This window comes from Lampris incognitus, chromosome 3 (assembly GCF_029633865.1).
Source record: "Lampris incognitus isolate fLamInc1 chromosome 3, fLamInc1.hap2, whole genome shotgun sequence".
Classification (NCBI taxonomy): Eukaryota; Metazoa; Chordata; class Actinopteri; order Lampriformes; family Lampridae; genus Lampris; species Lampris incognitus.
The window spans coordinates 89,349,550-89,421,638 of record NC_079213.1 but is presented as its reverse complement, the minus strand read 5'-3'; the positions used below and the strand labels follow the sequence as shown (position 1 = coordinate 89,421,638).

General features: G+C 47.7%; 1 protein-coding gene and 1 pseudogene across 1 annotated transcript; one reads left to right on the top strand and one right to left on the bottom strand.

Annotated features, from left to right (window-relative positions):
- The first annotated feature begins 21,349 nt into the window (after positions 1–21,349).
- nppc (natriuretic peptide C) lies at positions 21,350–24,969 on the top strand. Its single transcript, XM_056277922.1, has 3 exons — positions 21,350–21,510; positions 22,816–23,093; positions 24,835–24,969. The coding sequence occupies exons 1-2, from the start codon at positions 21,418–21,420 to the stop codon at positions 23,086–23,088; spliced, it is 366 nt and encodes a 121-aa protein (XP_056133897.1). The 5' UTR covers positions 21,350–21,417; the 3' UTR covers positions 23,089–23,093; positions 24,835–24,969.
- Positions 24,970–70,587: 45,618 nt separating this feature from the next.
- LOC130109881 (uncharacterized protein K02A2.6-like) overlaps positions 70,588–72,089 on the bottom strand; it is a 2,080-nt pseudogene continuing 578 nt past the window's right edge.

Sequence of the window (72,089 nt, the reverse complement as noted above, 5' to 3'; positions counted from 1 at the left end):
TTTAGTTAGACCAACTTATCTGGCGTATGTCGGCAGAGTAGAGCACAGTGACATACAAGACATCTTTCCACAGCATTATCAACAATACTGACAAATTGCTTTCTCCTTAACTCTCTGCAGGCCTCAGCTTTGCACAGTCTGATTACCAGCTGTATTCCTCTAGTGTTTTAGTTCCTTAGAAATTCAGAGACTTTCAATTTGTCAAGGCTTTATTCCACCAGGGATATTTGACTGAGCACGTTTGTCCTTTTTCAGCAGCGTCATACTTCTTTATCATATAGTTACACATATTAACACCTGGGGGGAGGGGGGGGGCTTCCTAACACAATCGCTATCTTTTACGTGCCTCTGAGCAAATCGTAGGTTGAGTGCCTTGCTTAAATGGCACTTCATCGCAGATGCTAATAGATGCTTTAGCACGACTGGATACTAGTTGTGTTCTAGGAAAATTAACTGTTAAGTATCCACATCACACTTACTTAAAAAGTCTTTCAGGACATGTATCCGCCCAACTAATAGCCTGTCCTGTCAATGCGAGGGAGATGCTGAGCCCCTACCTGCTCACTCTTAATAAATGGCTTCAAATAAGAATGTCCGCTAGTAAATGCCTAAAGAGTGAGTGTTGTATATTCAGAGTTCATCAACCCCTTCGCTTTTCTTCTATGTAATATTTAAACGCCATGTCTCTTGTTTTGCACATGGAGTTAAAAAAATGAGTACCTCATGTGGTGCATCTGCAGCTTGGATTTGAAGCTCCAAAAAACATTGTGTTACATCATTCCCAACGCATAGTTTCAGCTCAAACATTACAGCGGGCCTTCTATATGTATGTCAGCCCACTGAGTTGAACATGTTTTTTGGGGGGTTTTTTTAAACCCAGGTCCAGCCACTATATTACACATCTCCATCTCTTTGTTGCTCTTTTTAGCAGTTAAAGATTGTGACACTATAAAATGGTATGCAATAGAGTACCATAACAACGGGTCTCTATCTGTTAAGCATTGATAAACTGAATTTTATGCACTTAATTGTGGTTACCCGCTATACATTTTAAAGTGGTTACTTCTAACTCAAATGTTTGCTGATATTGGGGCATCCAGGTGGTGTGGCAGTGTATTCCGTTGCCTACCAACATGGGGATCACCGGTTTGAATCCCCATGTTATCTCCGGCTTGGTTTGGTGTCCCTATAGACACAATTGGCCGTGTCTGTGGGTGGGAAGCCGGATATGGGTATGTGTCCTGGTCGCTGCACTAGCGCCTCCTCTGGTCAGTTGGGGTGCTCATTCGGGGGGAAGGGGGAACTGGAGGGACTAGCATGATCCTCCCACATGCTACAGCCCCCTGGCGAAACTCCTCACTGTCAGGCGAAAAGAAACAGCTGGTGACTCCACATGTATCAAAGGAGACATGTGGTAGTCTGCAGCTCTCCCCAGATCGACAGAGGGGGTGGAGCAGTGACTGGGGATGACTCGGAAAAGTGAAGTAATTGGCCAAGTACAATTGGGGTGAAAATGGAGGGGGAATCTCCCCCCACCAAAAAAAAGTTTGCAGATATCAGGTATATACTGTGTTTCAGCATAACAATGATCAACAGAGACCCTGAGGAAATTCCAGTGAGTTTAAGTGTGTGTACGGTGGAGAGAACCAACGTATTACTAAATATGGGACATCTAATTTACAGAGACGCACACTATTTGGGACCTTGATCTAAGATTACATGTCGGCAATGAACTATCCCCGTTCCATGTGGTTGTCTCACAGCTTGTACCAACCCAAACCCCAAGACATTTGATTTTCCGCATGGTTCGACAAACACAAGTGACACACCGTTTCTGGGCTTAGAACTTTGGCCACCAAGTATTTATGGCAATGCTGCGCATGCTGGCGTGCATGCTCTTAAACGTGCTTTAATATACTGTTGGTTTTTATGATGCTTTTGTAGCAGTAATGTTTACACTGGTGAGGACAATTATGATCATAGTGATGATTTCAAAACATCAGATTATGAATGTTAATTATGACAACTGCTACCATTATTAACTTAATTCCCTGAGGAGTGCCCTGATGGCACATTAATATCACTGACAGTAATTGGAAATGTTAACAATCTGTGTGTTCAGTTAGTTATTTTGAATTTACCAAAAACAGACTTGCACCACGAAAATGGCCAGACAACATCTCTTGTGGCACAGAAAACAAAATTAATATCCGAGCAAGAATAGCTTTTGTCTTAACGTGTCCCTCATGTGTTCTCTCTCCATGTGTTGTGAGCAGTTAGCCTACGGTTCAGAACTGGTTTTTCCGACTGAGGCGATGTGTCATGAGAGCATAAATGACACATGGCAAACAGCATCTGTGGTGTAATTGTGGCAAGAGCATTAAATACATGAACAGTGGGCTAAATAGCAGACAGTGTCAAACTCCTCGTGCAGTGCAAAAATGTCTTAGGGAAAAGAATGACTTAAGAGAATAACTTGTTCACCTTTTCAATTCTTTGCGACAAGCCAGCCATTTGGTCTTTATTTTAAATTGCATTGCCATTTTTGTTTGATGGTAAATATCACATGGCATTAAATTTCACAGGCAAATGTCAATTGTTTGCAGATGACAAAACCGTTTCCATCATTTTTGCCATGTCAACATCTGCCCAAATATCATGAGGATTTTTTTGGGGGTTATGGAATAACAATAAACCAAAAGCGCAAAAAGCATGTTTTGGAATAGGCAATAAAAACTTGTTCATATGAACATGTTCCACTTCTGGCTTCTCCATTCCTTTTTTTTTTTTCTTGGGCTTTTATGCATGATCATCTCCAAACATTAATTCAGACGGATTCAACATCCAAGCTAAAGATAAACTCACTCACCGGTCAAACTGTCACACCTGCATGTTGAAATCTGTGACAGACTGTATGGAGTATGTGATATACTGTTTATCAACAGGTCGATGTTTAATATATGATCACAGTGATCACAATGTTCCTATTTCCAGCCAAACACACAAAATATCGTGCAAATGTAGCAGATAATTACTATATGCATGCAAATTGTGCCACACTAGTGTATCACAACTTCCTAAATCATCCTGCCACTGACCACAAGACGAGCCGAAACATGTTCATGCAAACAGCAACAGGAAATCAAAACAAGAAAGACCCGACATCTCACACATATTGCAAAACTGTGCCTGGCTTGTGTGTGCGTGCGTGTGTGCGTGTGTGTGTCTTAAAGTTAGAGCGAGAGAAAGGCAAAGCAAATGGGAATTAGAGTGACTGAGTTACAAGGCATGTCTTAATGTTTGCCTACCTGTGACCATGTACGTGTGTGTGTTTGTGTGTTTGTGTGCATGCGTGCATGCACGTGCACATATGCGCTCATACACAAAAGTGTATGAATACATGCATGTTGACCAGGGCACATTCAATTGACCTGAGTATCAATCCGTGTACCCCTGCCTGTTGGACACGAGCCTTTTGCTGACACACGCGAAAGCTGTTCAGAGCAGCGCTTGTGCAAAAGGCATTAAAAGCCCAGCGTAATAAAACCGTTATTTATAGGACCATAACAGCCTTGTAGTTTGTCTTGCACAAACCCCAGAGGAGGAACCAAGACACTCAATCCTCCATAGACAGTTAAAGCAAAGGCCACTGCAAGCCCATTGCCTTTCCCCTGGCTGCCTATGCATAGCTTCCTGATGCAAACCAGTGAAGTTGCTTCATTTTTCTGTCAGCCACATGAAAGCTGAGAAATGTATTAAAATTAAGCGAATAACAATTTGTGGTAAAGACAGAGCGAAAGAGGGAAAAAAAACGAAGACAGAAAACAGAACAAACTAGGTGCTCTCAGTAACCCTTGTGATGTCATTGGGAAAAATGCGTAACATCATTAAAATACACAAAAAGACAAACTTGTGACACCATGCTTGCGGTATGGAGAAAAAAATGCGTCCCTCACTTGTTAGGATGCAAAAATAAAGGCATAAGTGAGAGGGAAGAAAACCTTGACACGAACATGAGGTGAGGTGAGTTCAAAACCTCACTGCTTTAGACTATTGGAGTTTGTGCACATGAGGTTGACTGATGTGAAACATGATAAAGTGATTCTTTCATGAAAACCAGTATCCTCCACCAATTCTCACAACAGCAGTCCGAGAGTGTTAGTGGGATTTTCCAGTCACAGTTGCTAAAAAAGACGTAAACTCTCCATTAGTTCATAGGAAGGACTTGATGAGGCCTCCGTCCATCCAAAGCGTGGGAAACAAAAGCATCCCTCCTGTGGCTAGCTAGCACTGTGGCGCCCCGCTCCCACGAAAGCCTGCAAAAGACCATAGAGTTTGTAGTTGTTGGATGATGTCTTAAGACAGGACAAACCCAGGTCTGAAAGCTGATCTGGAAACTTGTGCATGACTATATCAGGATTTTGTACTTGCCTACACGCCCAACTTTTTACTGCTTACCACACACGTCAATATGGAAATCAGTTTAGCTGCCAACTAAATTAAATGTACAAAGATATGACTTGGGGATGTTGCAGAAGAGAATGGAGAGTATGCAGGCTTTAATTCAAATCAATCATTACATCAGGTAATTTCAACAATTGATTTATCCTTCTCTGGTTACAATTCTGCTAATCTGTGAAATCCCTTGTTATTGGTTTCAATGACAACTTACATACTTTTTGTCCTCCATGGCACATAGCTGAAAACCAGTGACAAAAATACAGTATCTTCAAAAACTTTTCAGCATACAAGCTGTTCTACATTATTCAAGACATTATCTCACATGTAGGTCCTGTGCCCTGCAAAACAAAGAATGTCTTTGGCAAGACGCTGCATGCCAGCTATAGCACTGGGTGCACAGGCAGGTTACCAGATCACAGAGAATGTTGTGTGAATAAAATGCCACAGGTTCAATCGCTGCAACAAATAGTGTGTCCATCAAGAGTCGTGTGACCTATTAAATTGTGCTTGAGCAAGGTAATGAAACCCCTATGAGTTTATTATCAACAACTGGGGAAAAGAGTCTTAAAATGTATGTGCAACAAATGAATAAGTCACTTATGGTTGGCCCATCGTGGTGTAGCACAAGGACACTGGGACGTATGACTCACTCCAGAAAATGTTAGGTTGCTAGAGTATGGGGAAACATTTGTCTATTAACAATTTTATATGTTTATATTTCAGAAAGCAAACTGCTATCTGGATGGGTGTCTATTAAGTCTATTAAGAGAGTGATTGAATGATAAAATAAAAGTCATCGCTAAAGTGTTGCCAGGTACAACATATCTCACCCCTTGACCATCTCAACTTTGACCACTACTGATCTTTTTTTCTTTCTTTTTAAGATTATCTTTCTGGCATTCCACTTTATTTGACAGTGACAGAAAAGGTAGGAGATGTGCAGCAAAGGGCCTGCCCAGGCTGGATTAGAACCCAAGCCGCTACAGTAAGGTCTCAATCTGGATATGCGGTACACACTCTACCAGTTGAGCCCCCGGGGTGCCCCACTACCCATCTTTAAAACAATTTACTTCCCACTGTACCAATGGAAACGTATACATCTTTGAAACAGAAAGTCAAACATTTTTGTTCCAGTTTGAAGTAAATATAACCATTTTTCAAAAAGGTATGGCTTAAAAACGATTTTGACTTTTTTGTGATCTTGACTGTGACCTTGACCTAAAATACTTCAAACTTTAATCAGGTCATCCAGGGGCCATTGCCCCTATGTTGCACAGTTTGGAGATGGTGGCACTGATGAAAAGACAGGAGGTGGAGGTGGAGGTGGAAAAGTTGAAGATACTAAGATATTCATTGGGAGTCATGAAGAAGGACAGGATTTGGAAAGCGTATATTGGAGGGACAGCTCAGGTTGGATGGTTTGGACACAAAGCAAGAGAGGCAAGATTCGAGATGGTTTGGGCATGTGTGGAGGAGAGATGCTGTGTATATTGGGAGAAGGATGCTAAAGATAAAGCTGCCAGGGAAGAAGAATAGAGGAAGACCAGAGGAGTTTTAGGGGGGGGGTTCCCCCTTTTTCTCTTCAATTGTATCTGGCAAATGACCCCACTCTTCCGAGCCATCCCAGTCGCTGCGCCACCCCCTCTGCCAATCTGGGGAGGGCTGCAGACTACCACATGCTTCCTCCAATCCATGTGGAAAAGAAGCCAGCCGCTTCTTTTCACCTGACAGTGTGGAGGTTCACCAGGAGGACGTAATGCATGGGTGGATCATGCTACTCCCTCCAGTTCCCCCTCCCCCCGAACAGAAACCCCGATCGACCAGAGGAGGCACTAGTGCAGCGACCAGGACACACCCACGTCCAGCTTCTCACCCGCAGACACAGCCAATTGTGTCTGTAGGGAAGCCCAATCAAGCCAACACGGGGATTCGAACCACCAATCCCCGTGTTGGTAGGCAACAGAATAGACCACTACGCCACCCGGATGCAACGAGCAGAGCCCTAGAAAGAGATAGTTGTGTCAATAAGGGGTCAGAACGGGAGAGGGTCACGTGGTTCATGTAGCCGCCGAATAGTTCCAAACGAAGCTTGGCAGGTCATTTATATGAATTGCTTAGCCGCGATTTCTGGTAACTACTAACCAATATTTTCAGATTTTTACATTTACATATAGATACACTACCGTTCAAAAGTTTGGGATCACATTGAAATGTCCATATTTTTGAAGGAAAAGCACTGTACTTTTCAATGAAGATAACTTTAAACTAGTCTTAACTTTAAAGAAATACACTCTATACATTGCTAATGTGGTAAATGACTATTCTAGCTGCAAATGTCTGGTTTTTGGTGCAATATCTACATAGGTGTATAGAGGCCCATTTCAAGCAACTATCACTCCAGTGTTCTAATGGTACAATGTGTTTGCTCATTGGCTCAGAAGGCTAATTGATGATTAGAAAACCCTTGTGCAATCATGTTCACACATCTGAAAACAGTTTAGCTCGTTACAGAAGCTACAAAACTGACCTTCCTTTGAGCAAATTGAGTTTCTGGAGCATCACATTTGTGGGGTCAATTAAACGCTCAAAATGGCCAGAAAAAGAGAACTTTCATCTGAAACTCGACAGTCTATTCTTGTTCTTAGAAATGAAGGCTATTCCATGCGAGAAATTGCTAAGAAATTGAAGATTTCCTACACCGGTGTGTACTACTCCCTTCAGAGGACAGCACAAACAGGCTCTAACCAGAGTAGAAAAAGAAGTGGGAGGCCGCGTTGCACAACTGAGCAAGAAGATAAGTACATTAGAGTCTCTAGTTTGAGAAACAGACGCCTCACAGGTCCCCAACTGGCATCTTCATTAAATAGTACCCGCAAAACACCAGTGTCAACATCTACAGTGAAGAGGCGGCTGCGGGATTCTGGGCTTCAGGGCAGAGTGGCAAAGAAAAAGCCATATCTGAGACTGACCAATAAAAGAAAAAGATTAAGATGGGCAAAAGAACACAGACATTGGACAGAGGAAGACTGGAAAAAAGTGTTGTGGACGGATGAATCCAAGTTTGAGGTGTTTGGATCACAAAGAAGAACGTTTGTGAGACGCAGAACAAATGAAAAGATGTTGGAAGAATGCCTGACGCCATCTGTTAAGCATGGTGGAGGTAATGTGATGGTCTGGGGTTGCTTTGGTGCTGGTAAGGTGGGAGATTTGTACAGGGTAAAAGGGATTCTGAATAAGGAAGGCTATCACTCCATTTTGCAACGCCATGCCATACCCAGTGGACAGCGCTTGATTAGAGCCAATTTCATCCTACAACAGGACAATGACCCTAAACACACCTCCAAATTGTGCAAGAACTATTTAGAGCAGAAGCAGGCAGCTGGTATTCTATCGGTAATGGAGTGGCCAGCGCAGTCACCAGATCTGAACCCCATTGAGCTGTTGTGGGAGCAGCTTGACCGTATGGTACGCAAGAAGTGCCTATCCAACCAATCCAACTTGTGGGAGCTGCTTCTGGAAGCGTGGGGTGCAATTTCTCCAGATTACCTCAACAAATTAACAGCTAGAATGCCAAAGGTCTGCAATGCTGTAATTGCTGCAAATGGAGGATTCTTTGACGAAAGCAAAGTTTGATGTAAAAAAAATCTTATTTCAAATACAAATCATTATTTCTAACCTTGTCAATGTCTTGACTCTATTTTCTATTCATTTCACAACATATGGTGGTGAATAAGTGTGACTTTTCATGGAAAACACAAAATTGTTTGGGTGATCCCAAACTTTTGAACGGTAGTGTATATTCCAACGTGACACATTCTATGCGCACTGTTTGGAACTATCCGGGGCTCTCATGATCCGCCATTGATGTTAAATAATTGGCCCATTGACGTCTACGGAGTTGACGTAACTCTCTCTTTCTAGGGCTCGGCAAAGAGGAGGTTTATGGATGTGGTGAGGGAGGACATGCAGGTGGCTGGCGTGACAGAGGAAAATGCAGAAGGACAGGAAGAGATGGAAACGGATGATCCGCTGTGGCGACCCCTAACGGGAGCAGCCGAAAATATTAGTAGTAGTAGTAGATCCAGGGGCCATTGCTCATCTGTCCTGAAACATTGTTGCAGCTGTTTTTCAGTAAAACTGTTGACAGACAAACAGACAGACAGATAAAAAAAATGGCACCAAGAACAACAGCCTTCTGGACGAGGTACTGAAGCACTGACACCTTAGTTTAGTTTAACTTAGTTTAGTTAGTTTAGTTTAGCTTAGCTTAGTTTGGTGCACATTAAAAAAATCAAATTTAGAATTTAGATGCATCTCAATTTTTTTTTAGTTAACCCAGGAAACTGCAATTAGACCTGAGCGCACATGTCACATACATACTTATCTTGTTATTCTATGAATCACAGGCTTTAGAATAACATGAAAAGTCAAAGTCCTCACTAAAAGGAAAAGGCACACCTTCAACCTCCTGTGCATAAGATGCACATGAGGTTGAGACATTGTAGCATTTGTCAAATGACAGATATTAAAATGCTCCATTCACCAAGCCTCTACTCAGCCTCACTCATTCAGCAGTCACACTAACACACAAATAACTCAACATGAAAAAATAGATAAATGACTGTTAGCGCAGGTTATGACATTCCACCACAAGTGTATGTCATTTGTTGTGAGGTCCGCTTCCCCCACAACTTCACAGCCTCTGATCGTCTACAACATTGCTAACATGGCCGACTGAATTGAAAGTTAAGACAAACCGCACATTTCAAACCATCGTGGTCATTTCTCCTCAATCGGCTCCGAAAGTAAAACAAGCAAAAGGGCTACAGATGACGACAGTAAATGTCCCTGTGCCAGCTGTTTGACCAGAATGGGAATAACTTCAACATTACCTATTGGCATTCATTGAAATTCAGATTGGTTTGGACAATCAGAAAGACTCTGCCTTTCCTAAATAATGAGCTGCCTTTGAGCAAGGCACTCGGTCCTTAAATTCCTCCAAATGCTTGTATGGGCAAGAGTTGAGGAGGAATTTGTGTAAAAAAACAAGAGCACGCGTGGTTCAGTTAGCATGCCATGAACAAACAAGGCCCTCGATAAATTACGTTCAAGACCAATACATCCTCAGATTTATAAGCGATCTTTTAAAATTTAAACTATAGTCCCAGTACTTCCTACAATATATGAAACAACTGGGGTCATGTGGCATTGCACAATATTTTACTTAGATGGGATTCATCTTGACTGAGATGGGATTTAACATGGTGTGCATCTTGTATGTTGTTTCACTATGTTCAGATAGAGTTCACTTTTACAGTATTGCTACCTAGCCCGGCCAAAAAAGCCTCAGGTCATCTGCTGATGACAGCTAAGATTACAAGTTATGTTGTTGCACATTACACACATTATAAGCAATGACCGAAAACTGAACATAACATAAAACATGTTTGATGTTATGTTAAGCACAAAGAAATACACACTATTGACCCTTACCCTAGTCAGGGCTCATATCTCCATCTCCACCTTCATGGCATTTCCATAATTTGTCACTGCCCTTTTCTTAACCCTTTCTTGACTTTGTTTGTCTCTGTGTATTTGTCTTTAATCTGATACTTTTTTTTCGTTTCAAAGTAGTTTGCAAAAAAATTATTATTATTAATATATTATCAATATATCATTATTAACCATTATATTATTATCAATTACTATTAATAATAATGTCATACATGAAAAACATACTTTGTGAAGATATGTCTTTCATGGCAGACTTGTGGCCATTTATTTTGTAGCTATCTGCCTACGTATGTTGTGAATGACCAGGGGCCATGTCTGAATTCGTTGGTGTTCACCTTTCATCAAAGAGTGTACGGTGTGAGTAAATTTTTGTCCAAAGGACAAGCTTTTGTTTTGGCCCTGCCGGATGTAATACGTGACAGCTTTTTGCATTATGGGGAGCAATATGGGAGAACTTTCTTTTTTATAGAGCTCGCTCTCTCTCTCTCTCTCTCTCTCTCTCTCTCTCTCTCTCTCTCTCTCTCTCTCTCTCTCTCTCTCTCTCTCTCTCTCTCTCTCTCTCTCTCTCTCTCTCTCTCTCTGTGGCATGGAGAGAACTAAACAAAGCTGTTTCCTCATGAAGTTGCCCTTTCACACGTGTAGCACACAACAGGAGATTGCCCATGTCAGATGTGTTTTCACCTACTGGAAATACCCCGTTTGGTTTAGGCAAGTGGTGGTGCCCAGGTTTTTTTTTATTGTCCACAGTGTCTCCCCACCTGCCACCCAATGACTGCTGGGATAGGCTACAGCATCCCCGCGACCCTGAGAGCAGGATAAACAGTTCAGATAATGGATGGATTTTTCCCCCTTTCGGTCAGAGCAGTTTCCTGTTTGTTGGCATGAGCTATTGACAATGGCATATTTTTTGTGATGCCTGCGAGATTTACCATGGATAAATGTCAACGACATGCACAGAATTGTCGACAAACTTTCACCTGCACCTACCAGCAAACGGGTGAAAAGTTTCAAGTTGTACATATCAAGTTACGTCCACAATTCTGCCCGTCCGTCCGCTTATCCTCATTATTTTGGACATAACTTGATATGTACAACTTGAAACTGTTCACCCATTTGCTGGTGGTAAACATTCACTTGTCTGTAAACAATATGAAAAATATACAACAATATACCCAGAATAAGAATAGAAAGTTTTAAAATGAAAACACAAAATAGTGCAACTCGTTTAACAAAAACAGTATAGAATGGAACAGCCCATCAAAAGGGTGGCAAACATTGTCTATCTGTGAACAGTCTATAAGAAAAACGTAATAACTGGAAGTAAGAAGTCTTTCAGGGGTCAGTGAATGTAGGGCCCTGCCTCTGGTCATGGTGGTAGATGGGTCTTGACTCCCGGAGGTGTGTGCTGAGTGAGGGTATGGAGGCTGAGTGGCAGGCATCCACTGGACCATTCGTCAGAGTAGAGAAGTCATGTCCTTAAGAAAGGCCATCTCCTGCACCTTCTTCACCCACTCCTCATACTCCCACTGCTTCAAGGTCAGCACTATGTTCCCTCAGCCCTATATTCCCTAAGCCCTGTGGGTAAGCTATCAAATAGGTCAGCTAGCTATCAGTTAAAGTAAGCGTTGGGTTAGGTAGAAGTTAAGTCAGGGTAAGGTAGTTTAGGATAAGTTTAGGTAAGTTCAATGATATAGGGTTGAGGGAACAGACATGCTCCCACTGCTCAAACAACTGAAGCTATTCTTGCTCACTGAAGTCCTTGTCCATCTCACTGCACAGGTCCCTCATCTCTGGAGATAGCCTTTCCGAGTGTGTCTGGTTCCTCCTCCTCTTCTTCTTTGGTAGTGAACAACAAAATAACTCTAACATTAGCGACAAGAACGACATTATCTTAACAGTAGTTATACAGCTTTTTAAAAGTAAAAAAAAACAATTATAAAGTTTTTACCACTTCTGGTGTGGGAAGATGGCTGCGCGAATTCGTGGTTGCAGCGGCCTCACCCAGTGTCGGAAGATGGTGGCACGAATTCACATTTGCTGCAGCCTCACCCAGTAGTGTCTCTGTCCACATCTGCGTCTAAATTTTGTTTTTCGTTTGTTGGCTGGGAGAGCTGGTGCTGGATTGCTGGGAGAGCAGGGCAGGCTAAGCTGACTGCTAGCCCATGCAGACCGGCAGTTCCGATAACACCGAGGGCGGTCTGGCGGCGGCCTCACCTGGTGTTGACTCTGGTGTTTTTGATGTTGTCGTGAGGAGTGCGGGGAGATGTGTCGAGGATGTCTGGCTGGGAAAGCTGGCGCTGGATCGGCTGGGAGAGCTTGGTCTGTTTTGTCTGGTGGGCACGGGGACCACGGCCCCTGCCTGGAGCTGCACCCGAGGAGGAAACGCCGAGGGTGGTCTGACAGGATGCGGAAGTCGAGCGGGCTAAGCTAACTGCTAACCCATATAGACCGGAGGTTCCGAAAGTCACCCTGGCTGGCGTTCGTTCCCTTGGACAGTGATTTATATATATATGCGCAGTAACGTGCAGTGAGGTCCACGGCGGGAGGGTGGGAGGGAGTCAAAATACATCCACTCACAAAACGCGAGGCAGGTTAGCGATGTGCCTCATCGTTGATACTGACACTGTAAGGATAGACTACGCACGCACAAAACTCCGAAACCGTTTGCTTTCATTCCACACGCCAGAGAGGCGCAAGCGGACTCTGCCTCAGCAGCCTGCATTCACGAACGCTAGCTTTGGGAGCACGCCATCCTGAATAGGGCATGCCTTTTATTGATAGTTTTACATGATTTTTTTAACAACAATCTTAACAAATTAAAGTTAACAATAAATAAATATTGCAACGTGTGTGGTGTATTGGATCGAGCACTCGGTGCTCGATTGTGTTGGACTGTCACCACTACTGAGTTCTGTAATACACTGGTCGAGCGTAGTGGTGTGTGATGTCTCCGTCAGTAAAGATCAGACTTGTGCCGCATCCTCGTCTCCGTGTACTTATATATATTAGTGATTAAGTTAGTAACCCACGAATAGTAACACTACAATAGTGTGCATAAGAGAAGTCACAACATGGTGTCAGAAGACGGAGTTACGGTATAATTCGAGGGCGGTACTTCAACGAGTTCGCTGGTAGCTGAGGCAGCTAGCTAACACGTGCTAGCCTGCGCACAAATATGGAACAGTTCAAGCCGCCACCACCGCTGATACTTACCGGGAATGTCGCAGAAAACTGGAGAAGATGGGAACAGCGTTTCCAGCTGTGCATGACCGCTTCAGGTGTGTTGGATAAGGAAGAGACGGTTAAAATAGCCATTCTGCTTCACACCATCGGCGAGGAGGCGCTGGAAGTGTATAACACACTCACCGTCATCCCAGAAGGAGACGACGAATCGATGGAGGACGTTCTGAAAGCCTTCAAGGACTACTGCAGCCCTCGGAAGAACGTCGTGTTCGAACGCCATCAATTCTGGTCGCACACGATGTCAGCAGGAATATCGGTGGACAGATTCATCACAGAGCTGCGCCAGAAGAGCAAAGACTGTGAGTTTGGCAGACATGAAGATGACATGATAAGGGACAAATTAGTGTTAAGCATAAATGATGCCCGTTTGAAAGAAAGACTGTTACGTGATAATGAGCTTACTTTGCGCAGGGCCGTAGAGATATGTAGATCAGCCGAGCTCGCTAAGTCACAAATACAAGCGATGCAGACGTCACATGTTGTCCAAGACGCCTCAGTGGATGCATTGAAGAAAGCAACAGGGCAAACACGCACGGGCAGCTGGAACAAGAACAAAACGAGTAGCAAGAGGCATGTAGCAACAACTCTCTGCCACAAGTGTGGAAATAAACATGAGCCCCGTCAATGCCCAGCTTATGGTGCAGTGTGCCACAAATGTGGTAAGAACAATCATTTTTCCAAGGTGTGTAAATCAAGCACTGAAAAAAGCGGCAATTACAAGACAAAGACAGTGCATAATCTAGAAAGTGAAATTGATTCCTTATATATGTAGCCGGGTGGTAAATCTGTTAAATATGTTAAATGATTTTCCACTTAAATTTAGTATAGTTTAACTGTTAATATATGTAATTGTTACACTGTCAAGCCATGTAAAATGTCATTTGATGTATTTAAATTGTGAAGCAGATTGTGAGTGTATTTTTATAGTTTTGGTTGTCATTGCATGTTTTGACCAGTAAGTGGCAGTGGCGGACTTTTATTGTAACTCCGTGCAAGTTATCCAAGTGCATCTTGGGTATTCTTTCTTTTTTTCTTGTGTGGAGCGCCTGAAGATTGCGTTGTGACGGTGCTCTGACTCCGTAGTAAGTAAGGGTAAATATCTTGTGAAATATACCTGTAACATTATTCCAAACAATATTGTATGTCGGTAATTTGACAAGATGGTTTGATTTAGACGCTACTGGAGTTGATGTTCGGTGATTTTGGGCGCGAGCCGTCGACCGCTGTTCGCCATTGCAGGCATGACAAGGTAATGTTGGCGTGAATACAGCCACACCATGCCATTGTATTTGGGATGTAAAGGTTTTATATGCATTTTAATTCTGTTTAAAGGTAACTGACAGAGTGAGAAGTTGCGCGATCTTCAGGAAGTTCCACATGTCTTTGTTAAACCCTGTTTAACGTACATAGTCCACTGCCGTATTTTGCACCGTATTTTGTATTTATTATTTCCCTTTTTAAAATCTTTTCTGTTAAACTTTCCACATCTGTGAACATTTATGAGCTGTTTGCTCGAAAGACACAGGAATGTATGCACTCAGTAGAACGATCTGCATTCGAAGGTTCAAACAATAAAATTAAAGCTACAAGAACCCCGGAAGTAATTGTGTCCTGTGTGGTATCTTAATTCCACGGGCTACATATATAGGCATGATTGGAAAATACAAAAACAAAGCAGTCCACCAAGCTAAAGGCACTGTATGGCGTGAAACAGCCACGGTCAGAGGCGTAGCAATTAACTTAAAGTTGGACACAGGCGCCGATGCAAATGTGCTTCCTATGCGCGTATTCCGGCAGCTACCAGGTCCCGTTCAGTTACGGCCCACAAAGACTGTGCTGATTGCTTTTGGTGGTGCACGACTACCCTCAGATGGTGTTGCATCTCTAGATTGCCTTACATCTAAGCATACGGCTATATTGGACTTCCATGTGTCTAGCCGAGCTGACAAGCCAATCCTGGGTGGAGATGCGTGTGAAGAGCTGCAGCTGGTGAGAAGAGTCGAGGCGCTTGCAGTGGAGTCCCCACAACCAGCAAAACCTCCGGCCACTAAAGAGAAGCTGAATCTTGCACACCAAGGAGTGCAGCGCACAAAAGCCAGAGCAAGAAAGTCTCTCTACTGGCATGGCATGAGATATAGAGGCAATGGTGGAAAAGTGCGTGCAATGCCAGCAGCTACAGCCCAAACAGCAGGCTGAGCCACTTATGCCGCATCAGGTCCCAGAACTGCCATGGATGAAAGTCGGAGCTGACATCTTCGAGCTACACGGTCAGTCATACCTGTTGTTAGTTGATTACCTAACCAAATATCCTGAAGTGCTCAACATATCTGACAAAACAGCATACACAGTAATCCAGAAGATTAAATCTGTGTTTGCCAGACACGGGATTCCTAAGGAGATAGTGAGTGACCATGTCCCATTTGCCAGCTATGAGATGAAGTCATTTGCAGCTTCATGGGAGTTGAAGCTCACACACTCCAGCCCAGGTTTTCCCTCTTCAAATGGCATGGCTGAGAGAGCCATAAAGACAGTGAAACATGCGCTGAAGAAGGCAATGCAGACCGGCACTGACCCACATCTGGTGCTGCTGTCACTGAGGAACACACCGGTGACAGGACTGGACGTATCACCTGCACAAATGTTGATGGGGAGAGTTCTACGAAGCACACTTCCGTGCTCCAGTGCTGTGCTGACACAATCAGTCCCACAGCACATTCACAGCAAGATCCAGAACCTGCAGTTCCGCCAAAAACAACGTTACGGCCAGCGTGCAAAGCCCTTGCCAGTGTTGACCCCAGGAGACACTGTACACATGCAAACGCGGCGCGGCTGGGAGCCTGCCGTTGTCATCCGACAGCGAGATGAACCACGGTCCTACACTGTGCAGACACCGGCTGGGAGGATGCAAAGAAGGAACAGGCGACATCTGAGGAAGATACATCCGAGCCTATTCAGAGACACGGACAGTGAGGAACATTTTGACCCAGAGGTACAACCCTCACCCTCACAAGCGCCTGTGCCAGTCGACTCACCACCACATGACCTGCCACCACACGACCCTCCTCCGGTGACTACAGGCAGTACACCCACATGCTACACAAAGTGCGGCAGAGCAGTTAGGCGCCCTGCCAGATACAATGACTAACCTCAGGGTTCTTTTGTGTGATCATTCAAGTGTTTATTAAGAAAAAAAAAGAAAAAAAAGGTGAAACAAAGAGTACAAGGTGTGTTTAACCTGAAATGTTGCAAGATTGCTGAATGTTCAAAATGTTTACATGCTAACCACTAGAATGTGAAAAGGAAATGGTTTATGTTGTTTAATAAGAGTCATCTGTCATTTAAAAAACATGCTTTATTAATCATTGAAGTATGCAAGTAGAAAAGACTTGTTCAGTGTTGATGCCATAGTGTTAATGGTTCGGTAAAGGGTCTACTGTTGAAGCAACTGATGAGTAGGCCACATCTCAGTTGGAAAAGAGGGATGTGGTGTATTGGATCGAGCACTCGGTGCTCGATTGTGTTGGACTGTCACCACTACTGAGTTCTGTAATACACTGGTCGAGCGTAGTGGTGTGTGATGTCTCCGTCAGTAAAGATCAGACTTGTGCCGCATCCTCGTCTCCGTGTACTTATATATAATAGTGATTAAGTTAGTAACCCACGAATAGTAACACTACAATAGTGTGCATAAGAGAAGTCACAACAACATGCATGGATAAGTAGACACGCTGGCCGCTGGCTGGCGGGTCTGACCCTTCAGTCGAGCGGTTAGCGGTGTCTCCTGCGGTGCGGGCGATACGGGTTCGCTTCCCGGCCGCGGCAGCTCCTGTGGTTGCGTTGTCCCCCGAATTCGCTACAATATTTTTGTAACTATCTTTTTTTTTTAATTATTATTAGCCAGGGTGAGACAGTGCCTACTGCCTCCCCTGACTGCACATCACTGAATATGATAGTTTGGATATGTATGTTCTTGTGGTTTTTGGATGTGTTTTGGTCTGTGTTGTACTGCTGTGGGCTGGGGGAAACGGCATTTCGTTTCATTTCATATACGCAAGTGCATGAAGTGAAATGACTAAGTATTTCTGATTCCTGAAAGCCAGCTAGCATTGCTAGCCATTCTGTAGTGCTCTGTATGATTGAAGTAGCTAGGCTACACGAATAAATGTGAGCAATAAAGGTCAAATATAATCTTACCTGTACATAAAACCGACTCGTTGATCAACACATCAATTTCATGGATTGGAGTCTGCTCGTCAGTATCGCCGTATGAGGCAACTGAAGGTGGAAAGCGTCTCCAGGGCCTCTTGAGGTGGAGGCCGTCTCCTTGCTCCCGACCAAAGCCACAGGGTTCGTCGAGTGACTCGAACCCCATGTTTTGCGGCCGTTTCCCCTCCAGCCATTGTGGTCAATGACCTGATGGTAATTGTTTTATTCAGTGAGCCGACAACAAAACTGAACATCCACACAGTAGTTCGATGTAGTTCGATAAAAAATCCTTTACGTCACAACGCACACTCCCGTAAAGCTGCAAACTGTCGCAAAACACGGTACTCACATACACAACAGTAATGCCTTTCGAGTGCTTAGTTTGCCGTTCACCTGCGCCTTGGCTCGAATTACGTGGTCACATAGCCGGTTCATAGTTTGGTATTAAACATTCAAGTCTCTTGCCGTAACTTGAATTTGTCTGATGATTTCAGCGGCGGCCCTTGCCTGCAGAAGTTCCTGAATCTCGTCGTCTCTCCAGTTAGACATGTTCTTTTGGCGTCTTCGTAAATTACTCTTCTCCTTCACCCTGAGATGTTTGTATTCTTCCATTTTTGCGCCAGTTGCATGATAGAAACGTCAACACGCCCACTCGCATGTTTGAATTCTCCGGACAATGAGGGCGTCCGGGTAATGCAGCTGTCTATTCCGTTGCCTACCGACATGGGGCTCTCCAGTTCGGATCCCCGTGTTACCTCCGGCTTGGTCGGGCGTCTCTACAGACACAATTGGCCGTGTCTGCGGGAGGGAAGCCGGATGTGGGTATGTGTCCTGGTCGCTGCACTCGCGCCTCCTCTGGTCGGTCGGGGCGCCTGTTGGGGGTGGGGGGGGCGGGGCGGGGCAGGGGGAACTAAAAGCGCGATCCTCCCACGCGCTACGTCACCCTGGCGAAACGCCTCACTGTCAGGTGAAAAGAAGCGGCTGGCGACTCCACATGTATCGGAGGAGACATGTGGTAGTCTGCAGCCCTCCCCGGGTCAACAGAAGGGGTGGACCAGCGACCGGGACGGTGGCGATATTATGAACCCTACATAGGCCTCGCCAAAATCCCGTTTCTGGCTTTGTCACGTGTGCGCCACCGTAGCAACGCGAAAATATGTTGTCATGGGGTTAGCGCTCATCAAGGAAACGCTGTACACCCACAATTTAACCTGTCTAAGTTATCCACAATCAACATTAACGTTTTTAACTCAATCTTTGCTTGCTCCACGTTTGAGCATAGGATACTGATCAGCTTTCTTAAATGTGAGAAAGTCTATTTATTAGATATATGTTCATTTTCAGACAACTAACGTTACTTACCTCCGTTCTGTTGTTGACAGCCAGCAGTCCAAAATTACAAAAGCAGCCAGCTGTCCAAAATTGCGAAAAATACAAAATTACAAAATTGAAGGTAGCTAACGTTAGCTTTGCTTCGCACCGAGTTGATAGTTGATTGTTTCCTTAGCAACGCAGCGGAAATCCGGCGTCCGTTCGCGAGATTTGGGACAGGGTACGGGATTTTGGCGAGGGCTATGTAGGGTTCATAATATCGCGACCGGGACAGCTCTGAAAACAGGGTAACTGGCCAAGTACAAGTGAGGAGAAAAAAAAGGGGGGGGGGGATTCTCCAGACAATGACCTGCTCTATTCACACATGGGCTCAATCAGACATGACAAAAACTTTACTGGCAGGATAGTCAGTTTAATGTTCAGTCCATCTAATTCGGATATTTGCGTTCTCACATACAGCTCCTCCGGGTGATGTCTAGATAAGTTCAGGGTTTCAGTGCATGTGTGAAAGCACTTCGAGATAGTCACACATGTAATATCAGCTTTGATGTTGCCACTAATACACACGCAGTAGGCCAACATATTGTAGCGAATTCGGGGGGCAACCACAGGAACTGCCGCGGCGCGAACCCGTATCGCCCGCACCGCGGGAGACGTCCCTAACCGCTCGACTAAAGGGTCAGACCCGTCAGCCAGCGGCCAACGTGTCTACTTATCCATGCACGTTACAATATTATTCAAACACTGCACTCAGAAGAGACAGCAAGAACTTAACCATATTGATTAAGGTTAAATTAGTCATTACCAGAGAAATGTAAATTGAAAAAAACAGATGTGTAATGATATCCCTTGCTCGTGGTGGAGTCTCTGGACAGCTCCTCATAAGCACGCTAATCCTCAAACATTTTGAAACTTATCGATCAAATGTATCACAGCTAAACCGGCCTGGTCTCCGGTTTAGTGATTTTCAATCTTTGATTTCTTTACACGTCAATATGACTGATTTCCCCTTAGAGTCAATCTTCAGGTGTGTGAGATGACTTGTACTATCCCGGGGCAAAAGGTTCATCCAGTGAATTTGAGACTATGAGGGGTACGTGTGGGCTCTCCACAGTCCACACAGCAAACACTGCCACTGTGTGTTCCAAACCAGACGGTGCTGCCTGCCGCGGAGGCTTCTCTCTCCAAACCTCACTGTGCTGCGGAATCTGATATGCATTCATCAAAGTGAACTTAGTCATGTATATCTGTCGCTCCTCAACTCAGCCATCTTAGACTCAGCCAGTGTGCCTATAGAGCCTCTGTGGCCCCGTATGTGATTTACAATATAGGGCTTACGTACGCTCGCACTTCGGGCGCACGCTGCGCTCGGCAGGTGGAAGTGGATGTTTGGACAGAGGAGATGAGCTCTCCGACCAAAACAGTGTCTGCATGTCTGTATACAGTAATTCTTTTATCATCCAAAATATTTTTGTTGTGGATTTTTTTTTCTTTAACTATCTTTGCGTTTGTTTTCTGTCACCCCAAACTGATGATGCATAACCGTGACCGGTGCCACCTCCATAAGGAAATTATCCTGCCGTGGTGGCTTGCAATCGTGCCAATAAGGTACGGTAGCAAAGGAGTTAAACATATGTAAACCCAGTTATAAGTGAGCCTAAGCTTTACTTTTTAATTTTGATTTTCTATTTTTTTTGCTGGAGATTTCCATACTGAAATATTGATTTTTATCTCCGAGGGCCAATAAAGCCAATAAATCGCATCCCAATTCACGATGTCGGCGTTATAATACCAGTTAAGAATCTCGGGATACATCTGTGCGTAATAACGTCAAAAGCGGTGCTTCATGGGCATGGTTCTGTGTTGAGAGTGATCCCAGCAGCGTCACCAATGTGACATGTCACCATGTCAGCATAACATGCGACGTGAGGTCTGTCTTCCCAAAACGTCACATTGCTTTAGGTAGCTATACATATATAGGTTTACATTAGACTTTGATTGTCAGTTGTATCGGTTTCTAGTATGAAAAAATAATAGCCTTTCTTTAAATGCAGTTCTAACGAAGAGGGCTATCGTGATTGCCTGCCTCAAATACCCTCAATCTCTTTATTCCACGCTCGCGATCCAGCGCTGGTGACGTTTTTCTTTTTCCCCAGCAAGCTACTGACATCTTCTAAGATGTCTCAGAAGTAAGTCCCCGATCTGCCAATGTTGCGCCTCATTGATTTAAAAAAAAAGAAAGTTAGGTTTCACCTTAGTGAGATGAGATGAGATGAAATGAGACGGCATCTTAGCCAGTCAGGTCCAAACAACATATCTCATTCCCCCTAAAGCACAGGATGACCGGAGCCTGTATCATTTAATTAATCACTCAGATGTCGTTCTCGGACCCAGGTACAGAGGAAAAGGAAGTTGGCAAGGTATGTCGGGAGAAGGAGGACCATTACGCAGGTTACCGTGACATCATCAGGGCTGGCTATAAAACAGTGAGTAGTAATTCACAGAGTTAGAGAAGCACTTGAGGAGCTTTGGAGTAAAGAACGGACTGAGTAAAAGGAAGCCTCTGGGTTACTAAACTAACACAGGCGCTCCTCTTTGCGAACTTTGGTAAAGGGGAATCTCTCTTTTTTTCTTTTTTTTTTAACGAATAAAGTTGCCAAAATGAACTTGTCGCACTTGGTGGCTTGTGGACTTATGATCAGTCTGCTCTCAGTAAGGACGGGGGCGAAGCCTTTAACTCAGGCGCAGCAGAAGGTAAGGGAGAGTCTCCGTTATGCTTGGCAATGCAATATCCGCCTGGCTATCCTGTCTGTGCACGCTTGCAGTCTTTTTTTTTCTCACTAATCTGTGCTTCACTGTGGATCAGAGATGCTTTTGCACCACTTGCAGGTTTGCGCTGTATAGTATGTGCATCGGGGTAGTCTGAATGGGCTGTCCTCTTTGCGCAACAGATTTTAGGATAGCACAGATAGTATGTCACTTGGATGCTTGCAATATGTTTCGTCTAGCCCTGCGCCGCGAATGTAGAATAAGAAGTATTTGTGTTTTTCATTTACACGAATTACACAGAAGATATATTTTCATGAGATGAGACATTTCACTGTACATCTTAACTCTCTCTACCACATCATTTGGCCCACTTTTATGTCCTCAGCCGTCTGACAAGCGCTTCATATCGTAGATCCAACTGGAAGGCTGGACTCGGACCAAAACCATCTGTGAATTTAAAAACTTCTTCAATGCGCGATCATAGCGGATGGGGGTGGGGGTTTCGCGATTAACGTGGAACGCGTGATTTGTTAGTCAATATCAAAGTATCCGACTTGAAATAAGCTGTGCGTAAAAATGCTTTTACGCATTCAATTGTTTTTCTCAGTAAACTCGTTAGCCAGCGAGGCTTAACATTTCCGGAGAGAACCTGTTACATGGTTATATTCACGACCGCAAGCTGATGGTGCAGACCACACAGGACCAGGGTAGCGGGCTACAGACACCTGTCCTCCCCGCTCACACCGCCAGCGACAGCGGTGTCTGAAGAGAGCGGTTTAAACTGTCATACGGTCACAATGCAAATACATTAACTTTAATACCTTAATCAAAAGCATTTACCTCTAACGCTGAATCCGTGCAGCGTGTCGTGACGATTCGGCAGACATCCTAACCTGTTGTCTTATTTCCACGGATGTGAAACAAGTGCTGAAAAGACCAGGGTTCATTAATCGACATCTGAGTCCTCATATAACTTTTAGCACTTGACGAAATAGATTTTCTTTTCCTAATGCACCAGGTGTATCGAATGGCTTAATGTGTGTGTGTGTGTGTGTGTGAGAGAGAGAGAGAGAGAGAGAGAGAGAGAGAGAGAGAGAGAGAGAGAGAGAGAGATTCATTTAGTTTGAATCAAGAGTAACGCAAACTCGATCAATGAGTCATTGAACCCGCATATTCCACTTAATCTCTTGTCGCATGAGATCGTTTTATCGTTGCCGAACACGTCTGTCTAACGGAGGTGCGCCTCTTGTTCTGTGTTTTGTTTTCTTGTTACTTCAACGATTGTTCCAGTCTCTGAGGAGTTTGCTGGGCGAGGAGCTGGCGGAGCTGCTGGAGGCGGAGGAGAGGGAGCGGAGACTGGAGGACGCACGTTCACGGATCCGCTTACTGCGAGACCTGCGGGTGGACACGCGCGCCAGGGGGATGTGGGCGCGCCTGCTGAACGACCAGGCCGCGCCGCGGAAACACCGCACGGGGGCCAAGAAGGGTGCGTCCACGGCGCGAAGCGGCTGTTTCGGACACAAGATGGACAGAATAGGAATCATGAGCGGCATGGGCTGCTAGAGACGGTGGGTAGAGTGTGAAAGAAAAGAATGAATGTTGACGGAAAGAAAGAATAAACGAAAGAATGAAAGGAAGAAGGGAAGATGAAAGAAGCTATGATGGAGGGTAGGAAAGGGGGATAATAAAAAAGAAAGAAAGTAGATTGAAAAAGTAAGGATGGAAGGAAGGAAAGAACGATAGAAAAAGGGAAGAAAGAAGGAAGGAAACGAAAGAATGATGGGAAAAAGAAAGATGAAAGAAGCAAAGATGAAAGGAGGAAAAGGAAAGAACAAATGCTGAAAGGAAAGAAAGAAAGGAAGAAGGAAAGATGAAGAAAGCAAGGACGGAAGGAAGGACTGATAGAAAAAAGGAAGGAAGGAAAGATGTAGGGAAAGAAAAGGGGGAAATGAAGGAAAGAAATAAGCAAAGTATGATGGAAAGAAAGAAAGAAAGATGACGGGAAAAAAGAAAGGGGAGAAGAAAGGATGCAAGAATGGAAAGAAGGAAGGAAGGAAAGAAAAATAGGAAGGAAAGATGGCAGGAAAGAAAGAAAGGAAAAAGAAGATGGTAAGAAAGAAGCAATTGGTGAGGGCAAGAAAGGAAGGAAGAAAGAACAAAAGAGAGAAATAAATTCACGTTTGCTGTGCTGTTGATGGTCCTCTCAGGATCTTGCATGCTTCATGTCCAGTTTGTTGGATCCTAAACCAAAGTACAGCTTACTGATAGATGATCTGATGTCACCCATCAGCAAACAGTTTAGGTTAAAGGTCAACTTCAAATAGGAAATTGTAAGTGTACCATGTTTAACTATGTGCCTTAGTCCTTACTGTCCTAAAAGTCAAGGCTTGAGACCAGTCCGAGCAGCTGTCTCTCTTGGGGCCACGACACTGTGTTGTGATGTCATTTAACTGTGGCTCCTTGCCCCACAGACTGTGGTTGGATAATGGGAGCTTCATATAAGATAGCAGGAAAACCCTTTGGAGCTCCTTTTGGAGAACTTCTTTAAATTGGCCTTGTGAAAGTCCGCACTCAAAGTTGTACATCATGAGTGATGACATCTGCTGGATCAAGGCCTAATAGCACAAACTGTCTATATGAACAAAGTCGTTCATAAAAAGACCAAGAATAGAAATAAGCAGAGATCAGATTTGAGCGAGAAACTGTGAGAAGGTGTGCACAGGAGCAGGTCATTCTCAATTATATGAGTGGCAGATAATGTGCAGACTCTCTCTTCCTTTGCTCAAGCAACTCAAAAGAGCAAGAACAACAGCAAACGCTAAATATTACGACTGTGGTAGTGAAGAATGTTGAGGCGGGAAAGCCAGGTGACACACCGCGAGCCCCCGAGGCAAGACATTCATGTGGTTTTCTGACTACACACTGAAATCTGGATGATGGGGGGCTGCTTGGCGCCTGCACAAGGGGCCATGACTCACACAATGTTTGTTGATGACTAAGTGTGTGTGTATGTTTCATTGTGTAAGACCTCCCTCTTCCTACGGTCTAATGCACCATGTACATTTAGAAGTGTGTATTCAACAGAACTGAAAAAAACGAAGGGGGGCTTTGTAAAGTTATAGCCACTGTTATGAGCGCTAAACCTTACTACAGTAACCCTAGCGGAGGCTGGGATGGGTGGATGCACAGGTGACGGATAGCAAGTTAGACTGATAAATTAACGGCACATTTCCGAATAGACTGTGTTTTCATTTGTCTGTTGTCGCTGACATGCTTAGTCTGACCAGGCTTTTCTTCTCTCCTGTCTAGATTCTCTTGACGATGGGTTCGGCGGACTTGGATTCAGACTGTTTTCGCCTGAGGAGTGAAAAAAAAACTCATCAAGTGACAGATTTTCGGTACGAAAAGTCACCGTGACCAGCATAAACGCGGACTGGGATGTCAATGCTACAACCTTCATTTATATATATATATATATATATATATATATAAACAAAAGTAAATATAACATGAAAACGACCAACACCTGCACACACAGACACATACTACAAGATGGGGGACAATGGTGTAAAAACTACAAACCGCAAAGCTGTATATTTTTGCTGCTCATGCTGCTGTACATTCATGTACTCCCTCCCCCTTCCCCCCTGCATAAATGTATTTATGTTTCAAAAAAACTATTTATATGTTTATAAAAAGAGATATTTATAAATATGAGTTTTATTTATGTAACATTTTGAAAATGGATGCAAACTGCAGGTCAATTCCGTTTGTAACTTTTTTCTCTTTTGTTTCAAATGGCTGTAAATGTTTTCAAAATGATAAAAGAACATTCCATGAGCACTTACAAGTCTCCGCTCAAGTTTTGTTTTTGCTGATTATGGAGAATGGCTTTCACACAGAACAGTGTAACGTGCATGGATAAGTAGACACGTTGGCCCTTGGCTAACGGGTCAGACCCTTTACTCGACTGGTTAATGTTGTCGCTTGAGGTAAGGGAGCACACAGGTTCGCGTCACGGATGCGGCGTCCCGAGTTGCCTCTTGAATTCGCTACAATCCGAATGTTACAAGTACAACGCGCGATTGATGGTTGATTGGCGGCTGTCCACCCCACTTCTGCCATTGTTTTGGTCAGATTTTGTAAGCATTGTTTACTTGATTACTTGCGAAAGAGAAATTAGCCAATGCCACAATAATTTCACTTCCTTTTGGGGCCTTCAGTGGTCTCCTTTTCTCAAACAAGTACACAACGAGATTTGTCATGTTTCTTGTAATCAGTACAGCGCTCGAGTTGTTGCAATACTCCACATCGGCGGTGCATGGCATTACAGATTGTACCTTTAATGTATATTAAGAGACACAAGAATTCACAGAATATAAATGATAAATCTAACACACTCGTCCTCAGTCCTGATCCTCCGGGCCCAGAATGCCCAAAGTTTCTTTTCTACCAGGTGTTCAATGGCATTGACCTTGCATCACCAGGTAAAACCATACCTGTCCCTGAATAGTTCACTGTGGGCCCTAGGTTAAAAGGACGGGGACTTGCACCCTCTATTTCCATTTATGTAAGAGGGGAGACACTTGACTATAGGGGTTGGCATACCTTATTTGAAGTTGCAGGGAGAAATCAATGGCAATATTGATTACTATTGCAACGAAAGACATCATCAGTAGGGTAAAACTAATACCATGCTCTAATCTATAGAAATTGAAGGAGAGTAGATCGGACATTTAACTGTTTGCCGTGGTCATTTGAGCAGTTCAAAAGAAAATGGCGATTGTTGTTGGTTACTATTGTGACGTCACACGACAGTGGTGCCGTAAATGTTCATCCACAACTTAAAAAAGAAGTCTCCACGACTTGCCGCAAGTAGGTTTTTACGGAAGTTAGCTGACTATCGGTCACAGTTTTTTTTTAACAGGATTGGAATTTATTAACTCACCACGAGTTAGGAGTGCAGTCCATGCAGAACCGATTACAATAGCTCATGCTGAAGCCTTGATGGAGCACATTAACAATAATCTCGGAACCCATGAGGCAAAATAGTCATAATTCTTTGCCTGATCCGTACCGGAAACCCGATTTGTCCAACGCATGTGCGAAAATGCATCAACTTCCTGTCATCGCTATCGTTTTACGACGTTGTTGAAAAGCGTCTTAACTGCCCTGAAATCATGGATTTTTTTTTTTCATTTTACCATCATTTGCAGGACTATCTCTTAAAAGGTGAGACTGCCTCCAACGCTGATCACGTAGACCGAGTAAAACTGAAACGGGCATCTCTAACTTTAATCCTTAACTCCTACTGAAACCGACCATTGGCGGTCAAAATGACCGTCGGTTTTTAAACTCTGTCAAGATAAATACGCAATTGATACATTAACGCATTGCATATGTTAGTATGTCTGTTAGGAAACGACTGACACCAAAATTACCATTTTAACAACTGTAATACTATTTTTAAATAATTTAAACTTCAGAGACACAACCTGAATAGCAAAACTGAAAAAGTTCAAATATCTCCAAAAAAACACAATGGAAAACACATATTGCTAATCTAACAAAAGTAACAAGGCCTATAAAACGTGAAATGTAAAAAAAAAAAAAAAGAATTGAAAATGACTGTTGAAACAGTCCCAAACAACGACCGGAACTTAAAATCTACTAGAACGACCATGGGCGGTTTTTAAACTCTATTTCGCAGCGAATTCGAGCGACAGCTGGAAACCGCCGCAAATCGGGACGCGAACGCGGTTGTTCTGCACCACGGGCGACTACGTTAACCAGTCGACTAAAGGGTCCTACCTGAAGTAATACTTGGGGTAGTATTGCTCGAGGATCAATGACCACACCGGGTTATCGAACTCAGGTTTAATCGTGGCTCAGTAGGCAGACGTAATAACCATACATGGTAGTGGTGTAACCATAATAACAGTCCGGGTAGTACATAACACCTAGTGTAGTTCCAGTGGATATACATGGCGTTATATCACTACATCCCCCCTGTTTAGTTTTCAATTTTTTCATTACACAGAGGTTGCCTTCTCTTTTTTCTTTTTTTTAGACAACACACTCAGAATTGTCCATCTCAAAAACAATAAACATATTCAGAGCCCTCCTTTTGTGTCTGATTGTCTCTACTCATAGTCCTTGTAGTGAGCTGGTTTGGAAACAGCTCTTCCATATCTTGTGCGTACTGTCTTGTGTGTTTCACAGGTTTTGGCTGGAAGAAGTTCCAGCTGCATGAGTGTCCCGTTGAGGTTCTGTGAAGCGGGTTCTTGCGCTCCTCAGTGCATGGGGGTGGTGAATTTCCCGCAGGTGGCTCCTGCCACGTCTGAGTTTGTTCCCATTTGATGTTTGCACAATGTAGCTCCTTGGCTCATCGCACTTTTGTACGATGGTGGCTGGATACCAAGTCCCTTTTTCCTTGTTTAGGACAGATACGTGCTGTCCGGGACCAAGTGGAGGTAGTTCTCTGCCGCTGCTGCGATCATGATGTTCCTTCATGTTTGCTGTTCTCTGCTGCAGGTGGAGTCGGTTTTCCTCCTTGCCTGGTGTCCCCTCGACTCGGCAGCAGGGTGGTGACCGGCCTTCCGAAGATCAGTTCTGCTGGTGATGGTAGTTTACTGTCGATGGGTGTTGCTCTGACCTGTAGTAAGGCCACTTGTATGTTACCTCCTTGTCTCATGGTTTTCTTTACAATGGATTTGATGTGTCGCACATGCCTCTCAATGAATCCATTGCTTTTTGGATAGTGGGGTGAGCTTGTCACGTGCCTGATTCCCCAGTCAGCCGTGAATTTCTGGAACGCGTGCCCTGTGTACTGGCGTCCATTATCTGTAAGTATCTCGTCAGGCCTTCCAAAAAGAGACATGTACATTTCCATTTTTTGTGCAACTGCCCGGCTGGACACAGGCATGGGCATTTCATCCACTAGAGGGAACTTAGAATATCTGTCCATAATCAGTAAATACCGATGTCCATCGATCTCGAATAGATCAGAAGCTAGGGATTGCCATGGTTTTGACGGTGTGTTGTGTGGGTTGAGAGGTTGCTTTGGATTTGCATCCTGATGTTCCACGCATACGCTACATGACCTGCAGACTCTTTCGATGTCATCGTTCATTCTGATCCAGTAGACACTTTCTCTCGCCAGTCGCCGTGTCTTTTCAATGCCCTGGTGTCCTACATGCAGCTGTTCGAGTATAGAATCAGTCATGGAGTCTGGGATGAGCACCTGTCTGCCTTTGAATATGACTCCTGCTTCAACTGCGAGCTCATCTCTGAATGACCAGTACTCACGTAGTTGTCTTGGTAGAGCTTTGATGTTGTCTGGCCATCCCTGGTGGATCAGCTCTTTCAGTGCATTGAGTCTGGGGTCGCTGGTGGTTTCCGTGCAGAGTGCGTCCTGTTTCTCGGGAGAGAAGTTTATCATTGCAACAGTGAGCATCTCTGGATCCTCGACCTCTGCCTCTATTCCGTCAATGCGCTCGTCCAGCTCGATGTTGCTGTTGTTCTCAGGGTTGGGTAGTCAGCTGAGTGTGTCTGCCAGGACCATCTGGTTTCCTGGTCGATACGTGACCTCGTAGTTGTATCCTTGTGTTTTTATCAGCATTCGCTGAAGCCGTGGCGGGGCAGCATGCAGTGGCTTTGTGAATATGGTAACGAGGGGTTTGTGGTCTGTAACTACAATGAATGACTTCCCATACAGGTAGGTATGGTATCACTGCATTCCATAGACTATGGCCAGCATTTCTCGCTCTATGTTGCTGTACCTGGATTGGCAGTCGTCCAGTGTCTTTGAGCCAAAAGCTATGGGTCTTTTGTTCTGCACTAATGCCACGCCCAGTCCTTTCTGTGATGCATCGACCTCAAGTGTCAGAGGTGTGCTTGGATCATAGTACTTCAGGCAGTCATGTTCGTTGATAACTGATTTCAGGTCCTCAAAGCTCTTTTGGTGGTCAGTGTCCCATGTCCAAGGCACGTCAATTTTCAGCAGCACCCTCAGTGTGTGTGCTTTGTCTGCGAACTTTGGGATGTAGGGTGACAGGTAGGTCAGCATCCCCAAGAATCTGCTCAGTTCATCTTTGTTCTGGGGTGTCGGCATTTTCTGGATGTCCCTGATTTTGGCTGGGTCAGGTTTGATACCTTTGTCTGTGTACAGGTTGCCAAAGAATGAGATGCTTGTCTGTTTGATTGTGCACTTGTCACTGTTGAACACAATACCTGTCTTGGCTGCTCTCTCCATCAGGTTGGTCAGGTTCCTGTCATGCTCCTCTTCGCTTGCTCCGTAGACTGCGATATCATCGGCTATGCTGACGACACCGTCGAGCCCCTCCAGGATTTGGTCCATCTTTGCCTGGAAGAGATCTTGAGAGACACTGAGACCAAATGGCAAACGTTTCCAGCAGTATCTACCAAATGGAGTTCGGAATGTGGTTAGCAGTTGTGACTCTTCCTCTAGGTGTATTGACCAATATCCAGCTTTTGCGTCAAGTTTGCTGAATATTTTTGCATTTGCAAACTTCGGGTTCAGTTCCTCCACAGTAGGAATCTTGTGTGGGCATCTCCTAAGGCTGGCATTAAGCTTTTGGGGGTCTAAGCATATGCAAAGGGAACCGTCTTTCTTTGTGCTGTATGCCAGACTCGAGCACCAGTCTGTGTGCTGTTCTACTTTTCTTAACACATCTTGTTCGACTAGGTTATTCAGTTCATCTTTCAGTTTGTCTTTGATGTGAATGCTGCACTTACGTGGTGGGTCTATGAATGGTTCAGCATCCTTTTTCAGGAAGAGCTTGGCCTTTCCACTGAAGTTGCCAATTTTGTCAAACTGGTCTGGGTATGCTCTCTTTAGGTCTGCACTGTTAGATATGGTCATTTTGGGTTTTGTCTGTCTTGTGTTGACTTTTTTCTGGTTTGCATGTCCTTTCTCGGTCACTGCATCTACATTGACAGTCACTAGGTTTAACAGTTCACATGTTGGCAGCCCAACTATGGCTGGCCCTGGTACGTCTACAACATAGAACTTTGCATTGATCCATTTGGATTATTTGTACTGGCATGGAATGTCAATGGTGCCTAGGCAGGGGATGGCGTGACCACTGTATGCAGATAGCCTCCTGTTGGTTTTTTTCAGTCGTTTCTGGGTGCATGCATTTTCACCGTACATCTGCTTGAAGGTACGCAATGGGAGTGTGTTGCCTGACGCACCTGTGTCTATCTTCAGACGTAGTGTGTATCCACGACCAGGTAGGTCAGGTGGTGTCACCTTCAGGACTGTGTACACCTCCTCTCTGGCCGGCTTGCTGTCTATGCTATGCATGCACTTTTCACTGATAGTTATGGAGTGGAACTGTTTCTGGTAAGTACTTTCGTTCTCACTGTCTGTTTCACTGCTACTCTCTACAGCATGTATGCGAGTCCTGCTCTGTTGCTTTTTGTCTATATAGGTTTTGCGCTTGTGCTGTTTGTCTTGTGGTGTGTGGGACTTACTTCCCCCACTCCTGCTCTGGCTGGAGTGTTCCTGGCGCTCTCGTTTGGCTTTCCTGCAGCACCGCTCCCAGTGACCTTTTGCACCACACGCATTGCATTCATCATCATATGCAGGACATCGACGTGGTTTGTGGCTTCTCCCACAGTTACGACATATGTGGTCCCTGTCCACAGCGTGGATTCTCTCATTGTGTGACAGGCTAAGTTTGTCTAACTGTTCATTGCCTGCTGTCAGGGCTTCATATTTTCGTCCCTCGGCCAGAACCTCTGCTAAGGAATATCCTTTTGGTTTGCTGTATCGATCATTCCTCAGGGCATCATGGGGAGTGCTCGCAATAATAAGCTCAATCATACGCTCGTTAAGCTCTTCGTCTGAAAACTGACATTTCTGTGCTAGTGTTCTGGCTCTGGTCACAAAATCATCAATATTCTCATCTGGTTTCTGTCTGTGTTGCATCAGTTGCAGTCTATGGATTCTGCAATTTACGTTCAACTTTAGCTGTTTTTCAAAAAAGTCCCATAGTTTGGCAGGCTTTTTCTTTTCATCATCAGTGAGACCACTGGCGTTCAGTCTTTTTAATCCTTCATCTCCGATTCCACAACATATTTTCCTAGCTTGTTTAGCTGCGCCATTTATTTCTTCATCTTCTAAATACAGAGTAATTTTCTGTTTATACAGTGAAATTGCCTCACCCAGGTCCGGGTCGGACCAATTCATCGTCGGTAGATGCGATGCCATGACGTCTCCTGTCACTAGATAGCTAGTTAGCTTTGCGGCTAGCTCAGCTCCGGCGCACTCTTGCTTGAATGATGACAGAAATTATCCACGGACAATTTTATCAGTCTATCTTCATTCTTCATAGAGAGTACTTTACCGCTGCCACCATGAAGTAATACTTGGGGTAGTATTGGTCGAGGATCAATGACCACACCGGGTTATAGAACTCAGGTTTAATCGTGGCTCAGTAGGCAGACGTAATAACCATACATGGTAGTGGTGTAACCATAATAACAGTCCGGGTAGTACATAACACCTAGTGTAGTTCTAGTGGATATACATGGCATTATATCACTACAATACCTATATGGCAAGGGCTATCGGGTCTTCTAATCCGTGCTCCCTCGCGCTGAACCACCAGCTGAGCAGACACACATCACCTGCACAAATTCTGTGGACATCTGATACTTTGAGCTTTGGGAGCCACTGCAAAGAACTGCTGTAAAACAGAGAGCAACAAAGTCTGACATAGCGCAAACTCGATGCTTATGATCGAATTCATTGTTTCATTGTGTATGTGTTAGCTAGAATGCCCATACTTAAAAATTATTAAACAGATCGTTTTACTAAAATATGCCCATATTTCACTAGATTATTTGCTCTGAAACAAAGATGTATTTCCTGTTGGTAAGCCGTAAGTGGGAAGAAGGCTTTGCAATATGTTTGCGATGCTGTGAGCTGCTATTCTCATCTCTGTTTGATTTGTGATTCAAAATTGTGTTGTACTTTGTAGTCGCCATCCGAATCCCATGCAGATCGACTACCATGTTGGGTATTTGCATTAGTTTTACATTTAACAATGTTAAGTATTGTTTGCGTAGCCTATCTGAGTCAGGGGGAGGGGGTAATGGACGCGAGTGCCCCGGGGCCCCCTGGTGGGTTAATCCGGCCATGCTGAAGAGGTCACTTAAATGAGTGATGAAACGTTTCTCCCAGTAAACGTTGTGTCCAGATGAACTGATTCAACTTTCTCTGATTTCCTTGCCTGGATTATTGAGCATGCATAAAGACATTTACCGCAGTTTGCAACTGATCCCCATTTGCTCCATAAGAGCTGTCCAGTGGCCACAAGAAAAAGAAAAAAGAAAAAAAAAGAATTGTAGTTTTGTTAGATCCAGTGTGCATGTCTATAAGTGCATGATTATAGACAAAAGCCTCGACAAAATATCTAAGGGTTTAAAAATAACCGCTCCGTAGGTAACAAATCACAGTCTTTTGGAGTAAGCACAAATATCGAGTCAAAGTGATGTCAACTCACCCGCACTATCATGTTCACACACTGGAGGGCAGGATCAAGCTAACTTCTCAGACGGCTGCCTGAATAGCAGGGGACACATAGACAGCTAACCCAATTCATAGAATAATTTAGTCCACAGAAGACTAAATTATTCTCTTCATCTCTGAGAAGTATTTCCTCTCTAAAGGCTATAGAGGGAATTCCAGTCAAGAGTGGGTTTGCCCTAAATCATCACAGAGTAAGCATCCTCCCATTATTAATCTTCTTCTTTCGGCATGTTTCCTGTATCCCGGGGTCACCACAGCACAGTACAGAACAGCACAACACAGCACAACACAGCACAGCACAGCACAACACAGCACAGCACAGCAGATTTAATAGTTTCCATCGGTACCCTATGAGGGCACAGCACGGATGTTAACCCGGGCCTTGACCGATCCAATCCGGTATGGTCTTGTCAATCGGCATAATGATTTGGCAACATTTTACGTCAGAATATCCTCCCATTAGCAATAATGCATTTTATTTAGAATTCACTTAATATAAGAGACAAATCTAGAGATACCACAGAAAATTATAATGGTGAGGTTTTCCGGCCTTTTCTTTTATTGGAGAGCCTAAGTGTCTGAGACGTACGGAGCTCTGAGGCATTTTGGGGATAGCAACATAGAGCAAAACAGTCACCCCAATGGTGCAGAGATTTATCCTGAAGGCTTGGAAACGGAGACCATTACAGTCCCCAAGGGTAGAAACGGAGGTTTGTGTTAATAAATTCAGAATATGAATCTGAATCACTTTTATTAACCAAGGATGTTTGTACATATGGTACGTGTGGGTGTGTCCTGGTCGCTGCACTAGCGCCTCCTCTGGTCGGCCAGGGCGCCTGTTCAGGGGGGAGGGGGAACTGAGGGGAATAGCGTGATCCTCCCACGCGCTACGTCCCCCTGGCGAAACTCCTCACTGTCAGGTGAAAAGAAGCGGCTGGAGACTCCACATGTATCGGAGGAGGCATGTGGTAGTCTGCAGCCCTCCCCGGATCGGCAGAGGGGGTGGAGCAGCGACCGGGATGGCTCGGAAGAGTGGGGTAATTAGCCAGGTACAATTGGGGAGAAAATCCTTAAAAAAAAAAAAAAAAAACGACAACCCTATGATTTCACAATGTGCGGCAGCCAAAAATCTTGGAGTTACGTTTGATCCCAGCCTTTCCTTTGATAAGCACATTAAAGAAATCACCAAGACTGCCTTTTCTCACGTATGTAACATAACTAAAATTCGGTCTTTCCTGTCTATGGCTGATGCAGAGACTCTAATACACGCATTTGTTTCATCCACACTTGATTACTGTAATGTTGTTTTCAGGTCTGCCACATGCCAGTACTACAAGTCTTCAGATGGTTCAAAATGCTGCAGCTAGAAGCCTAACTAAAACTAGAACATTTGACCATATTACACCAGCTCTTGCCTCCCTTCATTGGCTGCCTATCTAGATCAGACTTCACGGTGCTTCTGCTGACTTATAAAATCCTAAATGGGCTTGCCCCATCATACCCGTCTGATCTCCTTAAATCGTAAATTCCATCTTGAGCTCTCCGCTCTCAAAATACAGGGTTCCTGTGTGTACCCAAACTTAAAAAGAAGTCAGCTGGTGGCCGGGCCTTTTCCTATTGGGTCCCGTTCTTGTGGAATAACCTGCCTGCTGCCATCAGGCAATCAGAGTCTGTTGAGTGCTTCACAACCTGTACTGCATGGCGGGTGGGTTTCTGTCCCAATGAATTTACCACGCACTGTTCTATCGACAAAATTATAGATTATAGAGTATAGATTATTGACTATTGCAAATTGTGCTCTTCTTTCACATGTCTTTTCTCTCTTTTAATGATGTCTTCTCCTTTCTGCTTCTATGTATATGTGAAGGAATGGTGTGATGCGAGTCTCCCGTATGCATGGGCAGTCTGCCCTCTTCCCATGTCTCCATGGTGACAGCGGTCACACCCTAGACACTGCTTGGCATCCCCGATCACATTTTCTTTTTATAAATCTTATAAATCCATATAATTTTGTTGTCTTGTTTCAATGTTATGTCCTTCTCTTTCTCTGATGTGTGACTAATGTTTTATCTTGTCTCTTCCCCCCCATATGTAAATGGTGTGATGTGAGTCTCCCCTATGTGCATGTGTAGTCTGTCCTGCTGTCAGGTCTACATGGCAATGGTGGTCGTGTGGCTCAGGTCCTGGGCTGTTCTGGTGGCATCTGGACACTGCTTGGCATCCTCCTCATCATATTCTTCATATAGCTTATAATTCCATTATGATTCTAGCTGACGTAATGGGCTGGGACTGTCCTCTTCCAAATGAGTGGCAGAAGCTGACTGCTCTCAGAGATCTGCTCCTCCCCTTTGCTCAGCACACCCAGATGCTCCAGAGCGACACAATGTCTTTATCCCTGGTGTTGCCCGCCCCTCTGGACCTGATTGCTCACCTGTCCGAGTTCCCCCAGGCCAAGGGTTCTCACTACAGGGACCTAGCTTCCCTGGTACAGAGGATGAAGGCAAACATTGACCAATGCTTCAGCTGTTCCCTTGATCCCAGTGATTCGAAGTTCTCACCCCTCACTACTGCTGCATGCTTCCTCTACCCAACAGTCTCACCAGAAGCACTCATGGAAAACGATGATGAACAAATTCAGGACCCTCTGAGAAAAGCAGATTATATGTGTGTGTGTGTGTGTGTGTGTGTGTGTGTGTGTGTGTGTGTGTGTGTGTGTGTGTGTGTGTGTGTGTGTGTGTGTGTGTGTGTGTGTGTATTAATTGTAAAGCGCTTTGAGTGGCTGTTTCAGCTAGAAAAGCGCTATATAAAATGCAACTTTATTGATTTAATTTTGTTATCCTCTTTCAATGTTGTATTCTGTAAATGGTGTAAACACAACAGCCATTGCACATCTGTCTATCTTGGGAGAGATATCCCTCCTCTTTTGCTCTCTCTGAGGTTTCTTCCTATTTTTTCTCCCCGTTAATTTCTTGTTTTTTTTAGAGAGTTGTTCTTTATCCGATGCGACGGTCTAAGGACAGGATGTTGTATTCTTGTAAAGCCTAATGAGGCAAATTTGTAATTTGTGATAATGGGCTATACAAATAAAATTGACTAGACTTGACTTGACTCATGGGTCATCCATCATGGGTAAGATATTTTTTCACAACAGAATAAATCAAATGAAGGCTGATTACCTGACACAATAGGTGGCAGAGTTGACAAATTTACCAACCAGTGATGAAACCCACAAGTATTTGGCCGGTGGCTGTAGGGCATTCTATAGCGATAACTTATCAACTAGACTGAACTAGGCCTACATATCAGGGTCACACAAGAGATTTCAAGGTATGCATGGGTCAAAAAACGGTACATCTGTCAGAAAGCAATGTGTGGTCCATGTTTGTCTAATATATACCGAATGCATGAATAAATGACAGACACGTGTGCCAAGTTCAGATGTGTAATCTAAAAAAGCATGTAACAACTCCCTACATCCAGGGTCATGCATAAAACAGCAAACAAGCAGATTGCCAATGTTATCGATCTAACTAGACCCGTAACATCCTCCTTTTCCAAAGTAAACACCAACACATTAGAGCATAGTGGAAGTACATAGTGAAACATTACACAATATAGCTTGTAAATAAAATAAATATTTTCCTTTTTCAAAACATTACAACAGTTTCTGTTAGCCACTGTTTTTCCTCATTCTTTCTGGGTCGCTTCCTCATTTTTTTTTCTTAAAGGCAACAGCCATACACAGTCCATATTATAAGTTGAGTCTCTCATGTGGCTTAGACAGCCGTCCGGCCCTTGTATATCTGTGTCCCTCTGAAGGTCTGGCTCCAACTGAACTGGGAGAGGCCCTTGGTGTGAGCCTGGCAGGGTTTGGCTCGGCCACAATTGGGGGAGCCTCTGCAGCACTGTTCTCTGGAACACGTGTCGGCTCTGGCTCATTCTCTTTGCAGGCCTGAGTAGCAGATGGCTCTGCCACTCTTGAGGCCAACCCTGTTGCGTCAATAGAGTGAGCCATCGACATCCACCAGGTAAGACCTCGCTGCAACCTTGTGGAGACAAGTCCTGACTTTCCAGAGACCAGCGTTATCAACAGGCAGGGGCTTCAATTTCCCCTACTTCCAGCTCTGGCAGGTCCCGGGCAGACCAGTCACAGAAAAACTTGGCAAGCTGCTTCCTGTGACGCTGTTTCTCTGTGACCCCTATCACAATGACTGGTTCAAGGAGTTTGTTTGTCACTGGAATGGAGGTTTTCAGTCGAGGAGACATGAGGTGTTATGCCGGGCGGCTATCCATGTTTTTGGTGGGAGTATTCTTCCAGTGTAGTATGGCCTTCAAAGGGTTGTCACTGTCACACAGTAGACTCTTGCAATCTTGATGGCTGACTCTACCTTACCATTTGCTTTTGGGTGCCTTGAAGAGGAGGTCATGTGCTCAAACCCCTATTCAGAGGCAAAATGTGAAACTGCCATGGGGCATTGTCTGTGATGACCTTGTCTGCCTGGCCATATCGTGTGAACTGTGCCTTACAATGCCTGATGACTGTCTCTGTGGATAAGTCAGGGAGGAGCTCAACCTCCCAAAAATCTGAGTAGTGGTCGACTATGAGCAGATCGTCCACCTGTCTGTGGCTGAACAGGTCCATGCTCACTATCTGCCATGGCCTGGTGGGCAGTTCATGTGAGAGCATGGTCTTTTTGCTGTTTTTGAGCACACTTGTTGCAGGTTGAGCAGGTGCTCACAAAGTCCTTTATTTCTGCCTGCATGTTGGACCAGTACAATGTCTCTTGAGCTTGCCAGTAGCATGCGTCTCCTCCTATGTGACTCATATGTGTGTGTGTAACCATCTCTGAGTGTAGCGATTTCGGGGTGATGACTTTCTGCCCCCAGAATAAGATACCGTTCTGTGTGCTGACCTCATCCTGATAGGGCCAATATTCTCTGATAATGAGAGGCACTTCTTCTCTTACATCTGGCCAGCCCATGAGAACTGTAGACTTTAATGTCTGCAGACATTCATCTTGGTCAATGTGCAGCCTGATTTGTTCTAAGCGCTGGTCAGTTACATTTAAGTAGTCTGCCTGGTTCACGTGCTGTGCATCCTCTTGCTCTTGCTGTTAGGAGCAGATAGCATGCCGCTGGTGGTAGCATACTGCTGGTGCATCCTGCTGTTGCTCTGCTGAGCATGTCGCTGATGAACATTTCAGGCCCTGGTTTGTAGACGACCTTCAGACTGTAGTTCTGTAAGGTCCTGAGCATGCTCTGAAGCCTCTTGGGTGTATTGAGGAGAGGTTTGCGGACGATAGAAATCAGAGGCTTATGGTCTGTCTCTGCTGTGATAAGTAGTGTTAAATAGTGGTGAAACCTCTGACAGGCAAAGATGATGCTGAGGCACAATTTCGATTTGTGCGTAGCTTTTTTTCTGTGGGGGTAAGAGCTCTTGAAGCAAACACAATGGGTTGATCTTCCTGCAGCAGCTGAGCCCGCTCTGGCTGGCATCGCTCTGGACTATGATTGGCTTAGTCACATCATAGTAATGCAGGACAGGCATGGTTGTTGCCAGAGACTTGAGTTCATCAACTGCAACCTCATGTTTGGGCAGCCAGTGCTACGAGGTTTCTTTGTCCTGTAAGCATTGCAACAGCTCACAGACCCTCAACAGTTATGGCAAGAATTTAGCCAAATAGTTGGCAAAGCTGATGAGACGTTGCACACCTTTTGCATCAGTTGGATTGGGCATGTCGATGATGACCCTCACCTTCTCTGGGTCAGGCTTCAGTCTAGCAGATGGGAGAATGTTGCCGATGACCTGGACTTCAGCTACCTTGAACTGCAGCTTCTTTAAGCCTAGCTGCAGCTTGGCCTAGCTGCAGCTTGACCTCACGACAGCGCTCCATCAGTGCCAGGAGCTTGAAGTCATGGTCAGTCTCAGCCTCTTTGTTTGTGTCCCCGCAGCCCACAGCCAAGATGTCATCCACAATAGGCTCAATGCCTTTCAGTCCAACCAGGAGCTCATTTTGTTTTTGTTGATACACCTCTGGTGCCATCGATACTCTGAAGGGTAGCTTGAGCCAGTGTTTCCTCCCCCAGGGGGTCCAGAAAGTGGTCATGACACTGCCCTCATTGTCCAGTTTGCATTGCAGAAATGCATCTCTAGCATCCACCAAGGTGAAGACTCTTGCCTTTGGTAGTTTGTACAGGACGTCCTCCAGAGTAGGCATAATGTAGTGAGAGTGCTTTAGGGCCTTATTTAGGAACTTAGGATCAATGCCTTCACTGTGCATGCTGTTTTGTCACGCATTTGTGGGACCTCAGGATATTTTGAGAAATAATCTACTGTGAGGAGGAAAGATTTGCCTTGTAGCTCAAAAATGACCACACCTACTTTGTACCATGGTAGCTTTGGCAGCTCATGGGATTTTAGTGGCTCCTTCTGATTCTTCAGTAGGTGTTGCTGACACGTGGGGCCATTTGCTCTATATCAGCTGATATGCCTGGCCAATATAGATACTTGTGTGCCTGTTCTTTGGCCTGCTGTACTCCTTGGTGGGCTGTGTGTAGTCTCTGTAGCATGTCTGATCTCAGCTTTTTAAGGATGATGAATCTGTCTCCTGTCATCAGGACTCCCCCATTTACTGTGATTGAATCTCTGATTGGCCAATAGACTTTCAGCTCAGCATCTATCTGTTTTTTTGTACACCGGCCATCCTCTCTGGTGAGTGTCTAGTAGCTTTTGTGAGGTCTGGTTCTCCTCAGTTGCCATCTTAAGTCTCTGGTGCATTTCTCTTCCCAGAGCTTCAGTTGCTTCTATGACATAGACTACCTTTTCATCTGTAGTCTTGGACTCCTCTTGTGTCTCCACAGCACCAAATGCTCTGGATTAAGTGTCTGCTGTGGAAGTAAAGTTGAAGGCTGTTTACTTGTTAATCTTCATCAAGTTGCTTTCTTACAATGCAAAAAACTCTGTGAAACTGTAAATAAATACAGAAGAAAATGTTCTTAATGTACGTAAGTGTAGAAATTTAAATATTTGCTTATTACAACAACACTAGACAGATGGCTGCACTACATGTGATAAAAAGGGTTTAAGTGATTATCTATAAATCTTTACAAGTATTGAATAAAACAACAAAATATTCATCAATCCTTATCTATAAAGATGTAACATATAATATAAATTTACGAACAAAGCTTCTCCAAGGCTCAACAATGGCAGATGCGATGGATTAAACACACAGTGCTCTGAAGCACATTACCGTGCAGATCTCAAAAACAAGATGACGGCTCTGAACTATGACCCTAACCATGTGATCGCAAATGACCAATAGGAAACAAGGACTGTAAACTGGCAGCAGTCTTTAAAATAACCACTAGGAGGCACTACAATGCTCTTTGCCTACATGTATAACATTACACTCCCCGCCTCCCAGCAAACATGCCCATGTGGGCCCACTGTGGGTAGGAGTGGGTTTACTGTGAGGCAATGTGGGCAGGGGCAAACCCGCACTAATCCCACATGGGCCCCATGTGGTTAGCCCATGTTGGACCCACAGTAGTTCTGCCCTTTGAGGCCCCTATGTGCGTATTGTGTGCAAGTCCAACTGTGCTCTTGCCCACAGTAAGTCCATATGGGCCCCATGTGGGTCAGCCCATGCAGGGCCCACAGCAGTTCTGCCCTTTGAGGCACCTATGTGAGCTTACTGTGGGCAAGACAGCCCATGCGGGGCCCACAGCAGTTTTGCCCTTTGAGGCACCTATGTGGGTCCTCTGTGGGTTAGCCCATGCGGGGCCCACAGCAGTTTTGACCTTTGAGGTCAACCCCCTGTTGACAGTACAGTTAAAATGTTTTAAGATTACAACTGCTTTAGGGTAAGCGATACTTAAACTTTTTATTTACCGCCCATGTCCAATGCTGCATATAGTCAGACCTCTGTAAAAATTACAGTAAAATGTAAACAAGTTGTCCAACATATAACCGGTCCATCCCATACTTAACTAAAACTGCCCATCCAACAAGACAAGTAACTAAAACTGCCCATCCAACAAGACAAGTACCGTCTCAACTTTTTGGTTTGTCGCAGCTGTTTCATATTATAGTTAAGAGAAAGAAACACAAGATTTTGGTTGATTTTTTTGTCCTTTAAATGTTTCCATAGAGCAGCTCATGCTGTTTTTTCAACCAACTTAATTACAGATTAACTATTACTCATAACTTTACAATTTTAATAATTTTGAACCATCAGAAATTAGCAAACATACACACACAGCAGCTTATTGTAGTCTCATATAGTCTGCAATACATCTGACATGTTGTGCATGTGTGCAGTAATAAACTTGACACACTCCATCACTTTAGCAGTATACTGTGGAGTTAGAAAACAACGAGACAGGAGATGTGAGAGTAGACGTAGTCGATGTAGTTTACTAGCTCCAACTTAGCATGTCATACATTCAACAACGACACTGAACTCAACTCTCAACCGGAAGCGGAAGTGCATTATCTGACCCCTTGCCTCTTCCCTTAAAGGTACACCGTCCTCTTAGGTGAATGTCTCTCGTTATATAGATGTGGGTCACCACACAGGCCCCCCCAGAATTCACCTACACAAAACAATGCAAAACAGCAAAAGTGCAAGTTATGAACATAAAAATAGACTCTACAACAGAACAGTCAATGACATAGTGCAAAGTCACGGGGAAAACAGGTGACGAGTCGGGGGGCGGACCCTGCGGCCATAACGGCTGCGCTTCACAGGAGGGGAAACAGATGGGGCCGAAACCCGGGCCATAGGCGGGGCCGAAGCAGGAACAGAGGCAGGTGCCGGGGCCGACCTAGGAGGGCACCCCCGCCGCGGGGGTAGGGCCAATTGCACTTGCTCCCCAATGTCCAAGTGAGCGGGCTTGAGACGGTCTATAGCGACCCGCTCCGGCCTGCCCCCCATGTCCACCACAAAGGTCTTATCCCCCGCCTCCAGGATGCGGAAGGGCCCGTCGTATGGGGGCTGCAGCGGGGACCGATGGCTGTCGTGCCTAATGAAGACGTACCTCGCCGATGGCAGATCCTTGGGGACGTAGGACCGGGGGAGGCAGTGTTGAGACATCGGAACGGGAACGAAGGCACTGGCAGCGCTCTGGGACGCACTGAGGTGAGAGGCTGCCGACCAGGGAGCCGTAGCATCCGGAAGAAACTCCCCCGGAACCCGCAGGGGCTGGCCATACACCAGCTCAGCGGAGGAGGTCTGGAGGTCTTCCTTCGGGGCCGAACGCAGGCCGAGCATGACCCATGGGAGCCGGTCCATCCAGTCGCAGCCAGTGAGGCTTGCCCGCAGAGCGGCTTTCATGTCCCGATGGAACCGCTCACAAAGTCCGTTGCTCTGCGGGTTGTACGCCGTAGTGCGGTGGATCTTCACCCCCAGGTGCTCAGCGACCGCCGTCCAGAGCTCCGAGGTAAACTGGGAGCCCCGGTCGCTCGTGATGTCACCAGGCGTGCCGAAACGGGCCACCCAGCAGCCGATGAACGCCCGTGCTACCTCTGCTGCCGTCGTGGAGGACAAGGGAATAGCCTCTGGCCACCTGGTGGCCCTGTCCACAATAGTGAGGAGGAACGTATAACCACGGGAGGGGGGCAGGGGACCCACCAGGTCAACATTGACGTGGTCAAACCGCCTCTCTGGAACCACAAACGGCGCCAAAGGGGCCTTGGTATGGCGGTGCACCTTGGCGCGTTGGCACGCCACACACGAGCCGGCCCAGGCTCTAACATCCTTACGGAGCCCAGGCCAAACGAACTTGATGCTCACCAGCTTGGTCGAGGCCTTCACTCCCGGGTGGGAAAGGCCGTGGACGGTGTCGAAAACTCGGCGCCGCCAGGAAGTAGGCACCAGGGGGCGCGGTTGACCGGTGGAGATGTCACAGAGGAGGGTGGTGTTGGCCGCGTCGAACGTCACGTCCTCCAGCCGTAGCGCCGTAGGGGTCGACCGGTAGTCTTGAACAGTCGCGTCCTTGGCTTGGTCTGCTGCCATAGCGGCGTAGTCGAGTCCCAAATGAACGGCGTTAACAACCGCCCGTGAAAGGCAGTCGGCGACGAAGTTATCCTTGCCCGGCACGTGTTGTATGTCCGTGGTAAACTCGGAAACCGCCGCGAGATGGCGCTGCTGACGCCCAGACCACGGTTCTGAGGTTTTGGCCATACAGAACGTCAGCAGTTTGTGGTCCACGAAAGCGGTGAACTGTCGGCCCTCCAATAGGAACCTAAAGTGTCTGGTTGCGAGGAAGAGACCCAGTAGTTCCCTATCAAAGGTGCTGTATTTGCGCTCGCTCTCACGGAGTTGTTTACTGAAGAACGCCAACGGCTGCCAGCCCCCCCCCCCCCACTGCTCACACACGGCCCCCACGGCGTAGTCGGAGGCATCCGTTGTAAGGGCTATGGGGGCGGCAGGCGACGGGTGAGCTAGCAGCGCAGCGTTGGCCAGCGCGGTCTTGGCGGCCACAAAAGCCTCGTCCATCCCCGAAGACCAGTCCAACTCGTCCTTAGACTTCTTACCCCGCAGTGCCTTATACAGGGGACGCATGATGTGGACGGCACGGGGCAGGAAACGGTTATAAAAGTTCACCATGCCCAGGAATTCCTGCAGCGACTGTACGGTGCGGGGGAACATGGTGACAGCCTCAACCCTGGCAGGGAGGGGAACGGCCCCCTGTGGAGTGATGTGGTGCCCGAGGAAGGTGATGGACGACTCCCCGAACTGACACTTAGCTGGGTTGATGATGAGGCCGTGTTCGCTGAGCCTGTCGAACAGTTGTCTGAGGTGCGTCATGTGTTCCTCCGCCGACGCGCTGGCCACGAGGATGTCGTCTAAGTACACAAACAAAAATGGCATGTCGCGGAGCACAGAATCCATAAGGCGCTGAAACGTCTGCGCCGCCCCTTTAAGGCCGAAAGGCATACGGAAGAACTCAAAGAGCCCAAACGGTGTGATGACAGCCGTTTTTGGGACATCCAGTGGGTGGACCGGCACTTGGTGATACCCCCGCACTAAGTCGATTTTGGAATAGATGGCAGCGCCCGCCAAGTGGGTAGAGAAATCTTGTATGTGCGGTATGGGGTACCGGTCGGGGGTCGTGGCATTGTTTAGGCGACGGTAGTCCCCGCACGGGCGCCAACCCCCGTCGGCCTTAGTAACCATGTGAAGAGGGGAAGCCCATGGGCTGTCAGAACGGCGGACAATGCCGAGGTGCTCCATAGTCGAAAACTCCTCCCTGGCTATTGCGAGCTTGGCCGAGTCGAGGCGTCGGGCCCGGGCGTAAACTGGGGGGCCCACTGTGGTGATATGACGTTCCACGCCGTGCTTGGCCACCGCCGAGGAGAAGGTGGGTGTGGTGAGCTCGGGGAAATTGGCGAGCAGGCGTTGGTATGGATCCCCGGTGGAGAGTGTGTTGGCGAGGCACAGCGCTCCAGCCCCCCCCCCCACGCGTGCAGGGGTATGACGCAAAAGAGACGGCATCAATCACGCGACAGTTTTTAACATCCACCAGCAGGTTGAAAGCACAGAGGAAATCCGCACCTAGGAGCGGGGTGGATACAGCAGCCATCACAAAGTCCCAGCCGAAACGTCGGCCGCCAAAACACACGTCCACATGTCTGATACCGTACGTCGGAATGGACGTGCCGTTGGCGGCGTCCATCTGGGGGCCGTGACTGTCGGTCATCGTGTCCACAGCTTGTGCTGGTAGTGCTGCGTTGAGCGCCAGAGTCAACCAGCAGCCGCCGGCCCGACAAGGAGTCTCTGATGAACAACAGCTTGCAGTCACGGCCGGCGCCCATAGCCGTTAACGAGCGCCGGCCTTGGCGTTTCCCTGAACCCTGTAACTGCAGGGTTTGCGACACTGTTTTGCTTTGCCCCAAACCTGGCATGGTAATAACAGAGCCCGTCGTCAGGTTGGCGGCGGGCTGTCACCGCAGCCGCGGTGTCCATATAGTCGTACACAGGTGGTGGTGGGGCGGTCTGGTGGGGTAGCAGGGCATGCACAAACAGTTGCCGGTTGGCCAGGAAAACCCTGTCTGCTTCAGCAGCCAGAGAACGGTAGTCCTTGGAAGCGGCGAGAGGAGAACTGGCCAGTGCTGTGCGTACAGGCGCGGGGAGCTGCTCAGAAAAATGTGTGTGAAAAGAAAGGCCGGATCAGCCGATCCCAGCACAGACAGCATTTTTTCCATTAACTCAGGGACAGTAAACGGTCTGCCTTCTCCAGCTCCGACAGTTCAAGTAGTTTCAGGAGGAATGTCTTTATAGCATCGTACTTGCCAGCAGCTGGCGGAGCTTCCAACAGCGTCATTGCTCGCGCCGTTGTCGATGCGTCTAACGCCGCCACTGCGTGGAAGTACTGCGTTGCATCCTGCGTTATCCCTCTCAGCTGGAACTGGGCTTCCACATGTTGAAACCACGGCCGTGGATTATGCTGCCAAAAGTCGGGTAGCTTCACAGTAGCGGCGTAAATGCTAGCGTTAGCAATAGCCATGTTGTTAGCACCGGCGTCGGGAGCGGGTACCGCGGCAGCATTATTCCCGGCGTCTTCGTTGTCAGACATATTCGTATTAGTAGTTCGATCACGTCGGGGTCACCAATGTGGAGTTAGAAAACAACGAGACAGGAGACGTGAGAGTAGACGTAGTCGAGGTAGTTTACTAGCTCCAACTTAGCATGTCATACATTCGACAACGACACTGAACGCAACTCTCAACCGGAAGCGGAAGTGCATTATCTCACCCCTCGCCTCTTCCCTTAAAGGTACACTGCCTCTTAGGTGAATGTCTCTCGTTATATAGATGTGGGTCACCACAATACAAGTAAATATAGCCTATAACCCTGGTTCAGTTTGGGCTTGGTCACGAGGTGGTGCCAATCCTCATTACTTTAAATACTCCAAGAAGTTGGATTTGGGTAGTTTAATTTGAATTTTGCATCGCCTGAGTCCACGGAACAATCAAAAGTGTCAGTTTACCTAAATAAAAAAACACGGTCACATACAGATAATTTTAGCTTTACTTGCCCAGGTTTCGAGACATCTCTGTTTGAGATTTGCCTCTACCCCAACAGGTGAATGGAATCCCAGGCTAAATTAAATGCTCCACCTGTGGCTAACTCATACTGTGCACTTACATTTCAATTGTTGTTTTCTTCAGATGCTGTGACAAAAAGCAGCCGGGCCACAGCATCCGAGGTGGAAGCTGCCATCAAAATGTGGCTCAGAAATGCCAGGGATAGAGATGGAGGAAGGAGCAGAAGGAGCAAAAAACAAATAGATTTAATGTTTGGGGTTTTTTTTAGATTTAATGTTCTTATTGTGTTCAAAGGTGGTTCCATATTTGTTGTTCTGTTTTGTAAAAGCATTTAATTTGGTATATAGTTTTGTTTTTCAATTCCAATTGTTTCCAATTTTCAATAAATTCTTTCTTCGTATAATTTATATTTTCTTCATTTTTTTGTTTGAGCTGGCTGTCAATAAATGTCACTATCATACCAGGTACACATGGGGCACCATGGGCCCGTGTGGGACCACTGCTCCCAGCCCAAAGTGTGGGCATACTATGGGCATGCTGTGGGCCCACAATGGGTCCCACTGAGGGCCCACTCTGCTTAGTGTGGGCAGCCAACTGGGGCCCCACCAGGGGCCTTTAGTGTGGGGCCCACACGTGCCCCGCATTTCATGCCAGTAATGGGGCCCACAGTGGGCTGCCCACAGTGGGCCCTCTGTTCCTGCCCGCAGTGGCTCCACATGGGCCCCAAAGAGGCATGTTTGCTGGGCTGGTATTGAACACAATACCACTATCAATTTCATAATAAAGTCCAAAAACTGAAGAAATTAAGGCAAGGAACTGTCCATGGCACTCAACGGCTATAGCTGGGATGTTGAGACTGCTGCTGTAGATGGTAACTCGGCTTTCGGGGCACCTGTGGACTGTAGCTCGGCTTCTGTGGCACCTGCGGACTGTAGCTCGGCTTCTGGGGATAGTAACTAGGCTGCTGGGGCACCTGTTGGTGAAGGTAGCTAGGCTGCTGGGGCGCCTGCTTGCTAGGATAGCTAGGCTGCTGGGGTGCCTGCTTGTCGTCCTCTGTCCTTTCGAAGATCTTGCTTCCCAGTGAACGATCTCCAGCATTCTGAACTGGGCTGTCAGAGAAATGAGAGCAACTTAGGTTTTGAGAGTTGAGAGCCTTGGTGCTTGTACATCCAAAGCGACTTACAATAAGTGTATTTAACGTAGCAAATCAGGAGAACTACTAGTCATCAGAGGTCATAAGTGTATCTTCTCTCTAAACAAGCATCTAAGAGCAAAACCAGTGCTAAAGTAAAAGCGCGAAAAAGAGATATTTTTTTTTACTGAGTGAATACAATAAGTGCTACGAGCAAGTAACAGGGTAGTAGTTCTTGAAGAGGTGAGTTTCAACCTGCACCGAAAGATGGGCAGTGACTCGCTGTCCTGACATCAGTGGGGAGTTCATTACACCACTGTGGGGCCAGGACAGAAAAGAGCCGTGACCGGGTCAATCGGCAGCAGGGGCCTCTGAGCGACGGGGCAACCAGGCGTCCCGAGGCAGCAGAGCGAAGTGGTCAGACAGGGGTGTAGGGCTTGACCATGGCCTGGAGATAGGAAGGAGCTGTTCCTTTCACTGCCCTGTAGGCTAGCACCAGAGTCTTAAACTGGATGCGAGCAGCTACTGGGAGCCAGTGTGGGGACATGAGAAGGGGAGTTGCGTGGGAGAACTTAAGGCAGTTGAACACCAGACGAGCTGCAGCTTTCTGAACAAGCTCCAGAGTTTTGATGGCAGACGCCGGGGCGCCAGCAAGGAGGGAGTTGCCGTAGTCCAGCCGGGAGATGACCAGAGCCTGGATGAGCACCTGTGCCATCTCGTCGGTGAGGAATGAGCGAATCCTCCTTATGTTATAGAGAAGAAATCTGCAGGAGCCAGCAACCGATGCAATGTTTAGAGCAAACGACAGTTGGTCGTCCAGAATCACACCTACTGTACCTACTGTGAGCTTCTCTCTCAAAACCAGGTGGTTGGGACATGGGCTGAAGTGAGAGTGGCGGCCATTCTCCAAAACATTAGTCCGGTATGCACTGACTCCTTTAGGCTTGTGAGTGGCACCTAGACAGACCTCTCCAACTACAACCCAGCCGAGGTCAAGTTTTTGGGCATAAGGGGCATTGTTTGGCCCATTACGCTGGTCTCTTAACTTGTGGACTTGTAAGACATCCCGGCCAAGGAGTAGGAGAATCTGTGCATCGGGGGCAAGTTCAGGGATGAGGTGAGCAATAGGCTTAAGGTGGGAGTGGTGTTTGGCAGCCTCAGGAGTAGGTATTTCTGACCTATCATCCGGCATATGGTTGCACTCTATGAGTGTGGGGAGAGATATGCTGAGACTTCCATCTAAGGGCTGAGCGATGAAGCCAGTTCCTCTTCTTCCAGACATCTCTGTGACTCCAGCACATGTGCACAGAATGTAGGGAGAAATCTAAGCCCTCGAGGTTGAACAAGTCAAAGAACTCGGACCGAGCAAGAGACCTATTACTCTTGTCGTCAAGTACAGCATAGACTTTTATCGATCTGTCTGGTTTTTCTTTTGAATGCACCTTTATGAGGCAGATTTTGGAGCAGGCGCGGGAGGTGTTGGCTTCACCACACATTTCTGTGCATTTGGAGATTATGTAAGGAGAACCTTCTTCCCTTTCCTCCCCGCCGTGCTCTGAGTTAGGCTCTTTGATGGTCCACGGAGCTGGTCCTGGATGAAGAGCTGCGACATGTTTATTGCTGTCACACTCTTTGTACGTAATGATCATTTTGCAGTCTTTAGCCACATGATCGATTGAGGCACAGCATCTGAAAAAAACCCACCCTCCTTGAGAAATGCTTTGCGTTCCTCTAGTGTCTTACCTCGGAAGCCTTTGCATCGCTTGAGGGGGTGGGGCTTTTTGTGAATCGGGCACTGCCTGTCGACATCCAAGTTACTGCTGACGGTCTCTACAGACCCGGTGGTAGGTATTGGTGTGATCTCTGTTTTGTGGGATGAGACTTGGCCTCTCGAGTGCATGTACCTTTTCACAGGGTTGTCTGTTTTTACTGCTGTCATACCAGACGAGCTGAGTGTGAAACTCAGATCATTACGGATCTGGGCCACTCTGCAAACAAAATCAGTAAAGAATGAGAATGGTGGAAACTGGACTTGGTTTTGCAGCTTGTACAGACTGCCTTGTGTCATCCATTTCTCTTGAAGCCCATATGGCAATTTCTTCACTATTGGGTTAACACCCCGAGATGTATCCAAGTAGGCTAGCCCAGGTAAATAACCCTCCAGTTTTGCTGACTCCAACTCTCTTAACAGATCACCAAGCTCTCTCAATTTGAGGGGGTCTCTGTTGCAAATCTTAGGGAACCTCTCAAGTTTGTCCAAAAGAGCCTTCTTGTTATGGCTCGCTCACCCCGCGCCGTGGCCCGCCCACCCCGCGCCGGCAGCCAATCGGCTCGTCAGGGCCGGGCTTAGTCATCAGGGCTGGGCTTAACTTTGGTGGCCTCCCACGTGCCCGTTGTCAGTTCGTGTTGTAACCTCCCCGCACCCGCAGTAGCGGCCACTCTCTTCTCACGGTCCTTTTCTCTACGAACTCATCCCAGCCCTTGGTTCATGTTTTTCCCTTGCAAAGTTTCCCCGTGGAAGTATCCTGCCGTGTTCCCGTTTGGATTACCCGCTAGCCTTTTCCCCCTTGGACTTTCCGTTTTTTTTCCTTGTCGCTCATTGCCTTCCTATGTTTGACTAGTTGTACGCGTAAGGAATAAAGTACGCCAGTTTTCGGCTAACCCCATCTCTGTCTGGTGTCGTGCGCTTGGGGTCTTCCACAAACCCTAACAGTACGAACTGACCATGACGACCCCAGCCGACACAGAGAGCGTACCGGCCAGCCCGCTTCGAGCGGCTCTCATCGAACAGATCCAACTGACTAACTGCCACACCCAGCAGCTAGAGGCGGCCTCCGCCGCGGTGAGAGATCTTCAGACTCGGGTCCCGCCCCTCCAGGCCTGTGCGGGTAACCTAACGAGGCAGCAGGCGGCGTTGGCGAGCCAACAAGCAGAGATCCTGCGGCAGTTGCAAACCATCACGGCGGCTCTCACCATCCAGCCGCCAGGCCAGCCTGCCCCTGGAGTCATGGGTAACCCGCCCCCTGGGCCCGCTGCCCCGGTTAACCCTGTGGGGCTCAACCCAGTTCCCCGGGAGCCCTGCCTCTCCAGCCCACGACCGTTTGATGACGACTTTGAGACCTGTGCCACGTTCATCATGCAGTGTGAGCTGGTCTTCCTGCACCAACCCAGCATGTTCACATCTGATGCTGCCCGGGTCGCTTATGGGACCAACCTGCTCACAGGCCGAGCAGCTCAGTGGGCCACTGCTTCCTGGTCCATGAAGACCAGTTTCTGCCTCACCTACGAGGCCTTTGAGGCGGAACTACGGAAGGTTTTCCACCATCCAGTCGGTGGCCAGGACCCTGGTGCTCGGCTGAGCAGTATCCAGCAGGGCAGTGGCAGTGTCACAGACTACTTGGTGGAGTTCAGGCTGGCCGCAGCTGAGAGCGGCTGGAACGACCGGTCACTTCGGGTCACCTTCCGGAGAGGTCTCAGCGAGGCTGCCAAGGACCAGCTAGCCACCCGGGAGGAGCCCACCTCCCTCGAGGACCTGATCAAGCTCGCCATCCGCATCGACGGACGCCTCCAGGAGAGGAGGCGCGAGCGAGCCCTGCGTGGATCCTCGTCCATTCCCCAGTCGTCCAGCACTCCTAACAGGATCCCTACTCCTGTTCGCCCCACTTTCCCTTCTGGCCGTTTCTCCCCCCGCGCCCCAGACCACGACGGGGGAGGAACCTATGCAGCTGGGGGACACGCGCCTTAGTCCGGCCGAACGGGAGGCCCGGTTCAAGGCGGGTCAATGCCTCTACTGTGGCCAGAAGGGACATCTGATCAGCGGCTGCCCCACTCGGCCAAAAGACTAGGCTCACTGGGGCCCCGGGGGATCCCAGTGAGCCGACTTTCCTGTTCCCGCCGTCCTGCCCCACAGAACCATCTAGTTAGCGTTACCCTGGCCTGGGCTGACCAGCGGCTCACGGTGGGTGCACTACTCGACTCAGGGGCTGATGAGTGTTTCCTGGACTCGGAGTTTGCGGCCCAGGCTAACATCCCGCTAGAGACGCTGGAGAAGCCCATGGAGGCCTTCGCGCTGGACGAGCGCTGCCTGGCCAGCGTCACCTAACGCACCCACCCTGTCTCTCTCACCATAGCAGGTAACCATGTGGAGAGACTTCGGTTCTACATCATCCAGTCCCCGTTAGTCCCTGTGATCCTAAGGCGCCCCTGGTTCATGCAGCATGAGCCACACATCGCCTGGGCCTCCGGTACCATCATGGAGTGGAGCTCCTCCTGTCATGCCCAATGTCTCCAGGCGGCTCCCGCCCCATCCCCCCGACGTGCCCCTAGTACCCCGCCTCCGACCTCTCCTCTGTTCCCCCTGAGTACCATGAGTTAGGTGAGGTTTTCAGCAAGACCCGGGCCCAATCTCTTCCTCCTCATCGACCTTATGACTGTGCTATCGACCTCCACTCTGGGGCACCCTTCCCCAGCAGTCATCTGTACAGTCTGACCATCCCCGAGAAAGCTGCGATGGACGAGTACATCTCCGAGTCCTTGGCAGCGGGGCTCATTCAGCCCTCGTCCTCCCAGGTGGCAGCTGGATTCTTTTTCGTGAAGAAGAAGGACGGGGGCCTCCGACCCTGCATTGACTATCGCCAACTCAATGAGATAACCGTCAAAAACAAGTATCCCCTTCCTCTCATGAGTTCCACCCTTGAGCCCCTCACCCAGGCTACAGTCTTCACTAAGCTGGACCTCCGGTGTGCCTATCATCTGGTCCGGATCCAGAAGGGGGACGAGTGGAAGACAGCCTTTAAGACGCCCCGGGGTCATTACGAGTACCTGGTCATGCCGTTCGGCCTCACCAACGCCCCGGCGGTATTCCAGGCTCTCATGAATGACATTCTCCGCGACATGCTCGACGAGTTTGTGGTGGTGTACCTCGATGACATCCTCATCTTCTCCAGGACCCTCGAGGAACATGTCCAGCATGTCCGCCGGGTACTCGAACATCTCCTCCGGAACCGGCTCTTCGTCGAGGCAGAGAAGTGCCGGTTCCATTCCCCTTCCGTTGACTACCTGGGCTTCGTCGTTGAGAGGGGACAGACCCGGGCCGACCCCCGCACAGTGGCGTAACCAGGAATATTTTTTTAGGTGGGCCTGAGTGAAAATGGGTGGGCCAAAATTTTCCAGCAATAATCCTTAAAACAAGACGCAAATTCGAACACATTACAGCAGTAAACACATAACACAGGTTTTTGGTATGTGACCAAGAAACATACTAAAACTTTAATAAAAACCCACTTAAACAAATACCACGCCAGTCATTCTCGCCAGGCTCTACACAACCATTTAAACATCACTGAGGAAAACAGCCCAACTCGGCCTAAAAGATCATGATACAACATGTAAGCTATAGGCCTATAGTACACGTTTTACAGCACAATGTGTAGACGCCGAGGGCGAGCGTTGAAGATCGAGATTATTTCATCATAGTCCAAAGAGTCAGTAAATTCCCTTTCAAAGGACAACAGGGATAGATTGTTGAGGCATGCAGGTAGCATGGAAGATCTTAGACATGTTTTGATACGGCCTGTAGTGGAGAAGAGTCTTTCAACAGTACATGAAGTCAGGGGAATGGTGATCATTGCCCTTAACAGTCTGTTAATGTTTGGGAAAACGTCAGAGTTGCAGCTGTCCAGCACTTCAATGAGGGATGGGTAACACTGACCCCTCTCCACTTTACGACGCAGTGCCTGAATGAAAACGGTCCATTCCGCGTCCTCAATAGATATCCGGTAATGATCACACGAATCCTGCAATGATTCTTTCTGGGCAAACCTAACTGATCCTGGTAAACAAGCAGCGGCTGCTCGCATGATGCCATACTGATCTTGCTGAAAGCGACTGTCCAGCTCAGTAATCTGCCTGTCCAGAATGTTAATCCATAGCTGCTTCAGGTCAGCGTTGTTCCTCACGTTTGTAGCTTTGCCCAAACTAGTGGTAACCACCGACTCATTGAATCTCGCGGGCAGCTTTCTCTCCCGAGCGCCGGTGACATCCCAGCTGGAGACGTCATTCTTTCCATCAGTTCCTCTGTTAGTTTTAACACTTGGTTGAAATCACCTTGTGAATTATCTCTAAACTGTGCAAAACTGTCTTTGAGACCTTGAATTAGATCTATGCAGTCAGTGACAGTCAATGAGCCACTCTGTAAACCTTTTGTTGCAAAATCGCTGCTCTCGAATAATTTCCCGAATGTAACCAGCAAAAACAAAAAATTCTTCGTCTGAATTTGTTGCAAAAGTGATTCGGCTTCAACTTTAGTGTGACCACTAGTTTCGGAAAATTGTGCTAGCGTTTCCAAGATAACGTCAAGTAACACCAAAACCTTGCTCACTGATTCTGACTCCGAGCTCCACCTTGTGTCTGTTGAGCGCTCTAACTCCAGGCATCGTCTGTTAGGATGAAGCTCTTTCTGTATTTCGAGGAATTTAGCGTGTCTGTGCGCATCTGTCATGAAACTGTATAGAGAGTTCAGTGTCTCGAAAAAAGTGCTGACACTTTCCATGCGGTGCAAAGAACTAAATTAAGACGGTGGGAATTACAGTGGACGTATACCGCGTCTGGAAAAGTGCGTTTTAAAATAACATGCACACCCCCTCTGTTCCCTGACATTACGGAAGCCCCGTCAAAGCTTAAACCCACGCACAGAGAGGGATCAAGTTCCGGTGGTTGCAGCACTTCTAAAATCTTCTCAGATATCGCGTTTGCATTCATATCACCAGTGTCTACAAATCCAATTGCTCTTTCTTTTATTGTCCCTTCATTAATGTACCTAATACACACAGCGACCAGTTCACGCTTTGACATATCCTTATATTCGTCCGCTAATATGGCATAGTAGGTGGCGGGTGATTCACGCAGCTCTGCTTTTATCTTGCGCAACAGTAATGAGGCAGCAGATTCTAGCAATTCCTTCTGAATTTTTGCACTCATGAGCGTTGAATTTTTAGGCATTTGTTGAAGGCGACTTTGAATTTCTGGGTCGTATTTGGAAATTAATTTAAACAATTCTAAAAAATGTCCCTTGTTTACTGCTTCTGCTTCCTCGCTTTCTTTGTGTCCACGTAATGACAGTTCTTGTTTTGCACAGAGCATAACAATGTCCAGAACCACCTTTACGTGATCACGATTTCTTTCCACAAATGAGCGGTCCATTGCCTCTGGGTTTAGTTGGTCTAGAACAGTCCCCCGACCTTGCAGGCTTGCTCTGTAACCCTCAAATTTACCAAGTGCAATACAGTGTGTGTGTGTGGGGGGGGGGTTGCTAGCCTGATGTTTCGAGCATGCCTGGCGGAGGTGCTTCCAATCTACAAACCCGCTTCGAAAAACCGTGTTTTCCATATGGGGCTCGGGGAAATGCCTACACATTTTACAGAAAACAGCGTTCCTTGCTGAGCTGTATTCAAGCCACTTAAATTCTTCATACCACTTATGGGAAAAAGAACGTCATTTTCCTGAAATGTTGGTTGCGGGGAACACTAATTTAGGCTACGAGGGTGGCTCATCCACAGCAGACAAATCTGGCGGTGGCATGGTCAAGGGAATCGTCTCACCGTCGTCAGAGGGGGGAGGAGAAGTTGCCTGCAACGGCGAAGCTGTAGCCTCCTCTGTCGTTCTCTCCGGCGGTATCTCACTCTCATTGGGCGGCTCAGTTGGTGCTGGAGCAGGTGTGCTTTCCCCCTCCTCCATCCGTGGCTTTTTAAAAAAGGGGAAGATTGAACTTTGTTTCGCCATTCCATAAGTTATGGCTAACTATTGGCTATTGGCTAGTTAGCAGCAGTGAAAAATACAGAGCGTGATGGTATGCGCGCTCAGATTTTGCAGTTCTACGTACGTAAAAGGGGCCGGCCTACGTGCTTGTAAGCCAGCGTGATTGGGTGGGCCTGGGCCTGAAATGGGTGGGACTGTGACAGGCCAGGCCCACCCGTGGTTACGCCCCTGCCCCCGCAAGATCCAGGCTGTGGTGGACTGGCCCGATCCCACATCACGGAAGGAATTACAGAGCTTCCTCGGGTTTGCGAACTTCTATCGGAGGTTCATCCGGAACTACAGCTGCGTGGCAGAACCTCTCACCAGGCTGACCTCCCCCTCCCAGCCGTTCATCTGGTCCCCGGCTGCCCGCTCTGCGTTCCAGTCCCTCAAGGAGAGGTTCACCAGCGCCCCGGTCCTGCTCCACCCCGACCCCAAGAGGCAGTTCATCGCAGAGGTGGACGCTTCGGACACCGGGTTGGGGGCTGTCCTCTCCCAGCGGTCAGCGTCTGACCAGAAGGTCCACCCATGCGCCTTCTTCTCTCGCCGGTTCCTTCCCGCCGAGGAGAACTACGATGTCGGGAACCGGGAGCTGCTGGCAGTGGTGGCTGCTCTGGAGGAGTGGCGCCATTGGCTGGAGGGGGCGGAACAGCCGTTTACCATCTGGACGGATCATAAGAACTTGACGTTCATCCGGGCAACCAAGCGCCTCAATGGTCGGCAGGCACGGTGGGCCAGCTTCCTCAGTCGGTTTGACTTCACGCTGACTTATCGCCCCGGGTCCCGCAACACGAAGGCAGACTCCCTGTCCCGACAACACCCGAGGAGGGAGCCACCTACAGAGGAGCCGACTCCCATCCTTCCTGAGGCCAGGGTGGTACCTGGGGCATCGAGACCGTGGTCAGGCAGGCGTTGCGCTCCCATCCCGCCCCGAGCCACGTCCCTCCACGCCGCCTATTCGTCCCGGACGCAGTCCGGCCCCGGGTTCTCCAGTGGGGCCATGCCAGTCAGTTTGCTTGCCACCCGGGTGTCCACCGCACCTTCACCTTTCTGGCTCGGCGTTTCTGGTTGCCCACCATGAGGAACGACGTCAGGGACTTCGTAGGGGCCTGCTCCGTCTGTGCTCGCAGCAAGGCCTCTCACCAGGCACCCGCGGGTCTGCTGCAGCCCCTCCCAACTCCAAGCCGGCCCTGGTCCCATGTGGCGTTGGATTTTATCTCCGGACTGCCTCCCTCCCAGGGTAACACTGTGATCCTGACAGTGGTGGACCGCTTCACTAAGGGAGTGCACCTGGTGGCCCTCCCCAGACTCCCATCGGCTTCTGAGACGGCGGACCTCCTGACGAGCCACGTGTTCTGTCTCCACGGCCTTCCCCTGGATGTCGTCTCGGACGGAGGGCCCCAGTTCGTCTCCCAGGTATGGCGGGCCTTTTGTAAGGGGTTGGGTGCCTCTGTTAGTCTCTCCTCTGGCTATCACCCACAGACTAACGGACAGACAGAGAGGATGAACCAGAGCGTGGAGTCTGCCCTCCGGTGCGTGGCCGCCAAGAAGCCCAGCTCCTGGAGCCGGTTCCTCCCCTGGGTCGAGTATGCCATCAACTCCCTGGTCAGCTCTGCCACCGGCCTCTCACCTTTTGAGGTGTCCCTGGGCTACCAGCCGCCTCTCTTTGCTGCGCAGGAGTCAGAAGTGGCAGTTCCCTGTAAACAGGTTAAAATTAATGTTTTTATTTTATTTTGGTTGAGTATGAAATATCACCAAATCCTGTCTGTGTGCTGTTATTTGTGTTTACTACATTTTATTTTATGTCATTATTTACCTTAATGTATGTTTTATAACGACCGTCATGTACCTGTACTGTCGCTTTAAGAGAGAGGTCTTGTGGGTACACGGAAGTGGGAACGCGGGAGAGGCCGTTTTTGTTTTGTGGAGGGAGTCTCAAGCAGCGATCGAGCCGAGCCACGCGTGTTTCTTACCGTAGCACAGTTTTGCTGGTTGAGGAGAACGTAACCTTGAGTATCCCTGTAAGAAGATACTGCAAGCTGTGGGATAAAATACTTGTTTATCCTTTCTTACATCGGAGTCCCGTGGACGGTTTCTCCTTCTAATGCACACAAGTGAAGTCCGGCCAGTGGTTGAGCTTCAACGCCCACGTCCGTAAGAAACACCGCTCCAGCTGGAGGACTGGACGTTTGTCGAAGGGTTTGAAACCGCAAGGAAAGAAGAATTCAGCTCACGCTGGCTATAGAGCTGAGAGGTGACTGTCCTATAGCTATGTTATGAGACAGACAGCAGCGAGTGCCATATTAAACGAAAATAAATGGCAAGGTGGGCGAAATAGAGTCCTGTGTGTCCCCTCTCCTTCCTTGATCATGATGATGATGATGATGATGATGATGATGATGAGAGACTGAGGGCCCCCACAACACCTGGGGCCCCACCCAAAATAGAACACAACGCAGAGCTACTGATGAGAGTGACGGGCGTGCAGCAGGCTGACCAGCATAGAACAGCATAGGACTGCCCCCGTTACATTGGTGCCATGACCCTCCCGGATCCTGAGAGCGACATCAGTTGCTCGCCGCGGGAGGCTGCTGTCGTCATCAAGCCCCAGACGTCCTCAGGTATTTCTATAGACTGTACACTCATGTTACAGTGGACTGGAGTTGAGCTGTGTGGACACTGGACAGTCATAGCTGTGGTTACCATGGACTGGGCTTGTGAACAGGACATTTGTATATATTGAAGGAAGAAAAACACACGAAAAAAAAAGGAAAAAAAGTTAATGTTGATGTGATTGAAGGACTCGTGTGAATAATCTATTGATGTAAACTACTAGATATGTGCATATGTGATTAATCTATTGATGAATTTGTTGATTGTGTGTGATTGTTTCAATCTTAGTGATTTCTAGATTCAATTATTTAAATGAATTGAGCTTTTCACTTTTTTATTTTATTTTTTATTTTATCTGAGTGTTAGAGGTAGGAACATGGCAGAGGGTGGTTCGTACGTAGGTGGGCGTAACATTGCTGATCAGGATCTTTTGGATCGCCAGTGTGCTATGGAGAGGGGGTACCAGTTAGATGTGGGTGGGGGTTTACGGCTAGGTGTAGGTAGGAGTTTCGGGCAGCTCTTAGAGGGCGGGGAACCAGACACCAGAGCACCAGGACCTAGAGACCCGACCACATTTGGCACTCCTCAGTTCACCTCCACACGCTACGTAGAACAGGCCAGGCCAAGTATCAGTGAAGGGGCTGTGCTAGGTTACAGCGAGCAGCCAGTGGGTGAGTTAGCCACGCTCATTACTCAGTTAGCAGAGAAGATAGGAGAGTCAATCACTGCTAAGCTGCAGGAAAAACAAATGCTTAGAAACACACACACAGACAGTGCTAGGTCTGCTGAACAGCGTTCGGAGACAGTGCCTAGTGTTAGAGTAGTAATGCAGACAGACGCTAGGGAGCCTCCTATTTTCAGGGGCGATAGCTCTGATAAGTTTACAGTTCATGAGTGGGAGAGCGTTATGACTTTGTATTTGAGGAAGCGAGCCATTCCAGTTAGTGAGCAGTCACATGAGATTCTAGCTAAGCTTATGGGGAAAGCAGGGGACGTGGTGAGGATAAAGCTGCGCAACACATCTGTCGACCACATAGCGAACCCCCACATTATTTTTGATGTACTGAAGCAACACTTTAGTGACCTCACATACTCGAGCATGCCCCTGGCGGACTTTTACAGTACGCTGCCCAAGCCAGGTGAGGACGCTATGGAGTATTGGATTAGGCTTAATAAGACAGTGGAGGTGGCTGACGAATGCTTGAAGTGGCAGGGCCGTAGTATTGAAGAGCCAAGCCACGAGGTAAGCATGATGTTTATCAAAGACTGTCCAGATCAGTCTCTTGCCAATGTTTTTAAGTACAAGTCCGCAGGGAAATGGTCTGCTAGCGAGATCCAAGAGAGGCTTGATGAGCACATGCTGGAGAGGAAGTCCCGTGTTGCTGCAGGTGGACAACGTGAAGCAGGCGCGGTAGAGTGTAGGTTCCATTCACAGGTTCATGTCCCTGTAGTCGACGTGGCTCCCGACTTGGAACACGACCGTGCCGGTGGTGCCATCGCCCGTCCCGGCTCATGCGTCATCTCCTACACCATTTTGTGCAAGGTCTCCTACACCGTCTCCTGCACCTGTCTCTGGCGGTGATGACTATATGAGGAGTTTGGTGAGCTTGCTAGACCGTTTGGTCACAATGCAGACTCAGGTTCCAGTTAGCGCTGCTGTGCGGACACCGACGCAGACTCAACCGCCAGCTAGCGCCGCAGGGCAGGTGCCAGACGCACCGCAGCGGTTGTACAGGGTTTGTAAGTCTCCGGATCACTCCACATTTTCCCACTGCAGCCGGGAGAACGATGTATAAACTGTTTGTCTCCTGGTCATTGGAAGAGGGACTGTCCTCACCCTCAGCCGCCCAACCAGCTCCGTTCTCAGCCTGGTGGAAGAGCTGGTCATCAGTCTCGTCCGTTAAACTACTAAACCCACACCTAGAGAGGGATGGTGTGGGTAATGTAGATGTATCCCTCACTGATGTCTCCGACCTGGCTCACTTGTATGAAGACAAGTGTGCCAAAGCACCTCAGGGTTCGCGTATGGTCATTCAGGCGACACAGAGGATTCAGGCTTTCAGTGACTTGTTCTATGCTCCTGTTCTTGTCAACCAGAGTGTGCAGCTTAATGGCATGTTGGATACTGGCTCTATGTCATGCAGTATCAGTGAAAATGCAGTAGAGAAGCTCCGCTCTGGGGGTGTTTTACCTGAGAAGCAGCAGCCTGAAGAGAACATTTTCTTGATTGGCTGTGGTGGTCTGGAGACTAGGCCTGATGGTTTTTATGACCTCAACATGCAGCTTTATGGTGTTTCCTTTGTCATACCCACTCTGGTCGTGCCCGGTCAGCACGATGATCTGATAGTCGGCACAAACGTCATTAAACATGTGGCCCATGTACTCAAGAGTGGTACTGAGTACTGGGACATCGCGTCCAGACAGGAACATCCATCTAGTCCTGACGTTGAACAGTTCTTGTCCATGTTCACGAATGTAGAGCGCTGGAGGGGTGGTGCAGTTCCTGAGAAGATAGGTACTGTTAAGCTCACCCAGGCCGTGACACTCTTACCGAGGCACGAGCACTTAGTCTGGGGCAGACTTCCTGCTAAGGTGCCTATGTCAGCTGGAAGCACTGTTGTTGTGGAGCCGACAGACTCCAAGGCCATGCCACGCGGTGTCCTCGTAGGTCGATTTGTCACACCGCTCTGGGGTGATAAGTGGGTACCCATGACTGTTGTCAATCCATCTGACAAAGCCATCATGCTGAAAAGGAACCGCAAGTTGGCTGATGTGTTTCCATGCTTGGCGATTGAGGACTTTAATGTTTTCCAGGGACTGCAAATCAGTTGCGGGGAGGCATGAGTCCAACGCCACAGGTAGTGCCTGTCCCCCTGTCCAGCCGGCTAGGAGTTTGTCAGAGCTCGGACTCAGTGACATTGACCTCAGCTCCTGTCAGGTTAGTGAGGCATGCAGGTCCCAGCTCACTCAGCTGCTCACCGAGTACCATGACATCTTCTCCAGGGACTCTCTGGACTGTGGCGAGGTCACAGGATACACACATCGCATCCATCTGGTGGATGAGCGCCCCTTTCGCTTGCCCTACAGGAGGGTTCCCCCAGCCCACTATCAGAAGTTGAGACAGGTTCTCACTGATATGGAGGAGAAAGGGATTATCCGTAAGTCCTCGAGCGCATACGCTTCACCGCTGGTTATGGTGTGGAAGAAGGATGGCGGGCTTCGGATCTGCACTGATTTCAGATGGCTGAATGCTCGGACCTTGAAAGACGCTCATCCCTTGCCACACCAGTCGGACTGTCTTGCCGCGCTGGGTGGTAACTGCCTCTTTAGTACGATGGACCTCACCTCTGGCTTCTTCAACATCCCAATGCATGAGGATGACAAGAAGTACACTGCTTTCACGACTCCCCTTGGGTTGCATGAATACAATCGCATGCCACAGGGCCTTTGTAATAGCCCTGCAGCCTTCATGAGAATGATGATTGGGATCTTTGGGGATCTGAACTTCACGACGCTTTTGTGCTATCTTGATGATCTTCTTGTCTTCGCGCCGTCAGAGGTTGAGGCTCTGTCGAGGCTCCGCACTGTGTTTCAGAGGTTGAGGGAGAACAACTTGAAACTGGCTCCAAAAAAGTGTCATCTGCTGCAGAAGCAGGTGTGGTTTTGGGCCACATGGTTGATGGCGGAGGTGTGTCTGTCGATCCCTCCAAAGTAGGGGTAATCTCCAACATGACAGTGCAGGATCTCATGGAAGGTGATGGGTGCACGCCTTCTGTTCGTAGGATCAAATCTTTCCTTGGTATGGTATTTTACTACCAGTATTTCCTTCCGAACTGCTCCTCCGTGGCTAAGCCCCTGTTTGCCCTTACAGCTGGACAAAAGAGGAGGGGGAGGTCAGCTAAGGATAAGAAGCCCCATGGCAGCTTCCGTAAGCTTACCTCCGCAGACTGGACAGCAGAATGTGGGGAAGCATTTGATCTGTTGAATACGATGTTACTGGAGTGTGTGGTGCTTGCCCACCCAGACTTTGAGGTGCCTTTCATTTTGTCGGTCGATGCGTCTTTGGATGGACTCGGCGCGGTGCTGTCTCAAGTGCCCCGAGGAGAGTCCAAGGCCAGACCTGTTGGTTTTGCAAGCAAGTCCCTCAGTGCCTCACAGCGGAAGTATCCAGCTCATAGACTGGAGTTCATGGCGCTGAAGTGGAGTGTTTGTGAAAAGTTCACCCACTGGCTGAAGGGTCAAAGCTTCACCGTTTGGACAGATAATAATCCGCTGACTTATCTCCTAACGAAGCCGAAGCTTGACGCGTGTGAGATCCGCTGGGTGTCTAAGTTGGCGTCTTACACCTTCGATCTCAAACACCTGCAAGGGAAGAAAAACGTGGTGGCGGATGCGTTGAGTCGCGACCCTTTTTCCAAGCCCGTCAGTCAGAGGCTACTTAGGGAGCCCTACCCGGCCCTTGTTCAGGAAGCCGACGGGGTTGAGGGGGACTCTGTGCAGGATGTTTTCAGACTCAGTTGCCAGTCCCAAACAGTGAGTAGTGCGCAATCTGGGTTTGCTTGTGATGCAGCTGAGGTCAGGGCTTTTTGTCAAGCCAAATGTGACTGGCCTGATGCATCAGTATTCACAGCACTCAGTTTGGTCCAGCACGTTCAGCATCTGTCGGGTGGTCAGGATACACTGCCAATGTTATCCACCGAGGAGCTCAGGTTGAGTCAGGAGCAGGACCCCTGCATCTCCAAGGTGTTGCCCTTTGTCGCTGTTCGGAAGCGGCCATCGAGACGTGAGAGGCATGGTGCTGACCAGAAGGTCCTCAGGCTGTTGAAACAGTGGGAGAAGTTGGAAGTCAATGATGGTGTCTTGTACAGGGTGACAAAGGACCCAGTGTCCAAGCAGAGGAGGTCTCAGTATGTTTTACCTCTGAGTCTGAAAGACAAGGCACTGTCTGGCATCCACGATCACGCTGGTCATCAGGGCCAGGACCGTACTCTCTCTCTTGCAAGGCAGCGTTTTTATTGGCCTGACATGGAGAGGGATATCAGAGCATATGCCAGATGCTGTCGGAGATGTGTGTTTGGGAAGACCCCAGAGCCAGCTGCTTGCGCGCCCCTGGAGAGCATTAAAACCTCCGCACCGATGCAGCTTGTGTGTATGGATTTCTGGTCCGCTGAGGACAGTAAGCAGCGGTCAGTCGATGTCTTAGTGGTTACTGACCACTTCACTAAGCTTGCTCACGCGTTCCCCTGCGCCAATCAGACAGCGAAGCAGGTCGCCAAGAAACTCTGATCATGTATTCTGTGTTTACGGGTTTCCGGAGAGAATACATTCTGACCAGGGCACAAACTTTGAGAGCAACCTGATTGCAGAGATTCTCAAGTTGGCGGGTGTAGCGAAGTCCCACACGACGGCCTACCATCCTATGGGTAATGGCGGGACAGTGTTGTGGTTACACCGCCCCGAGCTGCCTCCCCGGCACGTTCAAGCCACTCCCCCAGCTCGGACGTGCCGGAAACATCCGAGCGCTCGGCTCGCGCTCTGAGGAGATGAGCGCTGCACTGCACCAGGTGTTTGCCATCATCCATCAGGCACACCTGTGGCAATCAGGCAGCCTTCTACAAGAAGCCTCCCAGAACGTCTCTCAGTGCTTCGACGTACTGAACCCTGCGGTAAAGTTCTGACAAGCCCTCCAGCGTTCCTTGCATTCTGTTTATTCCCCAGTGTCTTATCTTCGTGTCTCTGTTTCCTCCCAAGACTCTCCCTCCGCGATTTCCACGGCTCCCCGCGTCTCCCTCGTCCCCAGCGACCTTCACGTTTCTCCCCGGACCTCTCCTGCGATCTCCCCCCTTGTCCCTCTATCTGGACCCCTCCTTTCGGACTCGACTTCCCGGATCTCGGACCTGGACTTTCTCGGACAACCCCTCTTGGATCACGGACTGGACTTTCTCGCCAGGTGCACGCACATTTTTTTAACACCTCCTGGTCATTTACATACCACACCACACATTGGCTAAAAACACTCACACATAGTTATACACGCAAACCACGGGACACCACACATAGTTTATTCCCACATCCCACTAACAGAACGCCTTTTTTCACCATACATTTCCCTCCCACAATAAAACCTCCCTTTGTAGATTTTGAAGTCATCTCGTGTCTGTCTGTCTTGTGTTTCGCCACACGGGTCAGGTTCTGGTGCGCGAGCATAACAGACAGAGAGTTTTAATCGCACGATGGGGAATATGCTCCGTTCCCTTCCGCTTCAGCAGAGGCAACAGTGGCCTCAGCAGATCCATTCTCTCACACTCGCGTACAATGCCACTGTTCGAGACCACGGGTTACGCGCCTTTCTTCCTGATGTATGGGCGTGTCCCAAGACTGCCGGTGGATGTTATGTTCCGGCAGGTTTTGCATGACCCTCACGTTGTTGACTATGACTCTTATGCTCAGTCTCTGCTTTCCTGTCTAAGGAGTGCAATGGAGATCGCTCAGAAGCACTCCACGGCTGAGCAGCAGCATCAGGCGCGACAGTACAACAGACACGCCAAGGGCACTGTCCTGTCTGTTGGGGATCGTGTTTTGGTTGCGAACCAGAGTGAGCGAGGGAAGAGAAAGTTGGCTGACAAATGGGAGAACGGAGTGTACACGGTTGTCGGTGTCAACCCCAATATCCACGTCTACAAGATTCAGGATGCAGAGGGGCACACCAGGGTGGTGCACAGGAACCGTTTGTTGGAGGTCAACTTCTTGCCCCTTCCTGAGTTAGATCAGGGTGAGGAGTCCAGTACAACCAGTCAGTTGCTTGACTGCGCAGAGTCCGATGAGAAGGACAGTGCAGATGGCCTGACGGTCTCGGGGGATGCAATGGGGCTAGCAGTCTCATCACTTGGAGACTCGCCTAGATCTGAGTGGGCAGAAGCGGAAGAGTTCATTCCGTCTAGTCTGGTAGTCAGTCCTGTGGGGGGCACTGCTCCAGACTCCACACATGCACCACACATAGAGGCATCACACTCACTCGATGTTGGTGTTATATCTCACACTGATTCGCACACAGAAGCACCACACTCACTCGATACAGATGTTGCAGCTCGCACTGTCTCACGCACACAAGTAGAGAGCGATGGTCGGGTTAGGACACGCACAGGAAGGGTGGTGAGATCAGTGAACAGGTTAATAGAATCTATGGCTCAGATGCCATTTCTACGGAGTGTGAGGGATTGAACTTTGATGGAGGTTGGAGTCATTCAGACTAGTTTAATGTGAGTTATTAGGTGTCTATCAGACAGGGTTGTTTTGGGCCAAGTGCATGGTGTGGCGTATCAGGCGTCACATTGATCTAAGGGAATACTGAGACTTGATCAACCTCATTATTTTCTGAACCTCGTAACCAAGGTAGCTCCTAAGTTGACTGGAGGACTAGGTCCTTCTTTTCACTTGTGCCAGTAGTCAGTGATGGGCTTTTCCTTTCCTCTTTCTCTTCTTATCCTGCTGTCAGGATGTTGGTGAATTTCAGGAGGGGTGAATGTAACCAGGTTAAAATTAATGTTTTTATTTTGGTTGAGTATGAAATATCACCAAATCCTGTCTGTGCTGTTATTTGTGTTTACTACATTTTATTTTATGTCATTATTTACTTTAATGTATGTTTTATAACGACCGTCATGTACCTGTACTGTCACTTTAAGAGAGAGGTCTTGTGGGTACACGGAAGAGGGTACGCGAGAGAGGCCGTTTTTGTTTTGTGGAGGGAGCCTCAAGCAGCGATCGAGCCGAGCCACGCGTGTTTCTTACCGTAGCACAGTTTTGCTGGTTGAGGAGAACGTAACCTTGAGTATCCCTGTAAGAAGATACTGCAAGCTGTGGGATAAAATACTTGTTTATCCTTTCTTACATCGGAGTCCCGTGGACGGTTTCTCCTTCTAATGCACACAAGTGAAGTCCGGACAGTGGTTGAGCTTCAACGCCCACGTCCGTAAGAAACACCGCTCCAGCTGGAGGACTGGACATTTGCCGAAGGGTTTGAAACCGCAAGGAAAGAAGAATTCAGCTCGCGCTGGCTATAGAGCTGAGAGGTGACTGTCCTATAGCTATGTTATGAGACAGACAGCAGCGAGTGCCATATTAAACGAAAATAAATGGCAAGGTGGGCCAAATAGAGTCCTGTGTGTCTCCTATCCTTCCTTGATCATGATGATGATGATGATGAGAGACTGAGGGCCCCCCACAACACCTGGGGCCCCACCCAAAATAGAACACAACGCAGAGCTACTGATGAGAGTGACGGGCGTGCAGCAGACTGACCAGCATAGAACTGCCCCCGTTACATCCCTCCATGCAGGCCCATCTGAACCGGTGTCGTCGCGTCTGGGAGGTGACCAGAGCTGCTCTGCTCCGGGCAGCTGAGCGCGCCAGTCGGGGAGCCAACCGATGCCGGTCCCCAGCACCTACGTACCAACCAGGCCAAAGGGTGTGGCTGTCCTCGAAGGATCTCCCGCTTCAGTCCACCGCGAAGAAGCTGAACCCCCGGTTTGTCGGGCCCTTTGAGATCAGGAAGGTTCTCAGCCCCGCGGCAGTGAGTCTTAAGCTTCCGGCTTCCTTGAAGACCCATCCCGTGTTTCATGTGTCTCGGGTTAAGCCTGTCTCCCACAGTCCTCTGATGCCTTCGGCCCCAGCTCCGCCTCCCCCTGAGATCGTGGATGGGCACCCCCAGTGGAAGGTCCGCCGGCTGCTGGACGTCCGGCGCCGAGGACGGGGGTTCCAGTATTTGGTGGACTGGGAGGGCTACGGTCCGGAGGAACGTAGCTGGGTCTCCCGCCAGCTCATCCTGGACCCTGGGCTTCTCACTGAGTTCCATCGTTCCCATCCCGACAAGCCGGGCAAGTCGCCTGATGGCTCCCGTGGAGGGTGGGGGTACTGTTATGGCTCGCTCACCCCGCGCCGGCAGCCAATCGGCTCGTCAGGGCCGGGCTTAGTCATCAGGGCTGGGCTTAACTTTAGTGGCCTCCCACGTGCCCCTTGTCAGTTCGTGTTGTAACCTCCCCGCACCCGCAGTAGCGGCCACTCTCCTCTCACGGTCCTTTTCTCTACGAACTCATCCCAGCCCTTGGTTCATGTTTTTCCCTTGCAAAGTTTCCCCGTGGAAGTATCCTGCCGTGTTCCCGTTTGAATTACCCGCGAGCCTTTTTCCCCTTGGACTTTCCGTTTTTTTTCCTTGTCGCTCATTGCCTTCCTATGTTTGACTAGTTGTACGCGTAAGCAATAAAGTACGCCAGTTTTCGGCTAACCCCATCTCTGTCTGGTGTCGTGCCCTTGGGGTCTTCCACAAACCCTAACACTTCTCAATTATTTCAGGTGAACCACAGCACTCCTCAAGACGTGTCCGTGTCATCTTGAGTCCAGCTGCAGGGTCACTGACATGAACAGCTCTGATTCTCCTAACCTGTTCTGATGACTGAGGGCCTAACCGCCTAGCTAGAAGGTCGAGCTCTTCATTGCAGGTGAGTCTCAGTCCTTGTATGGCATTCATGAAGGTCGATTTCCATCCCCAATAATTGTCTGGGCGGTCATCGAACTTGATCATCCCAGAAGTCACAAGCTCATGACGAGCCATGGAAATAGCAAAGTAATTTATACCTGTATGGTCAGGAGCATATGACCGTGGTGTTTGCATCCTAAGTGGGGTTGTGTCTGGCTGAGGTCCACTCATGGGTGACAAACTTTGTGGATGGATACCGGTTGAACATCGGGCAGCTGGCTGATTCATGTTATGTACTCTGAAGTAGCTAGTGTGGTGCTTGACAAAAATAGGAGTGATGTTCAGTCCACCCCCAACTGTATGAATGAGATTTTGCTCACTCTCTTGGTGTGGCGGAGCTTGAGGAACTTCATGTGGCTGATTGGGTGTGGTGTTAGACTCAGCAATGACTGCTGACTAGAGTGCATTCTAGAGTGGCATTCAACATAGTCACTTGTTCTTTTCCCTCTGGAGTCATGAGGAATACCTGCGATTTCCACTGAGCCTGCTTTAGATCCCAGTTCTACTACAGCTGATTCCAGAATCAATGCTTCAGCTAATGCAGCTGCAACCTCTTCCTCTTGCTTCAATGTGGTTAGAGCAGCCTCCATGCATGCCTCCTCTACTTTCAACTGGGCTTTTTCAACCATGAGCTCGGTTTCTCTTTTAACAAAGGTGGAGCACGCATGCACTGCCTCGGCCTTGGCATGTGTTTTAGCTGCTGCTAGGCTTGCTGAAGATTTGCTAGAACTGCCAGATGAAGCAACAACAGACCTGGTCAAATACGACTTAACAGATGGAGGATGAGACGGAGCCTTCTGTTGATCTTCTGTTTCCCTTGTTGTCCATCTTGTATATGCTGTACACCTCTTATTTGGTATGAAGAGCACAAGTAAGATGAAGCAGGGCGGTTAACGAACAGTCGCTGTATTTGTTTGCTGTAATTGCTGTGTTGAGCCCACCGTGATGTTGTTCTTTCACTATTATGTCCCCTGCGTGCGTGGCTCTACACGAAGTGACAGATAGCTAAACATATGTGCTAGGCACTGAAAGGGTTAATGACGACTCAGACGTGTGTTGTGTATCTACAGGATAACTGAATTTTACAACGATCAAGGTGTATCTTGGTCTTCCTCTTTTATTTGCTAGACCGTAGTAACATTACAAAACGACTGCGTTAAGCAGGCACGAAAACACGAGTGACCCTCTTGCTCTGTCTTCTTCCAAAAGGCGCACACCAGAGTGGCACGCGTACATTTATACAACATACACAACCAATGGACATCGAGGGTCAGAGGTCAAACATAAAATACATATTACTTCAAATAAAAGCATTTGCTTTCGTGCGTATCTCCATACACTACACTCCTCCCCTGAAATCTGAACCCAGTACATTTACAGTACAACAACATTTCTTTTTCTTTTTTTTTTACATCTTTTCAACATTACATTGTTATAACAACAACTGGGTTCTCGCAGATTTAATCTATCAGGCGGCTTCACATGCCACTGTTGCCTCTGGACACCCTCTGCAACTGAGGAGAGAGCAGTATCACTGGATCCTTGCTGCACAACTTTTACAGGTATTGCTACACGTGCATGTGATACATTTGGAACAACCCTCAGATCATCATCAGATTCATCTGACACATTACAGTTCTCCATCTCAGTATTGATCATTTGATTGACATGTCTCTTGTACACCTTTCCATACAATTTCACAACATATGTGACAGGACCAAGTGCCTTTACAATGCACCCATTTAACACCTTCCCCTCCCCTGTGGTTTCGAACCAACACCTTCTGTTTTGGTAGGAAGTGTCTGACTTGTGCCAACTTATCTGCTTGCTTGGACTGTTGACTGACCTGTCTCTGTTGCATGGACTCTGTGAAATTAGGTTTGGCGAGAGACAACCTGGTTTTGAATTGATGTCTGAGAAACAATTCTGCAGGTGAGAACATTCACAGACAATTCTGCAGGTGTTTTCCCTGTAGTAGACTGTGGTGTACTCCTATAACAGAATAGGAAATTGTGTATGCAGTGCTGCAACGTCATATTGCTACTCTTCCTTTTCAAGAGCTGTTTTCAGGTTCTGCACCAAATGCTCTGCAGCCCCACTAGAAGCTGGGTGGTAAAGAGAACTCTTAATGTGTTTCCTCCATTGTTTTTCAGGAATATTTCGAACTCAGCAGATACAAATTGTGGTCCATTATCAGACACAAGTTCGTCTGGAAGATCCCAAGTGGCAAAGTATCCCCTCAAAACTTCTATGGTCTTTTCAGATGTAGTGCTACTCATCAAAGCTACTTCTGGCCAATGTGAATAGCTATCAGTGACCACTAGGAAGTTCAACTTTCCCGTCTGAGCATAATCTATGTGTATCCTCTGCCAAGGACGGTTAGGCCAGCTCCAATTGTGAACAGGAGCTGTGGCACGTTGGTGTCTGTTTAACTGGCATGTCTGTCAACTGTTTACCAGTGACTCTATGTCAGAATCAAGGTTTGGCCACCAAAAGTGACTACAGGCTAATGCCTTCATCTTTACCATTCCCTGGTGATTTTCATGCAATTCACGTAACATCTGTGGTCTTAACACCTCTGGTATGATTACCTGGAAACCCCACATCACACAGTCAGATTCAACAGTCAGTTCAGTGTTTCTTATGAAGTATGGCCTTAACTCATCTTCATTCAAATGCTTTGGCCAGCCATTCAATGTGAAGTGCTTCACTCTCTGTAGTACTGCATCAGTCTTTGTCTGTTTTGCAATCTCTTGTGAGGACAATGGCACTTTATCCAAGAATGAGACCCTAAACACAGAACTATAATCTGAGTCTGCCTCTTGAGTCTGTAGTGGTGAACGCGATAATGCATCCGCATTTGCATGTTGTAAGGATGGCTTGTAACGTATGTCATACTGGTATGCTGCTAAAATTAATGACCACCTCTGCAGCCTAGCTGCTGCCAATGTAGGCACTCCAGTCTTGGGGCCCTAGTATCTTTAGGAGTGGCTTGTGGTCTGTAAGCAGAGTAAACTTTTGTCCATACAGATAGTCATTAAACTTGGTCACCCCAAAGATGATACTAAGTGCTTCTTTCTCTATCTGAGAATAGTTGACTTCTGTTTTAGTGAGTGTCCTAGACACGTAGGCTATAGGTTTCTCACTGTTGTCTGGAAACTGATGTGAAATCACGGCACCTATGCCGTAAGGCGAAGCATCACATGCCAAAATTACAGGCAGTTTAGGATCATCATGTGTAAACACTGGTGTGGCTACAAGCTGTGCTTTAGTACGCTCAAATGCCTCTTGACATTTTCTTGTCCAATCCCACTCTTTATCTTTATGTAGGAGCTCATCCTAGGCTTAATCTCGCTGGACAGGTTTGGTATAAATTTGCCATAGTAATTGAGCATGGCTAAGTACGACCTCAATTCTGTCATATTTTTCGGCACAGGAGCTTTGTCAATAAATAGCCTCAGTTTTCTCTTTAATTGGGCGCATACCCTCGGCGTCAATTACATGCCCAAGGTAGGCCACACTGTTCTGAAAGAAGGCGCATTTCTCTTTGTTAAGCCTAAGCCCATGTTCTTCCAGTCTCGGTAACACTTGTTTAAGATTGCGCAGATGTGCGGTGGTATCTGTTCCTGTTATCAAAACATCGTCAAAGTAGCATACCACGCTGTCAAGCCCTTGTAATACTTCATCCATGGTGCGCTGGAAAATAGTGGGCGCGCTAGCGACCCCATATGGCAAGCGGTTGCATACGTAGAGACCTCTGTGTGTATTGATGGTGAGAAACGGCTTACTTTTCTCATCCATGTCGAGCTGAGTGTAGGCCTGCGTCAAGTCAAGTTTAGTGAAATGCTTTCCGCCTGCTAAAGTGGAGAATAAATCCTGCGGTTTTGGAAGTGGGTACTGATCTACATCAAGCCACTGATTTACCGTCACCTTATAATCGCCGCAAATGCGCACTGATCCATCTTGTTTCGGAATGCACACCAGCGGTGCAGCCCATTCACTATGCTGCACAAGAGAGATAATTAGCTGTTGTACGCGATGGATTAACTTTTTATCCACGGCTTCACGCAATGCATACGGCACTGGCCTCGCTTTGCAAAATGTTGGTATAGCGTCCGGTGATACACGCAAGGATGCAGTGACGCCTTTTGCACGGCCTAGCTCTGTGCTGAAAACTGCTCTGTGCTCTGAGCACACTTGCTCCACTGGGTCAGATGCGGCAACGCAATTCACTTTTGACCAATCTAAACTGAGCACTCGAATCCAATCACGCCCCATCAGCGCCGGTGCTTTACCACGGGCCACTAGTAAGGGCAGCTGTAAATGCTGCTTCCCACATTGCACATTCACTAGGATTTTACCCAACAAAGCTAACGGTTGGTCTGTGTATGTTCTCAATGTAACGTCACATGAATGCAATTTCGACCCTTTCAGGTTCGATTTGTACAGGCTCTCTGAGATAACTGACATTGCTGCCCCGGTATCTACCTCCATGTACATCCTAACACCATTGCATTTTACCATCACCTTGTAAGGTTTCACATACTCACACTCAGTCTTTACTGAATACATTCTCATATCAGTTCGCTGTTCAGAATCGGTCCCTGGGTCCGGTTCGCGAGTTGCATCTGCCTGGTCCACAAAGTTCACCTCCGGGCTGCCTTTGTTCCGAGGCGGGCGGGCAGACGAATGTCCCTACCGGCGTCGGTGCGCTTGTTCCGACAGGCTCGCTCCAGATGTCCGTTCTTTCCACATCCGCGACACTGGAAGTCTTTGAAGCGGCAGCTCCCCGGTCCATGTCCTTTCCCGAGGCACCTGTAGCAGTCCTGGTGGCTGTCGCTGACCTCCCTCTGGTTCCGTGCAGTCCTGGGCTCTC

Bases quoted from the DNA above. Each gene is read 5' to 3' on its own strand.
- nppc (XM_056277922.1), top strand. From the start codon at position 21,418: ATGAACTTGTCGCACTTGGTGGCTTGTGGACTTATGATCAGTCTGCTC. The intron at 21,511-22,815 runs GTAAGGGAGAGT...CGATTGTTCCAG, and splicing joins TAACTCAGGCGCAGCAGAAG to TCTCTGAGGAGTTTGCTGGG.